The following is a 72,089-nucleotide window of genomic DNA, read 5'->3' as shown; positions in this document are numbered from 1 at the left end:
TCCGGCAAAAACGATTATATATTGCTCTCTGAGTTAAAGCCTGCATAAGACCAGAAATAACAGGTTGTGATATCACCATTGGGTGCGCCAACTGATAAAGCCAGCTCTGCAACAGAATATCTGACACTCACAGACCTGCATTATCTGAAGGATTTGCCTTCTCTTAATGTCATCTCATGTTTACTACATGTATTTCTTTATCCTCAACAACTAAGATAGACATTAAAGAAATTTAAGTATTAAAGTACAGGCACAAAAATGCAGTGCATAAGAATAGAAAATTCTAGATGCAGAACATTTGCTTCTTGTATGGTCATGATAGTAAATCAATATATTTAAGATTATCTGTAGCTTTTTAAAAGGAAATTCTCTCAAAACACTCAATCTAAGTTTGGAAAGATATTGTATACATTAGTCTCTGTTGAAGTCGCCCCTCTGTAACAATGACATCAATCCTTTCAATCTAACAACCTGTCATTTAAGCCCAACCAAAGAATTAAACCGCAGATTATTTTTTTTATTGGTGTTCCCGAATTGCCTAATTCAATACAGCAAGCATATATGAAGCCTTATAATGGTTTCTCTTGGAAAATACATTGACAGCCTATCATTAGTATAGACCATCAATGTTTGATCAGTGATAGCTATACAGTTTAGGAAATAAGTATTTGATCCCTTGCTGATTTTGTAAGTTTGCCCACTGTCAAAGACATGAACAGTCTAGAATTTTTAGGCTAGGTTAATTTTACCAGTGAGAGATAGATTATATTAAAAGAAAAACAGAAAATCACATAGTCACAATTATATATATTTATTTGCATTGTGCACAGAGAAATAAGTATTTGATCCCCTACCAAACATTAAGAGTTCAGCCTCCTCCAGACCAGTTACACGCTCCAAATCAACTTGGTGCCTGCATTAAAGACAGCTGTCTTACATGGTCACCTGTATAAAATACGACTGTCCACAGACTCAATTAATCAGTCTGACTCTAACCTCTACAACATGGGCAAGACCAAAGAGCTTTCTAAGGATGTCAGGGACAAGATCATAGACTTGCACAAGGCTGGAATAGGCTACAAAACCATAAGTAAGACGCTGGGTGAGAAGGAGACAACTGTTGGTGCAATAGTAAGAAAATGGAAGACATACAAAATGACTGTCAATCGACATCGATCTGGGGCTCCATGCAAAATCTCACCTCGTGGGGTATCCTTGATCCTGAGGAAGGTGAGAGCTCACCCGAAAACTACACGGGGGGAACTTGTTAATGATCTCAAGGCAGCTGGGACCACAGTCACCAAGAAAACCATTGTTAACACATTACGCCGTAATGGATTAAAATCCTGCAGTGCCCGGAAGGTCCCCCTGCTCAAGAAGGCACATGTACAGGCCCGTCTGAAGTTTGCAAATGAACATCTGGATGATTCTGAGAGTGATTGGGAGAAGGTGCTGTGGCCAGATGGACTAAAATTGAGCTCTTTGGCATTAACTCAACTCGCCGTGTTTGGAGGAAGAGAAATGCTGCCTATGACCCCAAAGAACACCATCCCCACTGTCAAGCATGAAGGTGGAAACATTATGTTTTGGGGGTGTTTCTCTGCTAAGGGCACAGGACTACTTCACCGCATCAATGGGTGAATGGATGGAGCCATGTACCGTCAAACCCTGAGTGACAACCTCCTTCCCTCCACCAGGACATTAAAAATGGCTCGTGGCTGGGTCTTCTAGCACGACAATGATCCAAAACATACAGCCAAGGCAACAAAGGAGTGGCTCAAAAAGAAGCACATTATGGTCATGGAGTGGCCTAGCCAGTCTCCAGACCTTAATCCCATCGAAAACGTATGGAGGGAGCTGAAGATCCGAGTTGCCAAGCGACAGCCTCGAAATCTTAATGATTTACAGATGATCTGCAAAGAGGAGTGGGCCAAAATTCCATCTAACATGTGTGCAAACCTCATCATCAACTAGAAAAAACGTCTGACTGCTGTGTTTGCCAACAAGGGTTTTGCCACCAAGTATTAAGTCTTGTTTGCCAAAGGGATCAAATACTTATTTCTCTGTGCACAATGCAAATAAATATATATAAATTTAACAATGTGATTTTCAGTTTTTTTTTTAAATATAATCTATCTTTCACTGGTAAAATTAACCTAGCCTAAAAATTCTAGACTGTTCATGTCTTTGACAGTGGGCAAACTTACAAAATCAGCAAGGGATCAAATACTTATTTCCTTCACTGTATGTGCAGCTAGGTCTGAATTGCAATAGCTGGTATAGCCACATATACAGACAAGCCATTGTACCTGGATAAATACAGAAGGGAGCCACAGTGCTATAGAGAGCGTCTAATAGAGAGCGCCATTTAATTCTGATGATCAGTGGGGGTTCAGACCTCCTCTGATCACACATTGATGGCCTATGCAAATGCTAGGCCATCATTCTATGATTCCAGTAATTCCCATTAATCATATCAAATGCCAGGGTTAATCTTTATATAGAGCTTTGACTCAGAGTGCTATTAAATACTATAAAACATATCAAATTACATACCATATAACATTACTACAGTTGTTTCCAGTTTAAATTCACATTTCAAACTGAATTTATTTCTCTCCCTTGCTTTAATTGTGTATGTGCATTTTTTATGTGGCCCTTTCCTTTTCTGTGGCAGTTCTTCCCTCTTGTATGCTATTCTATGGTTAAGGGTACGGACACATGCTGCAAAAAGAATACACAACGTATCCGCCCAGTTAGCCGCAGGAAATTGCGTCCGAAAAGCCAGACTATTTCCTGCAGGAAAAAAAAACGTTTAGACTTGCCTTGGTCGTAGTCATAGCGATGCATCCCTCTGTTCTGAGTGTAGCCCAGCCTCCTGGGATGATGCCGTAGTCCATGTAACCGCTGAAGCCTTTGATTGGATGGAGCAGTCCCATGAGTTGAAATGTCATCCCAGAAGGCCGGTCTGTGCTCAGAAGAGAGGATCACATTGCTAGGACTACAGTCGGGGTAAGTATAAACTTTTTATTAATGTCAAATTTAAAAATTTCCACCACAAAAGTCGCAACAATTGGGAAAACCCGCAACAGAAGAGCAGCGATTTCACAGCATAAATTGACATTAATAGCTTAAAAAACCACACCACAGGTTAAGTTGAGTTTTTTTCGCTGATTTTTTCCTCTGTATGTGGATGAGATTTGTTAAAATCTTATTCCACACTGCTATGAAACCAATTGCGGAAAATCTGCAGTGTTTACGCCTAGTGTGTTCCTACCCTGAAGGGTCACTAAACTTTTAAAGAACTTTTGACATGTCATAGTGACAGGTCAGCAGTTTTGATCGGTAAGGCTCCGAGCACTGAGACCCCCACTGATTGCTAAAACGTAGTGGCAGAAGCGCTCAGGAGAGCACTGTGCTGCTTTGTTTCTGATCAGCTTCCCTCGGAAAGCCGAATGAGTGAGGACCCATAGACTTTCTATTTAGCCCGTACACCGCTCCGAGGAAAAGCCGTTTAGAAATGAAGTGGCCCAGCGCTCATACAAGCACTTCTGCCCAGTAGCGTAGCTAGCGGGGGCAGTGGCCCCGGGTCCACTGAGATGTTGGGGCCCACCGTGACCGCCCCGCCATTACCGCAGCGGCGCAAAGGAAACCAGTCGCAGCCACCCCTTCCTGCACTAATTGTACCTGCATCGATATACGTTCCGTGCCCTTCCATTCAGCGCCTTACAGTGATGCTGATTGGCAGGGCAGAATGACTAGCGCTTCCATTGTTGAAAGGTGCTGATTGGCGGGGTAAGTCATTCTGACCTGCCAATCAGCGCCTTTCAACAACGCTAGCGGCGCGATGACATCATCGCACCGCTTCTGTTGTTGAAAGGCACTCATTGACGTGGCAAGTCATTCTGCCCTGCCAATCAGCACCTTTCAATGACGCCAGCGTCACAATGACGTCATTGAGACGATTGCGTTGTTCAGCCCCAGTAGACCTGCTCAGAAAAGAGCAAGCCTGCATTGACACAGGACAGCGCGGGGACAGGTTCAAGTATGTAAAGTTAGTTTTTTTTTAGTGGCATTATCTATGGGGGGAGCTTTATGTGGGGCACAATCTACAGGGGGTTATTTGTGGAGTACTATCTACAGGGGGTGCTATATGTATGCCACTATCTTCAGGGGGGCTATATGTAGAGTGCTATCTACATGAGGGTTTATATGTAGAGCACTATCTACAGGGGGACTATATCTAGAGCGCTATCTACAGGGGGCTATATGTAGAGCGCTCATTAAAGGGGGCTATATGTAGGGTACTATCTACAGGGGGCATCTATGGGGAGCACTATCTACAGGGGGCTGTATGTAGGGCACATCTACAGGGAGATCTATGGGTGCACTATCTACAGGGAGCACTGTGTGTGTGTGGGACACAGTGTATGGTGCTATTATAACCAGGGACACAGTGTATGGTGCTATTATATTCAGGGCCACTGTGTAAGGTGCTATTATAATCAGGGACACAGTGTATGGTGCTATTATAATTAGAGGTGCAGTGTATTATTTTTAGGGGTGTAGTGTGTGGCATCATGAGAATTTTATCTTTATTTATAGCTGCAGAAATGTTTGAAAAGTAAGAAGCTGACGACCTCTGAGCTGCAAACTGTAGAAATAGGCTGTGGTCGGGAGAAGTTATCATAGAGGTCTGGATGGAGAAGAAAAGAGAAAAAGAGCAACTAGAATCTGAAAAGACGTCACCGGTGAGTCACTTAATATAAATGTTTATTCTGCCTCTAATCAGTGCTGTAGTCACTGTATTTTTTTTTAATCCAGTTTTTTGCATGAAAGTAATGGATACTCTATATACAGTATATATATATATATATATATATATATATATATATATATATACACATTTATATAAAACGTACACATTTTGATGCAAAATATCAGCAAGAAATGTACCGCTAGCGGTAATTGTACATTTCACTATTAAATCCAAAGGTCTGCATGGTCTGTGATGGTTTTACTTTTCTCTACAGACTTAAAAAATTAGGATCTTAAATTTAATTAAAAAGAAGACTAGAAAAGTACACGCTCATTATAAGCAAAATTAGTTACTCAAGAAAATATATTTGGCTGTTAAGAATTAGTTTATCTTTAGACATAATAAATTACGGAGACTTGTATCAGAGGTAGCAATATGTTAACAAGACAGATACAAATATTTAAAGGAGCACTACAGTAATTTCAATACAAAATAAGAATTTAATTGAAAGCCTGACCACTATCCAGAAGGCTAAAATTAAATAAAAAATATATCCTTTCAATGGTTAGACAAATAGATTTTCATTAAAGATGCTAACATTTCCTGAGATGAAGCTTACAACTTAAATTTCCTCTTTAAAGAGAAATAAAGTCTAAATGATCACAGTCACATAATAGATCACAATGAAATCTGAGTACAGTGTCCTTTTTTTACCCATTATTTAGCCATTATTTTAGCCATTATTATTTACCCATATACTTTAGTTCCAGCAGAGATGCTACATAAGTCTCTACAGGCTACGGACTAACATTAATATCCATCTAAGTTTGGACTGGCCCATCAGACTACCAGGGGATTCTTTTTGGGCCCTGGCTCTGATACAATAATATAAGAGTCGAGAAGTAGAGACAACACTAAATAAAAGTATCACTGATTGCATCTAAATTAGACATAACACACCGCCATTGGGTAAGGTGCACAAAGTTTAACCCCTTCGTGCTCAGTGACGTACTATTCCGTCATGCTGACCGCACCGTTCGTGCTCAGTGACGGAATAGTACGTCACGGGGAAAATGCATCGCCCTGTCGTGATGTTCCTGCCTCCTCGATCACCACTATTGGTCAGTCAGTGACTAACTGTCCAATAGCTGTGATCGGTCTCTTCACTTCCTCTCCCTGACTTCACATCCTGCTGCAACCGCCCTGAACGCCTCTGTTGGAGATAGTGAGGTGTTCAGAGCGGTTGTGAGAAGAGAGAGAGAAGAGCAAAGTGCAAAAAAATAAAAAATAAAAAACTTTTGTTTGCTCATTTCTGCTTCCCACCTCCCCCATCCACTACCCACTCCTGTACCCTTCCTCCTTGTGTTCCCCCCACGTTTTTAGTCAGAAATCTCCTATCACTGACCACTTCTTAGTCTTCAGGACCAATTTCTTGGTCCCTGGGGATTATTTTTTTCTTTTTTTTTCTTTATAAAATATATAAAACAAAAAAAATATATAAATTAAAAAATATAAAATAAAATAGTTAGTTAGTTTAGACAATTTAACTGGTTAGTATTAGGATTAGTTAGTGTCAGGGAACTGTCAAAAAGCATAGTTAGGTATAGCGTCAGGGAATTTAGCGTCAGGAATCCGTCACCGTAGTTATATCTAGCGTTAGGGGTCCATCACCATAGTTAGGTTTAGCGTCAGGGAAGCTCGGAATAATCTAGTTAGGTTTAGTGTCAGGCACCCGTCACCGTAGTTAGGTTTAGTGTCAGGGAAGCTCAGAATAATCTAGTTAGGTTTAGTGTCAGGGAGTAGACGCCGTATTTAGATTTAGTCTCAGGGAGGTTCATATAAAATCCAGTTAGGTTTAGTGTTAGGAACCCTCACCCTCGTTAGGTTTAGTCTCAGGGAAGCCGACTCGTTCTATAAAAACACCAATTTTTTTGGGTGGTTTAGGTAGCAGCCTATTGCTCCTAGTTAGGGAAGCAAACAAACATGTCCCAACGGACATTTACATCTGAAGAGGCATATTCATTTCTTGCCACCGATACAGACTCGTTGGATGCTGAGACTGTTTTATTTATCCACCTCCACTGGGGACTTTATTTGAACATGGGGCTTCCGAAAAAGCCGTCCATTAGGACCTACTGGAGCACGGACATCTTATACCTCAACTGTACCATATGGCCATGTCCAGGATGCGTTATGAGGCAATACTTCGCTTCTTACTTTATACTGATAATGAGCAGTGCCCACCCCGAGATTACCCCAGTTTTGACCGTTTATATAAACTGAGACCCCTATTAGACCATTTCAGTGCTCGGTTTGCCCAAGCATACACCCCTGAGAAGTGTATTTCTGTTGATAAGTCCCTGGTACATTTTAAAGGGAGGCTTCAATACCGCCAGTACCTGCCGAGTAAGAGGGCAAGGTATGGCGTGAAGATGTATAAGCTGTGCGAGAGTGCATCAGGGTAAACGTACAAATTTAGGATATATGAAGGGAAGGACACCAGTATTTAGCCCCCAGAATGCCCCCCCTTACTGGGAGTTAATGCAAAAATTGTGTGGTATTTGGTGGACCCACTGCTGGACCAGGGTTACCATCTCTATCTGTATAATTTTTATACCAGCGTCCCACTCTTCAAGTCCCTCGCTTCTAGAAGTACTGCGGCATGCGGCACTGCTAGAAGAAATCTGAGAGGCCTCCCTAAGACTCTGCTTGGGCAAACACTCAGAAAGGGTGAGAGCAGGGCACATTCTAGCAGCAACATATTGTGTGTCAAGTACAAGGACAAGAGAGATATCCTTGTATTGACAGCAATACATGGCCACACCAGTACCCGTGTACCAGTACGAGGTACCTGTACAGAGACCCCTAAACCAGACTTCATCCTGGACTACAAACAACCTAAACAAACCTCACACCAAAGAAATGGCGTATGCTGGGGTCCCTTAATGTAAGTAGACAACCTAAAAGCGAACCAAAAAGGGACATAGCCCTTAAAGAAATAGTATACTAAATAATATACAAAAGTACAAAAAATCTTTATTAAATATACTCAACAATAACATGTAGTAGAATAAAAAAGGGATACATCATACACGGAGATATATACAGCAAGCTCAGATGAAATAGACCATGGACAAAACAGAGTTAACCATCCAAGGATGACCAAACCACGCTCAAGTAGTCCACAGGACAGAAAATATAAATCGTGGGCATAGGGTAATGAAACCCACATACGATATAGTACTGCCTACTAGGTATAGCAATGTACAGGATTAGGCTAAAAAGTCTACTGCTACCTGCAGAATATATAACAATCAGCAAAATAAAGCTGAAGGCGTCCTAAGTAAACATTCAGGCTCAAATTGGCTAGAAAAAGGGGCTAAAAATAACTGGACACAATGGAACAATCATGTAGAAGCTAGAGACCAGCACATACCCTGGGACATGGTGAGGATCCTGGACTACAATAGGTACATCGGAGGGGTGGACTTGTCAGATCAAGTCCTAAAGCCCTATAATGCCTTGCGGAAATCGAGTGTGTGGTATAGGAAACTGTCCGTGCACATCATACAGCTGGCATTGTACAATGCGTACGTGCTATGCCGATGTGCAAGCCAGAGGGAAACTTTCCTGGAATTTCAAGAGGGGGTAATTAAGAACCTAATCTTTAGGGACCAAGAAGAGGGGGCATCCAGTACTTCTGGAAGCGAGGTCACACGCATGGTACCAGGGCAACACTTTCCAGAATATCCCCAAACTGGCAAGAAGGGAAAAAAGTCAAAAGAGGTGCAAAGTCTGCTATAAGAGGTGGATAAGGAAGGACACAATATATCAATGTGACACGTGTTCCGAAAAACCAGGGCTCTGTATGAAAGAGTGTTTTAAAATGTATCATACATCCCTTGAATTTTTAATCTACCCCAGTTTTACTTACCCTGATGCACTCCGCATAGCTTATCCCCCTCATCTTTCCCTTCTGAGCCCTGCCGTGTGCCCAGGAAGCTGTTAACAGCCGCTTGTAGGGTATTCCTGGGAGAACCCACATTACAGTTTATGGGGTGTATGTCTCCGGTGGCACATGCTGGGCACAATATATTGGACACTGAATTGGCATATATGTATAGAAAATTGCAAATCTCACTCTGCACCATCTGCTGCGCATTATCTTTTGCACAATACCTGTGGGGTCAAAATGCTCACTACACCTCTAGATGAATGTCTTAAGTGGTGTCGTTTTGAAAACGGGGTCACTTCTCAGGGGTTTCAACTGTACTGATACCTTAGGGGCTTCTGCATACATGACTTAGCACAAGAAAATCCCCATTAGGCCAAATGGTGGTCCTTTCCCTCTGAGCCCTCCCATGGGCCCAAACGGCAGTCTATCACCACAAATGGGGTATTGCCACACTTAGGACAAATTGGACAACAAAATGGGTTATTTTATTTCTTGTGAAAATTTGACATTTTGAGCCAAAACGACATCACATTGGAAAAAAATTAATTTTTTTTTAATTCACAGTCCAATTTAAATAAATTCTGTGAAAAAACTGTGGGGTCTAAATGATCACAACACCCATAAATGAATTCCTTGAAGGGTGTCGTTTCCAAAATGGGATTAATTCTGGTTGGTTTCCATTGCTTTGATACATCTGGAGCTCTGCAAATGCGAAATGGTACCCAAAAACCAATCCAGCAAAATCTGGACTCCAAAGAACACATAGCGCTCCTTCCCTTCTGAGCCCTCCCATGGGCCCAAACGGCAGTTTATCACCACAAATGGGGTATTGCTGCCGCACTCAGGACAAATTGGGCAACAAAATGGGGTATTTTATACCTTGTGAAAATTTGACATTTTTAACCAAAATTACATCTTATTGGAAAACATTTAATTTTTTTTAATTTCACAGCCCAATTCAAATACGTGCTGGGAAAAAACTGTGGGGTCAAAATGGTAACAACAACCATAAATGAATTCTTTGAGGGGCGTACTTTCCAAACTGCCTGAAGAAGGAGACTGTGTGCTCTGAAAGCTTGCATATAGAACTTTTATGGTTAGCCAATAAAGGTATCATACCTTCTATACTTTTGTCTTTTTTGACACAAAAGTATTTAACATTGTGTATTGTCTCTGGCTAACACGGTACTACACTATTTTTGCCATTTTCTTAAAAATATGAGAAATTGCTGTTTATGTTCTAAGCCTTGTAACGTCCAAGAAAAATAAAATAATGTTCAAATAATTATGCAAATCTAAAGTAGACATATGGGAAATGTTAATTAGTAAATATTTTGTGTGGTATAATCATCTGCCTTACAAGCAGATGCATTTAATTTCAGAAAAATTAAATTTTTTCTACATTTTCTCTAAATTTTGCAATTTTTCACAAATAAACACTGAATATATCAACCAAATTTTACAACTAACATAAAGCCCAATTTGTCATGAGAAAACAATCTAAGAATCGCTTGGATAGGTTTAAGCATTCCAAAGTTATTACCACACAAAGTGAAATATGTCAGATTTCAAAAATGGGCTCTTAGCCTTAAAGCTAAAACAAGGCTGCGTCCTTAAGGGGTTAAGCAATGTTTTGGATGTATAAATAATGATTGCATAAAAATGAATTGAGTGCTATCTCTGCCTCTCGACTACTTCAGGCCCTTCTCAATGAATTAGAATATCATCAAAAAGTTAATTTATTTGATAAATTCAATTAAAAAAGTGAAACTCGTATATTATATACATTCATTACACACAAAGTGATCTACTTCCAGCATGTTTTTCTTTTAATGTTGATGATTATGGCTAACAGTTAATGAAAACCCCAAATATTGTCTCTCAAAAAATTTGAAGATTTCATAAACCCAATTTCAAAAATAATTTTTAAACCCATATGTAGGCCTACTGAAAAGTATTTACAGTATATCCACTCAATACTTGGTCGGGGCTCCTTCTGCATCAATGCGGCATAGCATAGAGGCACTGCTGAGGTGTTATGGAAGTCCTGGTTGCTTTGATAGCGGCCTTCAGCTCGTCTGCATTGTTGGGTCTGATATCTCTCATCTTCTTCTTGACAAGGTTTTGGTCAGGCAATTTTGCTGGCCAATCAAGCACAGTGATCCTGTGGTTATTAAACCAGGTATTGGTACTTTTGGCAGTGTGGGCAGGTGCCAAGCCCTGCTGGAAAATGAAATCAGCATCTCCATAAAGCTTGTCAGCATGAAGAAAGTATAAAGTGGTCTAAAATTTCCTGCTAGATGGCAGCGTTAACGCTGGACTTGATATAACACAGTGGACCAACACCAGCAGATGACATGGCTTCCCAAACCATCACTTACTGTGGAAACATTACCACAAGCAACTTGGATTGAGTGCCTCTCCACTCTTCCTCCAGACTCTGGGACCTTGATTTCCAAATGAAATGCAAATTTTACTTTCATCTGAAAACAGGACTTTGGACCACTGCGCAACAGTCCAGTCCTTTTTCTTCTTAGCCCAGGTAAGACGCTTCTGACATTGTCTCCGGGTCATGGGTGGCTTGACACAAGGAATGCGACAGTTGTAGCCGATGTCCTGGATACGTCTGTTTGTGGTGGCTCTTGAAGCACTCACTCCAGCCGCAGTCCACTCTTTGTGAATCTCCCCCAGATTCTTGAATGACCTTTTCTTGACAATCCATTCAAGGCTGCGGTTATCCCTGTTGCTTGTGCACCTTTTTCTACCACACTTTTTCCTTCCTCTCAACTTTCCATTAATATGCTTGCATACATCACTTTGTGAACAGCCAGCTTCTTTAGCAATGTCCTTTTGTGGCTTACCCTACTTGTAGAGGGTGTCAATGACTGTCTTCTGGACAACTGTCAAGTCAGCAGTCTTCCCCATGATTGTGCAGCCTAGTGAACTAGATTGTTGGATCATTTAAAGGCCTAGGAAACCTTTGAAGGTGTTTTGTGTTGATGAGCTGATTAGAGTGATTAATTTTGGATTTTCAATAACTGTTAGCCATAATCTTCAACATTAAAAGAAAAAAAAAATGCTGGAAATAGATCACTCTGTGTGTAATGTATATATATATATATATATATATATATATATATATATATATATATATAATTATAATATATGAGTTTCACTTTTTGAATTGAATTACTGAAATAAATTAACTTTTTGATGATATTATAATTGATTGAGAAGGACCTGTACTATATCAAGGCTCAAGGTAGAGGGTACCTTTGGGACATGCACCTATAGATCCATAAGAAGTAACGTTGTCCACCTCTGGTGTGTCTGATACAATAATGGGCCCAACGTTCTATCAGACAATACCACCATTTAGAGACATCTTTGGAGACAATCATTGCAACTAGGGTCTATTTCTTAGTGGATATTTAACAATTAACCTATTAGAGCTGTCTATTCTGAATTCATATTAGGAAATACCTAATGCACAGGCAGTAATGCATTGGAATACATAGGTATGTTATATGGCCAAAAGCATGTTGGCTCCTGATTGTCACAGCTATATGAGCTTGCTGGACATGCTATTCCAAAAATGTGGGTTCTCTTTGGTGACTTCAACCACCTCCATTCTGGGAAGGCTTTCCATAGAATTTTGTAGGTGTGTCTGTGGGAATTTATGCCCTTTTAGCCAAAAGAGCATTTGTGAGGTCAGACACTGATGTAGGATGAGGCAGTCTTGGTTCCAATTCATCCCAAAGGTGTATTCCAAGGCAGTATAATTAAAAAATAATAAAATGCTAAAGACTCTTTGTAGGGCAAAAAATACAAAAATAAAATAAATCGGTTACAAAAAAGTACATAAAAACGAGATTAAACACAATTATTTTTTTCATCAAAAAATCAGAAAACACAAAAAATATACTGTTGCAAGAAAAAGTTAGTCAACCCTTTGGAATTACCTGGATTTTTAAACTAAACTAATAACACACAAACAGTTGTACTGCTTATGTCTTGTATGGAGCACATTAAAGGGGTTGTCCGAGATAAATTTTTATTTAAAAGTTAAACACACAATACACACATTAAATATTCCCTAATATACTTACCTGTGCAATCTTGCTTCTGTTCTCCGTTCTGGCAGCTCTTTTCTTCCGATCACCTGTCTTCTGACGTCACGTTTTCTTCCTCCTCCACTGTCGTGTCGTGTCCCGATCACATGGTCTCGCCCCAGCGAGACCTCGGATGGGACACGACACGTCACTGGAGACGTGTCGTTTCTGCGGGTGCCCGCCCAGCCTATGCAGCTTTTTTTCACTGTGAGCGCGCCTATGCGTGTTCACAGTGAAAAAAGTGAAGAGGGACGGCACTTGCGGGAATGTCGGGTCTCCGGCTGTCAGTGACTGCCGGGGACCCGGAGGAGAAGATAGAAGCAGATTTCGCTGCTTCTGTCTTCTCCGATGTCTTTTTACACAGCGTTCAATGAACGCTGTGTATAGGAATAGAGACAGCAGCAGCGGCACTGTCTCTATTCCTCCCGGTGATCATGTGACTGGTCACATGATCACCGGGTACCGTTAGTGGCAGACTGCTGCTGGGTCTAATCAGACCCAGCACAGCCCTATTAGTGACAATCGTCACTATGAGAGGGCTGATTTCCCCTGTAACTGGGGCTGCTGTGCAGCTCCAGTTACAGTGGAAAAGATGGTGTAAAAAAAAAAGAAAAAAAATATATAAAGTTCCCCAAAGGTCTTTTTTGACCTTTGAGGGACAGACAATAATAATAAAAAAATAGTAAAGTACAAAAAAAAATTAAATAATAAATACACATAAAATACCCACCCCAAAAAAATACCGTTCCCCCTGTCAATCATTTTTGTAACGCTAGCGCTGACCCAATTACCCTAATATAGACATGTAATATATAGAAATTTACGGTAGACAATGACGATCACAAATAAAAGGTCTATTTTAGGGTAAAACTATGTTATTACCAAAAAAAATAGCTGAAACGTAAAAAAGCTTATTTTTTTACTATTATTTTCAAACTTTATGAATGAAAATTCCTAAATGGCAAAAAAGGTGTGTATAAAAACGATAAAAAAATAAACCTGCATTGTCTACGGAAAAAACGCCGCAATAATAACGTCGTTAGCGCAACAAATAAAAAAGTTATAGCCATTTAACTAACACGTGCTAAAAATGGCTAAACGGTGCCCCGTCCTGAACTAGATAAGATCTTCTGGGGTCCTGTATCTAAGCCTACATTGTTAGGCTTAGATACAGGGTCTAACAAACAGTGTCACACATGGAGCTTGTATCTAAGCCTAACACAATGTAGGCTTAGATACAGGACCCCAGATGACATTCTTTTTATTCCTGTATAAAGGTATGTTCACACGGCCTATTTACGGACGTAATTCGGGCGTATTAACCCCCGAATTACGTCCGAAATTACGGCTTGAAATCGTTGGCAAACATCTGCCCATTGAAAGCAATGGGCTGATGTTTGTCTGTTCACACGAGGCGTATATTTACGCGTCGCTGTCAAAAGACGGCGCGTAAATAGACGCCCGCGCCAAAGAAGTGTCATGTCACTTCTTCAGACGTAAATGGAGCCGTTTTCCATGGACTACATGGAAAACTAGCTACAGTTACGTCCGTAATGGACGCGGCGTTCAAGCGCCTGCACATGCCGTTACGGCTGAAACGACAGGGCTGTTTTCTCCTGAAAACAGCCCCGTAATTTCGGCCGTTATGGACGCTGCCGTGTGAACATACCCTAAGATTAGTGTTTTGGGGCCCTGTATCTAAGCCTAACATGTGGTATTCTTAGATACATGGCCCATGTGTGACACTGTCTGCTTGGGTAATGTTACTAAGGCTACCTTGTGGTAGGCTTAGATACATGGTCTAACAGTATCACACATGAGCAGTGTATCTAAGCATCCCTCTTTTTTTTTTTTCTTAGTTATTAGGTGTTTTTTACAGGTTGGGTCCTTGGTACTACATCAAGTTCAAGGACTACTTCAATGACACCTTTTTTATTTTTAATAAAATCGTTAACCAGTGTTGTGTGTGTTATTTTATTACAATATTTTTTCTATGTCCTTCTCATTTATTTAAAAATTTATTATTAGTTCATTATTAATGGCCACTGTCTAACCGCGTCCATTAGTAAGGCTTCATGCACACTAGCGTGTGTATTTTCCGCGCGTGAAAAACTTGCGTCAATCCCATCCGTGTGTTTGCGTTAGGGCGGATTAACACGAACGTGCTATACGTCCGTGCAACCCGCGTGGTATTCACGCGGGTCGCACGGACCTATGCAAGTCTATGGGGCAGTGCAGACAGTCCGTGAGTTTTACGCAGCGTGAGTCCGCTGCGTAAACTCGCGACATGTTCTATATTTCTGCGTTTTTCGAGCATCACGCACCCATTGAAGTCAATAGGTGCGTGAAAATCAGGCGCATCCCATGGAAGCACTTCCGTGGGACGAGCGTGATTCGCGCAACAGCAGTAAAATAATGAATGTAAACAGAAAAGCACCACGTGCTACAAACATCCAGAGTGTCATAATGATGGCGGCTGCGCGAAAACCGCAGCCGCGCATCCATATGAACATGACACGGAGCTGTCAAGTGCATTTTGCGCACGCAAAACGCCACCGTATTTGTGTGCGCAAAACGCACACGCTCGTTTAAATCCGCCCTTATGCATCAGTGTGCTTTTCGATTGTCATGTGTTATTCACGCACTCACAAAGCCAGCCCATTTTTACCTTCTTTTTTACAACAAATTGCTGTGTAAATCACGCACCAAACACGTGTGCGGTGCGTGGTTTTCACGCATGCATTGACTTCAATGTGAGTGTAGGTGCATGATAACGCACCAATAGAGGACATGCAGTATGTTTCACGCAGCGGACTCTCGCTGCGTGAAAAGTCACACATGTGTCAACGGCCCCATTGAAATAAATGGGTTGCGTGTGTTGTGCGTTTTTTCAAAGCACAGCACACAGACTTGATTCACGCTAGTGTAAATCACGCATAAGGCCCCATTCACACCACGTCGAAACCACGCACAGCACACGCGACCCATTTTTTTCAATGGGGCCGTTTTCACGCAGCGAGAGTCCGCTGCGTGAAACATACTGCATGTCCTCTATTGGTGTGTTATCATGCACCGACACTCAAGTAGATGCATGCTTGAAAACCATGCACCAAACAAGCGTGTTTGGTGCGTGATTTATGCTGCAATTTGTTGTAACAAGCATTAAAATCGAGCATTAAAACTGCCTTGCGGGAAAAAGAAGCGACATGCTCCATCTTTGGGCGTTTACGCCTCTGACCTCCCATTGACTTCAATGGGAGGCAGAGAAAGCGTATTTCGCGTTGTTTTATGCCTGCGGCGCTCAATTGCCGCGGGCGAAAAACGCCACGGAAAACAACGCAAAAAACGCAGCAAAAAAAGCCACAAACAATGCCGCAAAAAACAGACGCAAAAAAAAAACGCCGAAAAGGCTACGATAAATGCCGCGAAAAACATCACAAATAAAGCCGCGAACAAAGAGGCAAAGAACGCCACGAAAAACGACAGGGAAAACGACACGAAAGACGCAATGAAAAACGCAGAAAAAAACCCGCAAAAAAAGATGCGAAAAACGACGCAAAAAAGGCTACGATAAACGCCACGGAAAAAGCTGCGAAAAACATAGCGGAAAAAGACGCGAGAAACGCCGCAAACAGAGGCAAAGAACGCAGCGAAAATCAACTGGGAAAACGCCACGAAAGACGCAACGAAAAACGCAGCAAAAATAGGCGCAAACAACGACGCAAAAAAAGAAATGATAAACGACGTGAAAAAGGCTACGATAAACGCAATGGAAAACACAGCAAAAAACATCGCAAAAAAAGACGCAAACAAACAAGCAAAAAACGCCAAGATAAACGAAGCGAAAAACGCCCCGAACAAAGCGGCAAACAAATACGCAAACAGCGCACAAAAAACGGGTAAAAACAACGCAAAAATCAACGTGCAGGGAGAGGTAAATCTGCCGCAAACTTCAAGACGGAATTTTGAGGCAGATATTCTTCCTGCAAAAAAACTCTGTGTGAACATGGCCTTAGTGGAGAGAGACATGAGATAGAAGAGGGTGGACGAGGGTTAGGGTGGACGAGGGTTAGGGTGGGCGAGGGTGAGGGTGGACGAGGGTGAGGGGAGACACGAAGAGGTTTATAGACCTGAAAAGAGAAAGAAAACATAAATGTGAAAAACATAATGGGGGGGAGAACATTTGCTCATCATCCTTCAAGAATGTCAGCAAGGAGACAAGTCCAGTGAAGGAGGTCAGCGGGGAGGAGCAGGGACAGCTCACATGAACTCTTGGAAGGTACGTGCACGCTCATTGCAGCCTGCAATGAGCGTGCACGGGAAAAAAGTTTCATAACAAGGAAAGATCAACAAACCAGAGCTGAACTGCATGTAAACAAGCTGTGCTAAATTCAAAGAAGAAATGTGCTAAGTAGAATTTTTTTTAAAAATAATGCTTTATTTAGGTTGTCTGTATAAGGGGTAATGTATGACACAGTTTTTGAAAAAATGTTGGTATCTCGGACAACCCCTTTAAGTAAACATCCACAGTGTAGGGAGAAAAAGTAAGTGAACCTCTGTTTTAATGACTTTTCCAAAACTTTCAGTGATTAGCAAATTGGGGATTCCGCTTTAACAGCAAACGTTGAGGAGGAATTTTGTACCATTTTTCCTGCAAATGAGTTCATCCACATTTCTGGGATGCCTTACATGCACAGCCCTCTTCTGGTCATACCACAGCATCTCGATAAGGATTAGGTCAGGACTCTAACTTAGCAATTTTAAAACATAAATAGTTTTATTTTTCATCTTCCTTCATTGTGTCCTTCCATGGATACCATTCTTGTTCAGTGTTTTTTTTAAATAGTAAACATATGAACAGAGGTTTTTGCTGTAGAGATTTCAGTAGGTATTTTGCTGTCAATATGGAATTGGGTTCTTTCTCAACTCTATGCCCGTTCACACTAACCAACCTTTCTTGAGAAGAACTGATTTGTCAGTAACCAGGCTTTGTGAGCCTTTATTTAATGGGCAAAGCATCTGTGAAATCCACACTTCTTCCAATCTCATCTCCTTGAATAAAACACTTTTTGCCAATTACTGAAAGTTTTGGAAAAGTCATTAAAACAGAGGTTTACTTACTTTTTCTCCCTACACTGTGGATGTTTACTCAATGTGCTCAATAAAAGACATGAACAGTACAACTCTTTGTGTGTTATTAGTTTAGTTACATTGTGATTTGTCTATTATTGTGATTTAGATAACAATTAAACCACTTTTTATTAGTAATCATTACAGAAACCCTGGTTAATTTACAAAGGGTTAATTTACTTTTTTTTGCAAATGTATTCTAGGTATGCTCTCAATCGTTACAACTCAAACAATTCATTTAAAATATAATTGAAAGTGTTTAGAGAACAGTGTAAAAAAAAGGTTAAAATTATTTTTTTTGTTTAAGCTGCTCATTTTTTCTTCGATAAATTAAATATACAAAAAAAACGACAGAAATAAATAAAAAAAAACATTTTAAAACACAAAACACAAGAAATCACACAGCAATGTCACAAAAAAAGAATGTAAAAATGAAAATTAGGTAAAGAAATAAAAATGGAAAAACATGCTGCATCCCGAAGGCCAAAACTTGAGGGTCCTTAGGGGATTAAGCATTTATGAATACAGATGTAGCAGAGCTGAGTCTGTCAATACATCAGAGATAAGTTTTCATCTGACGTACAACTCATGGTGATAACAGAATGTGTTATTTGTGGGGGGTTTTTATAGAAGAAAATCAGCAGCAGTTCTGATGTTTCAAAGGCCTATTGCAATTGTTTGAAAGTTTGGCTTCTCTGTTTACTTTCAAGGGAACCTGCTCTATTTGTTGTTGTTCTTGTCACAAACTTGGAGTAGACCTTCTGTTGTTTTCTGACATGAGAAAAATCTCATAGAAAACATAATAGAGAGATTTTATTCCATTTCCATAGTAACACCCCTCTCCTCTGGTGCCCATAGTGTCTCTCATGCGTCAAACTTGCTAGGTTTCTTGTCACCTGCTTTGGTGCCAGGTCTTGTCAAAGCTTATCATACTGAGAATCCTTTTCATGTGCACCAAAAGGGAAAAGAAAGAACAATCTCACCTGAGATTTCATTCAAATCACTGAAAGTCCTAATTTTTCTCTTTCTATTTTACACACTAGACCAAAATTGATGGCGTTCCCTTTGTACTGTATATATATATACATATATATATATATATATATATATATATATATATATATACATATATGCATACATGTGTGTGCATATGTCTATATACACACTGTATATATATATATATATATATATATATATATATATATATAGCTATATATAGATATCTATAGATATCTATAGATATCTATCTATATATATATATATATATATATATATATATATATATATAGAGAGAGAGAGAGAGAGAGAGAGAGAGAGAGTGAGAGAGATTGTGAGTGAGAGAGAGAGAGAAAAGTATTAAAACACTTTTATGACGTCCCATTCTAAATCCATAGCCATTAATATGGAGTTGGATCTTTCTTCGCAGCTAAAACAGCTTCCACTCTTCTGGGAACACTTTCCAGAAGATTTTAATTTGTGTTTGTGGGCATTTTTGTCCATTTACCCAGAAGACCATTTGTGAGGTTAGACACTCGGACGAAAGGGCCTGGCTCACAATCTCTATACTATTTTATCTCAAAGGTGTTGGATGGGGTTGAGGTCAGGGCTCTATGCTGGACAGTCAAGTTTTTCCACACTAAACTCACCCAACCATGTCTTTATAGACATTGCTTTGTGCACTTGGGAACAGTCATGCTGGAACAGAAAAGGGCTGAGCCCCAAACTGTTCTCACAAAGTTGGGAGCTACAATTGCCAGGAATGAGAAACATATATCGTTATCAGGAAGCCAGAAGATCTGCATTCTGCCTGGGGTTTGCTTGGACTACAGCCAATGGATATTCCCTCTTGGTTACCTATATCTCAACCTAATGATGTTCCTGCTCTACCTGAACCAGACGCCTGGACCACGGTAACGGGATATAGATCTCAGAGTGGAAAAAGAGCCTTCAACAAAAACCGGGATGCCTCACTCTGCAGTTGTCATGTTTGGTGATATCTTTACTGTTCTGAACGATTCTCTTTTTGCTACCTCCTGATATGTTTATCGACATCTCTTATTGTATTCCTACTGACGTTCTTATTCTCTGAATCCTTTAGCATTCCTGCTAAATATTAGATACGATACGTGTCTTATCTGTTTAATTTTTAGGCTTGAACTGGGTTGCCACACTTCTGGTCAACCTCATTTGTCTCTTGGAGACCTCCCTCCTCCATAATTTGAGTAATCCTGTCTTTGTGACTTTTTTTACTCTCCGCCACTACGTACTGCTGCCCCTTTGTGGTGGTGATTGGCTAGTTACAAGATTCATTGTTCGTTTTTACCAAACTTTGTCTCGATGCTCTCCCTGTTATTGCTTACTGGGTTAATAATGGATATGTTGTTTTGCAATAATTTATCTGACAAGTACCATAATGGCTGAACTTAAGATAGTTTCGCACAATGTGCGGGGTCTGCATGTTCCACAGGAGCGTAGTCGAATGCTTAGGATGCTGAAAAAGACTGCGGCAAGTATAGTTCTTCAAGAAACACATTTTAAATGTGACAAAATTCCATCGATCGACACCAGTGAATATTCCTTATATGTCCGCAGCTAGAGCTGTGAGTATTGCCATTAATAAGCACACTCCTTTCAAATTTTTGGTGGAAATGATAGATGTTAACCCCTTCCCGCACCTTGACGTGACTGCACGTCGAGGTGAGCAGTAGGTTCGCACACCTTGACGTGCAGTTACGTCTGTGCTTTGACAGTTAACCTTCGTGCGGCGCTTCACCGCAGCGGCGGTTAACTGTGCAGGGTGTTTGCCCTGCATTCCCCGTTGACGATCAGTGGCCCATCGCAGCAGATTTTGGCAGTTAACCCCTTAATTGCGGTGTTCGATCTTGAACGCCACAATTAAGGTATTTAGCGCCGATCGGCAGCCCCCACGTGAAATCACGGGGCTGGCGATGGTACCCATGGCAACCGGACGCCAGACAATGGCTTCCGGGCTGCCATGTACAGAAGCCTATGAGGACCAGCCGGGGGGTGGTCATCGTAGGATTCCTGTCAGTGTGACTGTTACGTCACAATGACAGTTAGAATACATTACACTACGTAGGTAGTGTAATGTACTCTAGCAGCGATCAAAGCTGCAAGTCTAAGTGTCCCCTAGTGGGACAAGTAAAAAAAGTAAAAAAAAGAATAAAAATGTTTTAAAAAAAGTGTACAAATAAAAGTTATATGTGACATACACAAGAACTGCTTTTTTTCCCTATAATAAGTCTTTTATTAAAGGAAAAAAATGAACACGTAAAAAAAAGCAAAAACGAAAAACAATGTCAGAATCACTATTTTTTGGTCACCACCCCTCCCAAAATATACAATAAAAAGTGATCAAAAAGTCGCATCTATGCCAAAATAGTACCGATACAAACTACAACACCTCCCGCAAAAAACAAGCCCTTACACAGCTCTTTTGACTGAAAAATAAAAAAGTTATGGCTTTTAGAATATGGTGACACAAAAAATAATTTATTATCTAAATAAGTGATTTTATTGCGCAAACGCTGCAAAACATAAAAAAACCTATATACATATGGTATCGCCGTAATCGTACCGACCCGCAGAATAAAATATAATGGTAATTTATAGCCCAGGGTAAACGGCGTAAAAAATAAATAAAAATCATTGTCAGAATTGATGGTTTTTGGTCACCTGGCTTGCCGAAAAATGGACTAAAAAATGATCAACAAAATCGCATGTACCCCAAAATGGTACCAATGAAAATTACAGATTGTCCCGCAACAAATAAGCCCTCACGCAGCTCCGGTGGTGAAAAATTAAAAAAAGTTTCAGCTCCCAGATTATGGCGAGTCAAATGTGCAGCGTTCCAAAAGCGGATAAGATCGGGCACCATTTATAAGTGCGACACTGGCCACATATCTGCGGATTATTATTTATTTACCCCATTATTATACCCTCTTATTATGCCCTGATGTACTCTGCCCAGCCTACATATGCCCCCACATTATAAATTGAAATACCATCAAAACGCCAGAGCTACTACCAAGCAAAATCTGCGCTTCAAAAGCCAAATCTCGCTCCCACCCTTCTGAGCCCTACAACGTGCCCAAACAGCCGTTTACGTCCACCGATATGGCATCGCCATACCCGGGAGAACCCGGTTAATATTTTATGAGGTATTTGTGGCACAAACTGGGCAGAACATGTAGTGCACTAAAATGGCACATCAGTGGCAAATTTTTATTTTCACTCTGCACCATCCGCTGCGCATTAAACCCTTCGCGCACCATGACTTAATAGCATGTCGTGGTGTGGGGGGTGATATATGGAGCGTCTCACGCACTGAGCCCGCGCCATACGCTGCGGTTGTCAGCTATGTATTACAGCTGATACCCGGGACTAACGGACAGAAACAGCGATCGCGCTGTTACAGGAGCATGTAAAAATTACAATATACTGCAATACATTAGTATTGCAGTGTATTCTACCAGTGATCTAACGATTGCTGGTTTAAGTCTCCTAGGGGGACTAATAAAATATGTAAAAACAAAAGTAAATAGTTATTATTAGTGGAAAATATTAAATAAATAAATAAAGTCCAAAAAGAAACCCTTTTCAAATTTTTTTTCTCTAAAGTAATGTAAAAAATAAAAAAATACACAAAATTGGTATCGCTGCATCCGTAGAAGTCCAAGCTATTACAATATACTATTATTGAACTCGTACGGTGAACGCCGCGAAAAATAAAGAATTTTAAACGGTAAAATCAATTTTTTTGTCACCTTGGCTCTATCAAAAAATGTAATAAAAAGTGCTCAAAAAGTTTTATGTACCAAAAAATGGTATAAATAAAAACTACAGCTCGTCCCGCAAAAAATAAGCCCTCACACCACTCTATTGACGGAAAAATAAAAAAGTTGTGGCTCTCGGAAAGCGGGGAGGAAAAACTAAAAAGAAAAAGCAAAACATGGATCAGTTCGGAAAGAGTTAATTAGTTTCTAATGAAAAAACATTTATGACTACATGTGAGGTATAGCCGTACTCGGGAGAAATTGCTTTACAAATGTTGGGCGGCTTTTTCTCCTTTATCCTTTGTGAAATTGAAAAAAATGCAACATTTTAGTAGAAATAATGTTGATATTAATTTTCACGGCCTAATTCTAATTAATTCTGCAAGAGACGTGTGGGGCCTAAATGCTCACTATACCCCTAGATAGATTCCTTAAGTGGTGCAGTTTCCCAAATGGGGTTACTTTTGGGGGCCTTCCACTGTTTCAGTCCCTCGGGGGCTTTGCAAATTCGACATGACACCCAAAAACTATTCCAGCTAAATTTGAGCTCCAAAAGCCAAATAGCGCTCCTTCCCTTCTAAGCCCCGGTGTGGGTCCAAACAGCAGTTTATTACCACGTATGGGGTATTTACGTAATCAGGAGAAATTGTTTTACAAATCTTGGGGTGCTTTTTCTCCTTTATTCCTTGTAAAAATTAAAAATGTCTAAGTTCTTACAGAAAAAAAGTAGATTTTTACTTTTACAATAAATTCAATCCAATAAATTCAGCAAAACAACTGTGGGGTCAAAATGCTATCTTTACCTCTAGAAAAATTCCTTGAGGGGTGTAGTTTCTAAAATGGGGTCACTTTTGGGGGGTTTCCACGGTTTTCATCCCTTCAGTGCATTGCAAACGCGACACGGTACTGAAAACTATTCCAGCAAAATCAGAAATCCAAAATCCAAATGATGCTCATTCTCTTCTGAGGCCTGCTGTGGGTCCAAACAGCAGTTTATTACCACATATGGGGTATTGCTATAATCGGAAGAAATTGCTTTACATATGTTGGGGTGTTTTTCTACTTTTATTCCTTGTAAAAATGTAACATTTCTAATTTTTTTCACAAAAAAAGTAGATTTTCATCTTCACATACTAATTCAAATAAATTTAGCAAAAAAACTGTGGTTTCAAAATGCTAACTATACCCATAGATAAATTCCTTGAGGGGTATAGTTTCCAAAATGGGGTCACATTTTGGGGTTCTTTACTGTTTTGTTACCAGAAGACCTATTCAAACCAGACATGGTGCCTAAAATATATTCTAAAAAAAGGAGGCCCCAAAATCCTCTAGGTGCTCCTTTGCTTCTGAGGCCGGTGTTTCAGTCCATTACCGCACTAGAGCCACATGTGGGATATTTCTAAAAACTGTAGAATCTGGGCAATAAATATTGAGTTGCATTTCTTGGGTAAAACCTTCTGTGGTACAGAAAAAATGTATTACAAAAGAATTTTCAAAAAAAATAAATTAAATTTGTAAATTTCACCTCTACTTTGCTTTAATTCCTGTGAAACGCCTAAAGGGTTAAAACACTTTCTGAATGCTGTTTTGAATACTTTGAGGGGTGCAGTTTTAAAAATGGGGTGATTTATGGGGAATTTCTAATATATAAGGCCCTCAAAGCCACTTCAGAACTGAACTGGTCCCTGAAAAAATAGGCTTTTGAAATTTTCTTGAAAATATGAGAAATTGCTGCTAAGGTTCTAAGCCTTGTAACGTCCTAGAAAAATAAAAGAATGTTAAAAAAACGATGCAAACATAAAGTAGACATATGGGAAATATAAACTAGTAAGTATTTTGTGCAGTATTACTATCTGTCTTACAAGCAAATACATTTAAATTTAGAAAAATGCAAATTTTTGCTAATTTTCTCTAAACCTTGGTGTTTTTTACAAATAAATATTGAATTAATCTACCACATTTTTTCCCTATCATAAAGTATAATATGTCACGAGAAAACAATCTCAGAATCGCTTGGATAGGTAAAAGCTTTCCGGAGTTATTACCACATAAAGTGACACATGTCAGATTTGAAAAATCAGCTTCGTCCAGAAGGCCAAAGCAGGCTCAGTCCTGAAGGGGTTAAAGGCAGATATTTGTTTATTAGAGGGAAAATAGGCAAGGACGTTTATACTATAGCCAATCCCTATGCACCTAATATAACTCAGGCCTCTTGGATCATTCAGACCTTACATTTATTACGTGATTTTGCTGAAGGTGTTTTGGTGGTGGGAGGGGACCTTAACCGCCCTCTAAACCCTGTGTTAGATACGACTGGCTCACAACATGTATCTTTCAGGAGGTTGGCCAAACTTAATAGGTCTTTACACTCTCTACATCTCACAGGCATATGGCGATTGTTCCATCCCACAGACAAAGATTTTACATATTTTTCACTCACACATAATACATACCATCGCATGGACTATATCTTTCTTTCACAGAAACGTACTGCTCAAGTACAATCGGCAGATATTGGTAGGGAATATATTGTTATCTGACCATGCTCCTGTCTCTTTGACTATGAGATTGGTAAATATTCCTAAAGGTGACTGGAGTTGGAAGCTTAATAATACTCTTATCGCAGACACTTCTAATGCACGAGTCATAGAGAGCCATCTGTCTTAATATTTTGCTCATAATGCTACTGAATCCATGCCTAAGCCCATCCTGTGGGAGGTCCATAAATCTGTTATCAGAGGGGAACTCATTTTGTTGGGGTCCTATGTGAAAAGTCAAAGGACAAAGACACTTAATTCCCCTTTTTCTAAAATTTCTATCCGTGAGGGTACACATAAAAAGACACAAGCTCATTCTTCCTTAAAATAATTAACTCATCTCCAGGATAGAGTGAAAGAGACGTTTTGAATGTTCAGTCTGCGAAAAATTCTTCAAATTTAAAAGTTTAAACTATATGCTCACGGAGATAGAGGTAATAAAATTATGTCGGCCTTGATACGCAAGCAACAGGGGCATAGCTAAAGGCTCATGGGCCCGATGCAAAAGTTCTTATTGGGCCCCCCCGCAAACTCCTCATGGCCGACGGCCCGCAGCGTTTAGCTGCATCGCTGGGTCTCCTAAGTAACCCAACAATGCAGCACTAGCAGCCAGGGTCGTCACTAAGGCTGGGTTCACACACCCTATTTACGGACGTAATTCCGGCGTTTTAGCATTGAATTACGTCCGAAAATGCGGCTCAAAAGCGTTGGCAAACATCTGCCCATTCATTTGAATGGGTCTTACGATGTTCTGTGCCAACGGTCATTTTTTTTACGCGCCGCTGTCAAAAGGCGGCGCGTAAAAAAGACGCCCGCGTCAAAGAAGTGCCTGTCACTTCTTCAGACGTACATGGAGCTGTTTTCCATGGACTCCATGGAAAAACAGCTCCAATAACGTCCGTAATGGACGCAGCGAAAGACGCCTGCACATGCCTTTACGGCTGAAATTACGGTGCTGTTCTTGTCCTGTTTCTTCTCCTGAAAACAGCATGGTAATTTCAGCCGTAATGGACGCTGCCGTGTGAACATACCCTCAGGGCTTAAAATGTCAGGGGAAATAGCCCCAATACATATTTGTCCGCCCCAAAAAAAATGTGTGTATAGGAGACAGCATAGCATATCTATAGCACTACGACCCTATAAACTATGGATAGGATTAGATACATTGGCTCAGCAAACAGTATCACACATGATAGGATTAGATACAGTGGCTGAGCAGACAGTATCACACATGATATGATTAGATACAGTAGCTCAGCAGAAAGTATCACACATGATACGATTAGATACAGGGCCCAGCAGACAGTATCACACATGATCGGATTAGATACAGGACTCAGTTCGCTGACATTGTGGCTCCAGCGCTGGACCCAGGAAAGGTAAGAATAATAATTTTGCTTCTTTATGTGTTACTGATTATTTTTGTGTGTTTGTGTTTTTTTACAAGTTCGGTTGCTGGACTTCGGATTCGAGGACTTCAATGACGGCGTTTTTTTTATTCTCAATAAAATGGTTAATGTGGGTTGTGTTTTTTTATTTCAATAAAATATTTTTTCTATGTGTTTGTATCTTTTTAAACATTATTATCACCGCCTTAGTAATGGCCGCTGGCTGATTGACAACCTCCATTACTAAGGCGGGGCTTAATGTCAGAGGCCAACACTAACCCCCATTATTACCCCGGTACCCACCGCCACCAGGGGTGCTGGGAAGAGCTGGGTACGAACCAGTACTCGTCAATCTGCAGTGAAGGGCAGGCACCGGGGTGGCCGCAGGCTGGTAGTATTAGGCTGGGGAAGGCAAAAAACAGTAGCACTTCCCACCCTGGTAATGCTGCCTGCTGCTGCTGTGTTGCATCTGGCTGGTTATGAAAATTGGGGGGGGGACCCCACATCGTTCTTTCCAATTATTATTATTTTTTTTTTAAATGACGTGGGGTCCCCCCCATTTTTCATAACCAGACAGATACAATAAAGCAGCAGCAGCCTAGCATTACCAGGGTGGGAAGGGCCACTGTATCTGGCCTTTCTCCTCCTGATACTACCAGCCTGCGGCCGCCCTAGTGGCCGACCGTCACTACAGATGGTCAGGTAGTGGATCGTACCCGGCTCTTCCCAGCACCCCTAGTGGTGGTGGTGGGTACCGGGCTAATAAAGGGGGTTAGTGTTAGCCTCTGACTCGGCTAACACTAAGCCCCGCCTTAGCAATGGATGCTGTCAATCAGCCGGCGGCCATTGCTAAGGCGGTAGTAATATAGTTAAAAAAAAAAACAAAGAAATAGAAAAAATATTTTATTGAAATAAAAGAAAAACCCACACAACCCTCATTAACCATTTTATTGATAATAAAAAAAAAGCCGTCATCGAAGGAGTCCTGGAATCCGCTGTAGTCCAACGACCGAACCTGTAAGAAAACACACAAAAAAACCGATTAGTAACACATGTGACAGAGCTCATCAGACAGGATCACACATGGGCCATGTATCTAAGCCTACCATGTGATTGGCTTAGATACAGGGCCTAGCAGACAGGATCACGCATGGGCCATGTATCTAAGCCTACCATGTGATTGGCTTAGATACAGGGCCCAGCAGACAAGATCACACAATCTGTGATCCTGTCTCATGGGCCCCCTAAGCCTGCTACATCGTAGGCTTAGGGGTTGTGCAGTCCCTAAACATTGATGGCCTATCCACAGGATAGGCCATCAATAGCTGATGTGTCGGGGTCCGTCTCCCGGACCCGCAATTCAGCTGTTTTGAAGGGGCCGCAGCACTCGTACGACAGCTGCTTCTCCTTCATTTCACTACTCGCTCACACTGTGAATCGCCGACACCGATTCACAGTGTGACCGGAATGAAGGGGAGCAGCTCTTGTACGGGTGCTGTGGCCCCTTCAAAACAGCTGATTGGCGGGTCCCGGGAGTCGGACCCCGCCAGTCAGGGCTAATCTTACTTTCCTCTTCAGCCGCGGCGGTAGTTCTGTCGTCTCGATGCTGTGCGCGGCGCATAGCGCTTGACGTCAGGACTCCACTGCGATCCGGAACCAAGAAGGTAAGTACAGTTTGTTACTATAGTAACAGGGGCCCGCGGCCCGAGTTACTATAGTAACTTTTCATTGATGTGGTGCGGGGGGCTGTGGGCCCCCTGGCTTCGGGGCCCGGTCGCAATTGCGACCGCTGCGACCCCTATAGCTACGCCAGTGGCAAGCAACATGAACGAACCTTTATGTCGGAGATCAAAACGACAAATGATAGCTTAGTTATAGACACCAATTTGATAGCCGAAGCCTTTCAAGCACTCTATCATAACCATTATAATTTAAAGAAGATGCCACATTCTGATAAGAGTGATATTCATGATAGAGATTTGATAACTTCTTTCCTGGATTCCATAGATCTCCCCATATTAGATAATGATGCAGTGGAAACCCTCTTATGTTCTTTCTCGGAATCTGAAATGGATAAAGTATTATCTTATATTCCTTTGGGAAAAAGCCCTAGACCTGATGGTCTCCCCATTGGGTATTATAAGACTTTTAAGTCTATCTTGCTCCCAAAATTTACAACAATGTGTAACTCCCTGCTTTTAAGCCAGTCCCTTGAAGCTCATATTTCTATCTTGCCAATAGATGGAAAGGATCCTGCTTTATGCAGTAGTTACAGGCCGATATCACTCCTCAATGCAGACATAAAGTGGTGGGCCAAGGCTCGTGCTTTAAGACTCAGTCCCTTTTGGCCAGTGTTGATTAAATATGACCAAATAGAATTCATTAAGAAAAGACAGTGGAAAGATAACACGTGTAGAATTATTAGATTAATGGAATTTACCAAATCCCGTAGCATCCCCTTGGTCCTTCTCTGCACAGACGCAAAACAATGAGAGACCTAGGCTGAAATATCAACACCTTATTCAGACAACTCAGTCCGGGGGTATTGGTGTCCCGGATATTTACACGTACTATAAGGCTCATCAATTAAATAGCTGGAAGGACCTTGTTCAAAATTCAAACCATAACCTTTATATTGAATTAGAGAGAGATCTTCTCACATAATCGGATCAATTATTCTTATGGGATCTGAGACCTTTCTCACCACTAATAAATTGCTCAAGTGTTTTATTGAAGGGTATTATACGTGTTTGGCAAGATATTTGTAGAACACTTCCTCTCTTATCTGGAGATTATCCACTACGTTACCCCTGACTCTCTTACCTTTTCTGGTACATCCGAAACGCCCTCCACAATCAAACTTTTGGGATCATATAGGTAATATCACACTCTCTTATTTTTTGGACTCTGAAGAGCAAGTTTCAGCTAATTTACTATTTAGGAAGACGGGTTTTATGCTGAGAGGTAGCGAAGCTTCTTCTTCCTTTAAATTGGAATAGTACTTTCCCTCCTACAATCGAACAGTGGTTGCTCAAAGTGTAAGCAATTTTTAGACTAGAGGAGCTTATCCATTGAGAACGTAGTACCAGGGATAAATGTCTTTGCATATGGTCTCCTTGGCAAGTTTATATTGACAGATCACGTTCTTTTTCCTAACATGGGAAATCTGTCTTGGCCATAATCTGTTTTATGCTTATATCTATTTATGCTCGAACTTCACTTTAAATTTCACTTGTATTGATATATTGCTTGTATCTGTGATGTATCCATTGCAATTCCACATGTTTGGTGGACATGAGACATTAACCTTCCCCTCTCCTACTATTTTTCCCCTTTTCCACTATTTCCCTTTATTCTTTCCCTCCCTCTCATCCTTTTTCCCCCATTTTACCATTACTTTATAATGAGATGCATATGTTGATATGTTTCTTGCCTTAATGTAGGATTATTTTGTAATCTGCTTACAATGTACAGTTGTATGCTTTATTTTTGAGATTTATTACTATGCACATTGTATTCCTCTTATTTCTGTTCTGTTTATTATAACCAATAAAAACAGTTATTATCCAAAATGCCTTAATCTGTTGATGCATTAAGATTTCCCTTCACTGGAAATATGGGTTTAAGTAACCCCTGAAAAACAACCCCATAGCATTATCCCTCCTCCACCAAACCTTACAGCTGGCACAATACAGTCACGCAGGTAAAGTTCTTCTGGAATTTACCAAACCTGGTACCTAGGGGCCTAGACCAACTGCTCCAGGAATTCACCAAACCCAGAATCGTCCATCAAACTGCCAGATAGAGAAGGGTGATTTGTCAGTCCACAGAATATGTTTCACTGCTCCAGAGTCCAGTGGCAGACTCCATCCAAGGATTGGCATTGTGCTTGGTGATGTAAGGCTTACATGCAGCTGCGCGGCCACGGAAACCCATGCCATGAACAGTTTTTCTGCTGATGTTAATGCCAGAGGAGATTTGGAGCTTTGCAGTTATTGAGTTAGCAGAGCATTGGCGACTCCGTTCTCAGCACACAGCAACCCCGTTCTACAACAATCATTGATCCACAATAGAAACAGACTTCAGAACCAATATCTGAGATGTAAGTGGATTACAAATTTAATGATTTTTTAAAGTTAAAAATGCAGGTGGATAAAAGACAGATTCCGGAAAACCCCTTTAATAAAAACTAATGTTGTAAAAAAAAAAAAAATCCTTTAGGAATTCAAATATTATATTAAGTAATTTTTATGTATACATAAGCCCACCTAAGTCTGTAAAGTAAAAGTTTAGCATGATTTATCTATTTTACCTTAGTCCCGTCAGCAGCCCAATGAGGGGAATTCTTTGCCCTGTGGGCTCATAGGACAGATCTCATTTTAATGGTAGAATGTTAAAAAAGGGTTGTATTTTATTAACAGATTGTCTAAAAATAGGGTAGGAGCCTTGTGTTACTGACGGGACTAAGAGAAAACAGATTTTTCAGACAACTCAGTCCGGGGGTATTGGTGTCCCGGATATTTACACGTACTATAAGGCTCATCAATTAAATAGCTGGAAGGACCTTGTTCAAAATTCAAACCATAACCTTTATATTGAATTAGAGAGGGATCTTCTCACATAATCGGATCAATTATTCTTATGGGATCTGAGACCTTTCTCACCACTAATAAATTGCTCAAGTGTTTTATTGAAGGGTATTATACGTGTTTGGCAAGATATTTGTAGAACACTTCCTCTCTTATCTGGAGATTATCCACTACGTTACCCCTGACTCTCTTACCTTTTCTGGTACATCCGAAACGCCCTCCACAATCAAACTTTTGGGATCATATAGGTAATATCACACTCTCTTATTTTTTAGACTCTGAAGAGCAAGTTTCAGCTAATTTACTATTTAGGAAGACGGGTTTTATGCTGAGAGGTAGCGAAGCTTCTTCTTCCTTTAAATTGGAATAGTACTTTCCCTCCTACAATCGAACAGTGGTTGCTCAAAGTGTAAGCAATTTTTAGACTAGAGGAGCTTATCCATTGAGAACGTAGTACCAGGGATAAATGTCTTCGCATATGGTCTCCTTGGCAAGTTTATATTGACAGATCACGTTCTTTTTCCTAACATGGGAAATCTGTCTTGGCCATAATCTGTTTTATGCTTATATCTATTTATGCTCGAACTTCACTTTAAATTTCACTTGTATTGATATATTGCTTGTATCTGTGATGTATCCATTGCAATTCCACATGTTTGGTGGACATGAGACATTAACCTTCCCCTCTCCTACTATTTTTCCCCTTTTCCACTATTTCCCTTTATTCTTTCCCTCCCTCTCATCCTTTTTCCCCCATTTTACCATTACTTTATAATGAGATGCATATGTTGATATGTTTCTTGCCTTAATGTAGGATTATTTTGTAATCTGCTTACAATGTACAGTTGTATGCTTTATTTTTGAGATTTATTACTATGCACATTGTATTCCTCTTATTTCTGTTCTGTTTATTATAACCAATAAAAACAGTTATTATCCAAAATGCCTTAATCTGTTGATGCATTAAGATTTCCCTTCACTGGAAATATGGGTTTAAGTAACCCCTGAAAAACAACCCCATAGCATTATCCCTCCTCCACCAAACCTTACAGCTGGCACAATACAGTCACGCAGGTAAAGTTCTTCTGGAATTTACCAAACCTGGTACCTAGGGGCCTAGACCAACTGCTCCAGGAATTCACCAAACCCAGAATCGTCCATCAAACTGCCAGATAGAGAAGGGTGATTTGTCAGTCCACAGAATATGTTTCACTGCTCCAGAGTCCAGTGGCAGACTCCATCCAAGGATTGGCATTGTGCTTGGTGATGTAAGGCTTACATGCAGCTGCGCGGCCACGGAAACCCATGCCATGAACAGTTTTTCTGCTGATGTTAATGCCAGAGGAGATTTGGAGCTTTGCAGTTATTGAGTTAGCAGAGCATTGGCGACTCCGTTCTCAGCACACAGCAACCCCGTTCTACAACAATCATTGATCCACAATAGAAACAGACTTCAGAACCAATATCTGAGATGTAAGTGGATTACAAATTTAATGATTTTTTAAAGTTAAAAATGCAGGTGGATAAAAGACAGATTCCGGAAAACCCCTTTAATAAAAACTAATGTTGTAAAAAAAAAAAAAATCCTTTAGGAATTCAAATATTATATTAAGTAATTTTTATGTATATATAAGCCCACCTAAGTCTGTAAAGTAAAAGTTTAGCATGATTTATCTATTTTACCTTAGTCCCGTCAGCAGCCCAATGAGGGGAATTCTTTGCCCTGTGGGCTCATAGGACAGATCTCATTTTAATGGTAGAATGTTAAAAAAGGGTTGTATTTTATTAACAGATTGTCTAAAAATAGGGTAGGAGCCTTGTGTTACTGACGGGACTAAGAGAAAACAGATTTACACACTAAACGAAAAGTTCATTACGTCCCTTACAGCAGCACAATAATAGGGATGTAGCAAGTTACATAGTTACATAGTTTGTACGGTTGAAAAAAGACACATGTCCATCAAGTTCAACCAAGGAATGGGAAAGGGGAAGTAAAAAATTTCTACACATAGGAGCTAATATTTTTTGTTCTAGGAAATTATCTAAGCCTTTTTTTAAAGCCATTTACTGTCCCTGCTGTGACCAGCTCCTGCGGTGACTATTCCATAAATTCACCGTTCTCAGAGTAAAGAAGGCTTGTCACCTCCACAGGTTGAACCTTTTTTTCTCCAGACGGAGGGAGTGCCCCCTTCTTTTTTGAGGGGGTTTTACATGGAACAGGATTTCACCATATTTTTTGTATGTGCCATTCATATATTTATATAAGTTAATCATGTCCCCCCTTAGTCGTCTTTTTTCAAGGCTAAATAGGTTTAGTTCTTTTAATCTCTCCTCATAACTTAGATTCTCCATGCCCCTTATTAGCTTTATTGCTCTTCTTTGTATTTTTTTCTAACTCCAGTGCATCCTTTCTATGAATTGGAGCACAGAACTGAACTGCATATTCTAGGTGAGGCCTCACTAATGCTTTGTAAAGTGGTAATATTACATCCCTGTCCCGCGAGTCTATGCCACTTTTAATACACAACAATATTCTGCTGGCCTTTGAAGCAGCTGATTGACACTGCATGCTGTTATTTAGTTTATGATTTACAAGTACACCCAGAGCCTTCTCAACAAGTGAATCCCACAGTGTAGCTCCCCCTAGGACACATGATGCATGCAGGTTGTTGGTACCCAGATGCATAACTTTACATTTATCTACATTAAACTTCATTTGCCAACCGGATGCCCAAACACTCAGTTTGTTTAAATCCGCTTGCAATTCGCGAACATCTTCCATAGTCTGAACTACAGTATATGCGGCATGTGTCCTATATGCTAGTGGCATGTGTGCAGTCTGTGTTCTAAGTGTGATTGATGTGTATGCAGCATGTGTCCTATGTGTGATTGTCCTATGTAGGACAAGGACACATGGCGCATACACACAACTTATACACAGGACACATGGTTCCCATACCACTTATAAAAAGGGCACATGACATAAAAAAACACCTCTCACACGACACGTGCTGCACAAACACCAATTACACATAGGATTCATGACACATACACATCACTCACACATAGGATACATGCTGCACACACCACTTACACATGGGACACATGCCACACACAAACCAATCACACATAGGACACAGGCTGCATACACACCACTAACATAGAAAAAATTACACACATAGGACACATGCCGCACACGCATCAATCACACAGGTTGCACACATACCACTAACATATAGAACATATGCCGCACATAGGTCACTCACATATATGAAACATGCCACACACACGCACACACACACACACACACACACACACACACACACACACACACACACGACACATGAAGCCTACACAAGGCATACACATAGGACACATGCTGCAAACAAACCAATCACACATAGAATACAGGCTACACACATTGCACTAACATATAGGACACATGACACATAAACAAACCTATTACACATAGGACATACAGTGAAGGAAATAAGTATGTGATCCCTTGCTGATTTTGTAAGTTTGCCCACTGTCAAAGTCATGAACAGTCTAGAATTTTTAGGCTAGTTTAATTTTACCAGTGAGAGATAGATTATATATATATAAAAAAAAAAAAGAAAATCACATAGTCAAAATTATATATATTTATTTGCATTGTGCACAGAAAAATAAGTATTTGATCCCCTACCAACCATTAAGAGTTCAGCCTCCTCCAGACCAGTTACACGCTCCAAATCAACTTGGTGCCTGCATTAAAGACAGCTGTCTTAAATGGTCACCTGTATAAAAGACTCCTGTCCACAGACTCAATTAATCAGTCTGACTCTAACCTCTACAACATGGGCAAGACCAAAGAGCTTTCTAAGGATGTCAGGGACAAGATCATAGACCTGCACAAGGCTGGAATGGGCTACAAAACCATAAGTAAGACGCTGGGTGAGAAGGAGACAACTGTTGGTGCAATAGTAAGAAAATGGAAGACATACAAAATGACTGTCAATCGACATCGATCTGGGGCTCCATGCAAAATCTCACCTCGTGGGGTATCCTTGATCCTGAGGAAGGTGAGAGCTCAGCCGAAAACTACACGGGGGGAACTTGTTAATGATCTCAAGGCAGCTGGGACCACAGTCACCAAGAATACCATTGGTAACACATTACGCCGTAATGGATTAAAATCCTGCTGTGCCCGCAAGGTCCCCCTGCTCAAGAAGGCACATGTACAGGCCCGTCTAAAGTTTGCAAATGAACATCTGGATGATTCTGAGAGTGATTGGGAGAAGGTGCTGTGGTCATATGAGACTAAAATTTAGCTCTTTGGCATTAACTCAACTCGCCGTGTTTGGAGGAAGAGAAATGCTGCCTATGACCCAAAGAACATCGTCCCCACTGTCAAGCATGGAGGTGGAAACATTATGTTTTGGGGGTGTTTCTCTGCTAAGGGCACAGGACTACTTCACCACATCAATGGGAGAATGGATGGAGCCATGTACCGTCAAATCCTGAGTGACAACCTCCTTACCTCCACCAGGACATTAAAAATGGCTCGTGGCTGGGTCTTCCAGCACGACAATTACCCGAAACATACAGCCAAGGCAACAAAGGAGTGGCTCAAAAAGAAGCACATTAAGGTCATGGAGTGGCCTAGCCAGTCTCCAGACCTTAATCCCATCGAAAACTTATGGAGGGAGCTTAAGATCCAAGTTGCCAAGCGACAGCCTCGAAATCTTAATGATTTACAGATGATCTGCAAAGAGGAGTGGGCCAAAATTCCATCTAACATGTGTGCAAACCTCATCATCAACTACAAAAAACGTCTGACTGCTGTGCTTGCCAACAAGGGTTTTGCCACCAAGTATTAAGTCTTGTTTGCCAAAGGGATCAAATACTTATTTCTCTGTGCACAATGCAAATAAATATATATAATTTTGACAATGTGATTTTCTTTTTTTTTTAAATATAATCTATCTCTCACTGGTAAAATTAACCTAGCCTAAAAATTCTAGGCTGTTCATGTCTTTGACAGTGGGCAAACTTACAAAATCAGCAAGGGATCAAATACTTATTTCCTTCACTGTATGGCACTTACACACCACTCCCACACAGGACATATCACATGGTGCATACATACAATTAGCACATAGGACAAATGTCACATATACACCACACTCACACATTGGTCACATCAGATGCTGCATACACACCACTAACATATAGAACACATGCCACACATACATCACTTGCACATAAGACTCATGCACAAATACTCTAATACGACATAGGACACATGCTGCACGTAGGCCACTCACACAAAGGACACATGATGTACACACATCAATTACACATAAGATGCATGCCGCACACACACCACTTACACATAGGACACATGTCGTACACCATGTCGTACACACCTCATATATTGGAGACCTACAGAACACTCACCACTCACACATAGAACACATGACGCACACACCACTCACACATAGGATGCATGCCACACACACACAGGACACATGCCATGGACACACTAATCACACAAAGGACGCATGGTGCACTCACAGAAAACACACATGATGTACACACACACACACACCAAATATACAGAGGACACATGCTGAATATACAGCACTCACACATAGGACACATGCCGCACATACACCGCCCACACACACCACTAACATATAAAACACACATTGCACAAATGCCACTCACACATAGAATACATACCAATTACACGTAGGACAAATGCCACATACATACCAATCACACATAGGATACATGCTGCACACCAAACACATATACTACTTATGATGCATGGTGCAAACATACCACTACTACATAGAACACATGCTGCACACACACACATCATTATGACATAGAAAACATGCTGCACATATACCACTTGTACAGAGGACACATGCCGAATACACAGCTCTCAAACAGAAAAATGCACACAAAAAAAAAAAAAACACAAAAAAGTTGGTCAGCACATCCTAACAAAATAAAAATGTGCAGGTGCCCGTATGCTGGGACTGCAAACATATATATATATATATATATATATATATATATATATATATATACACACACACACACACACACACACACACACACACACACACACATCGCAACAGCACTCTGCGAACGCTAAGACTACCAAATGCAATCTAGATCATTGTGCATTACTGCTTTGTTTACATTCAAATGTGAGGTTCTTAGCGCTCATTTTGACTAAATTGTGTGAGCCCACCTGCCACGTCAAGGCGACCTCTTTTAAGTGGGTCCCTAGCCTAAAAAGACACCTCTCTCCTGGGCATATGTCTGTGGAATAAATTCAGGGTAGGTAAGAACCGGTTCCTAACCTAATGTGTTTTTTTTATATGCAGCAGACCCTCTGTATTTATAAGGGCCTCAGATAATCCCTGGGATCTATAAAGGGCCCTGTCAACCTCCATGCTGTTAGCCTCATTCTGCAGAAGTTGTATCTCTTGGTCGTGCCTCAGGGGCAGTAATCAATATTAACTGAATCATGGGCATCATCTGAGAGAGCTAAACTCTATTGGACCAATAAGGGATTACTGCAAAGAGAGATGTCTGATCTTGCTGTGACTTGTACAGCACCCTCTGAACCTTGGTTTTAGCTGGAAGGCATATAGTTACATAGTTACATAGGTTGAAAAAAGACACAGGTCCATAAAGTTCAACCTATATCGATCAATTATACTTCATTCATTGCTAAATTATAACCCTCAATGATATTTGCAATTAAATAAACATTTAACTTATTATTACATGCTAACATAGAATCTGCCATTCTACTCCTTCGGGTAGGAATTTCACAACTTGACTACTGTAAGCGCTTTTCTACACACAACGGAATTGCTGCAGAAAATGTCTGCAGCAATTCCGTTGAAAGTCAAATTCTTTCCGCTGCCTCAAAAACGCACCATTTCCTGCGGATGAGATTGTTAAATCTCATCCACTAAGCTGCTACTGTATTCTGCTGCCTTTTTTCTGGAAAACTCGGCAATTCCGGAGCCTGTGGACGAGCCCTATTTGTAAAGAACCGTTTCATATATTGATGTCTAGAACCTTTCTTCCAGATGTTATTCATGTCCCCTGGTCCTTTGTAAAGTCCTTGGAAAGACTAAATTATGTGCTAGTTCTTTGTATACATATACATGTTAATAAGATCACTTCTAAAGCGTAACAATCCCAATTTATCTAGATTTTTACTGTAGGAAAGACAATCCATCCCATTTAATAGTCTAGTCTTCCATCTTTAAACCCTCTCCAGCTCTCCTATATCCTTTTTACAGTGTGGAGCCATATTTAAGATGTGGCCTTACAAGCGATTTATAGAAGGGTAATATTACAATTTAATTACAAGTTACAAAATCATTTTTGCTTTTGCAGCTTCTGCTTAGCTTATATGTAATCAGAATTCCAGGTCCTTCTCTTATCCCCAGTTCTTCTTTCCATTGCATGTATATGCATGTATATGCATTTATACTATGATTGCGTCCTAGGTGCATTACTTTACATTTATTAACATTAAATTTCATATGCCACGTAATTGTCCATGCTGCCAGCTTATCTAGGTCTTTCTGTAATATTTTACAATCAATCAGAATTTTTGGTATCCTACAAAATTTTGTATCCTCAGCAAAAACTGACACCTTGCTATCAATCCCATCCCCAAGATCATTAATAAAGAGATTAAATCGAATTGGGCCTAATACCGATACTTGTGACCCCACAGCTGACTTTGAGTAAGTACTATTTATAACTACTCTTTTTTTTTCCGTCCCATAACCAATTCTTTACGCACATGCATAATTGTCCCCCAGTCCCTGCCACTTAGCTTCAGTATCAGGCTGTAATGTGGTGCAGTATCAAATGCTTTTGCAAAATCCAAATATATCTCATTAGTCACATGACCAACATCGAGATTTGCATTTACCTTAGAAACTGCGCATGTTGGTTAGGCATGACCTGTTATTCATGAATCCATGCTGGTCATCAGTTATTAGACTATTCTCTGCTATATACATTTGAAGTTCATCTCTTAATATACCCTCAAAAATGTAAAATGCCACAGATGTCAAACTTACTGGACGATAGTTACTCGGTTCCACCTTCTTAAATACTGGTACAACATCAGCCGCCCTCCAAACCTGTGGCACTGATCCTGTTACAAGAGAGTCTAAGAAGATAGGGAAATAATGGTCTGGCTAATACTGAGCTCAATTCCGTTAACACCATGTCTAGGCTGGGGGCTTTAGCAATATTTCATTGCTCAAATGCAGCTGTACTTTCTCCTGTGTTGAGCAGCTAATATGGTGTGGAAAACCTTTATTACCGTCCCCTTGAATAACTGGCACTGGGAGCTCATCAGTGAACACAGAAAGTATGTGTTTAATATTTTAGCCCTCCCTTTGTCCTCTACAATTATATTCCCATGGTCATCTTTTAGAGGGCTAATATTATCACATTTTTTTCTTTCTGGTATTTATATATGTAAAAATGTTGGGGATTTATTTTAGCATAGTCAGCGATTTTTTTTCTGTGGCTAACTTTGCTAACTTGATTTCGTTTTAACAGTGCATTTGGTATTGAGATCTTTGTAAGCCTATAAAGCTTTTTCTGAACCTGCAGCCTACAATGTTTTCAACGTCTTATTATATTCAATACTTCCCTATTTAGCCACATTAGTATCCTTTTATTTCTAGACATTTTGTTACAAGAGAGTATAAACTTATTACATGATTCATTTGATATGTCTTTAAAAATGTCCCCTTTCGCTTCTGTATCCCTATTTAGCAGAATATGATCCCAGTTTACCAGACTAAGCTCTTCCCTTAGTTGATTGACATAATTTTGAGGAAAGTCTCATGGGATTGACATCACATCCACTTTTAGGGAATTGTTTTCCCTGTAAAGAGAAAAAAGGTTGAAAGCTTTGCATTCCTACGAGTTAGCATGAGATCCACTACAGGAACTCCCTACCTCTGCATGAGTGTCTTTGATGCTCAAAGACAATTTGCCTGGAACTGTTAAGCTTCTGCTTAATTTGTCAGCCGACATGTTAAGGTTCCCCAGTATGTGGACTGCAGATAGGTGACTCAGGTGAGGCTCTACCAGACAAATCAGTCTGGCCTCATTGGGGGGGGGAAGATCTTGTACCCCACTGTCTTTTTATATAAAATGCAGCAGAGGTATTATCCATGCAAATCTTTATGGAATTTCCTGTTATTGAAGGGAGAAAAATAAATATCTTTTGGGCCCATGTCGGACATTGTATATACCTGGAAGGGGTTGTTTCCATAAAGACAACCCCTTTTCAAAAGGAAGCTGGCAGATCCAGCTTCTTTGACCCCTGGCAATTAACGGTCATCTCTGGGGAAGCAGCCGCCAGCCATAGATTTCGTCTGCAGAGGCCATTGCAGTGGAAATTTAGTAATATATGCCGGCCATTCAAATTAATTCACCAAACAATCCAACAGATCGCGAGCTGCTCTTACAAACTGTCTGTAACGTCCAATAGAGTTGTGGAACCACTGGGCTACTTTGCCGTAACGGAACAGCTGCTGGCCAGACAGGTGCGATACAGTGACTGGTAAATTGTACCTTGATGGCAGCTGGACACAGTCAGATTGCAGGTAGCGGATACAAACTGGTACTGGATTACTGGTAGCAGGTTGGTGCCAAGCTACTGGAAGCAGGATACAAGACTGGTTACGGACACAGGACTCAGGATACAGTACTGGACATGGACACAAGACTCAGGATACAGGATATGTGTTACGTCCATGGCCGGGGGTCGTCGTTCAGACTCACCCCTTGACGATCCCGGCCATGGACATCTCTCTTCTCGGCGTCCACTCCCTCCTGGGAGACGCCGGCACTCTCTTCCAGGTTATCGCACTGTTTCCCGCAGGGCGCGCGCGCCCGCGCGTGCATGACCTTAAAGGGCCAGTACGCGTCCAGCTGTTTAAAATCAATTATCAGCCCAAATGGCTGCTGGACTATAAAAAGGGGCTCTGCCCACTGGTTCCTTGCCCGAGCGTTGTTGTTATAAGTAAGTTCCTGCTGCCTGTACCCTGTATCCCGTGCTATTGTGTCTACAAGTGAAAGTCAAGTTGTGCCTTCCCACTGCATCCGCGGCGTCACCTGCTGTGAAAGTCAAGTCGTGTCTTCCCGCTGCATCCGCGGTGTCACCTGCTGTGAATGTCAAGTCCTGCTTCCGCCACCGTCTACATTGCCTCAGATACCCGTTCTGAACTATAGACATTGTCGTGACAATATGGAGCCATAGCAGGCTAACACTGGCTTAATAACAACATTGCTCAGGCATTGGGTAAAGGAGCAGGGTCACTTATAAGGGCCAGGGTGTTCAGGGATAGGCTGGGGACATTTTTACTGGCACGTTGTCTCTAAGAACTAGCACAAGCGCACTTGCGCACCCTATGGGCATAGTCCGGAAGAGGAGGCAGAGCGTGCCGATGTCCCTGGGAAGGGGAACAGCGGTGGGGATGCACAATCCTGCAGTTGCGGCTGGTAAGATGGGGATGCCAGTGGTCAGCGGCCGCCGGCATAACAGTACCCCTTCACCTTACACCTCCTCCTGTTAGGAGAAACTTCTTGATGAGAGCTGGGGCATCAATTTTCTCTTCAGGTTACAAAGATCTCTCCTCAGGACCAAAACCCTTCCAATCCACAAGATAGATGGTCTTCCCTCCTACTTTTTTGTAGTCCAGAATCTCCTTGAGCTCGAAGACATCTAAAGAACCGCTGAGAGCAGTTGCAGAGTTAGAGGACTTGTTGTACCGATTGAGAACTACTGGTTTCAGGAGAGACACATAGAATTTTGAGAGTAGGAGACAGACTTAGTTTGTAGGACACAGGATTAATTTGTCGTAAGACTTCAAAGGGACCGAAAAATCTAGGAGGAAATTTGTTGGAAGAAACCTTTTAGTGATTATTCTTAGAGGACAACCAGACTTAGCTCTGGGGGAAAATTAAGGAAGTGGTGTTCTCTTCCTATGAGCGTTTTTCTTCATCTGTGCCACAGCCTGCAAGATTGCAGAATTGGTTTGTTGCCAGATCTGGAGAAAGCTTCCGTAGGAAACATTGGGAAATTTGGAGGTAGCAGGCACAGGGATAGGCAGGTGAGGATGTTAGATGTAAACTATGAAAGACAGAGAAGTAGCAGTGGATTCATTTGTATGATTATTATATGAGAATTCGGCCCACTGAAGGAGATATACCCAGTTGTCATGTTGAGCTGATACGAAATGGCGAAGATAGTTTTCAAGCACTTGATTAATTTGTTCAACTTGGCCATTGGATTGTGGATGGTACGCAGAAGAGAAGTCCATTTTTAAGTACAGAGGTTTACACAGTGCTCTCCAAAATTTAGATGTGAACCGGATCCCATGAACAGAGACAAATGTGGAGAGTCAGTTCGTGCAAACGAAAAAGACATGCTGAATGAAAAGACTAGCCAGGCGGCGAGCTGAGGCAAGACCAGACAGTGGAATGAAATATGCCATCTTGGAAAAACTATCTAAAACGACCCAGACAGTGGTGCAGCCAGAAAAGAGAAGAAGAGCTGTAATAAAATCCATGATGCTGCCAAGGACTATCAGGAACCGGCAAAGTTTGGAGTAGGCCCACAGGCTTGGCATAAGTAATTTTATTTTGGGTTCACTTGGTACAGGAAGAGGCGTAATCCAAGACATCTTTGGATAGCGTGGGCCAGCAATAATAAAGTCCAGAGTTTTACGAATGCCCCAGTGACCTGCCAACTTGGAGTTGTGCCCCCAGACAAGAATTCTTCCTCTATCTGTAGAACGTACAAAAAAATTCCCAGGAGGAATGTCTTTGCTCTGCAGAGGGTTAACTGGAATAATACAGGAGGGATCAATGATATGCTGAGGATCCTCTTCTAGGTCATCTGTTACGAAAGAACGGGATAGTTCTTCAGCTTTAACATTTTTGTCGGCTGGACAAAAAAGAAGTTTGAAATTGAATCTGGCGAAGAAAAGTGACCACCTGATTTGACATGGGTTAAGACATTGTGCCGACTGTAAGTACAGTAGGTGAGGTTCTTGTGATCAGTGTAAATGACTACTGGATGTGCAGAGTCTTCAAACAAATGCCTCCACTCCTCGATGGCCAATTTGATGGCCAAAAGCTTGCGGTCTCCAATAGAGTAGTTCCTTTCTGCTACAGAGATGAGTTTAAAGAAGAAACCACACGGAACCGATTTAAAAAAAAATAAAAATTCTCGACAGAGAAGTGCTCCAGCAACAAATGAAGAGACATAAACCTCTAATGAGGAAACATCTGGATGATGGAGAACAGGGGCAGCAGTGAAGGACTTTTTAAAGGGGTTTTGCACGACTGGACAACTCGTGACCTCAGTATATGATCGGTGGGTGTCCGAAACCCGGACCCCGCACCAATTACCTGCTCCGGCTGCCTCCGGGCACCGTACGTCCATCCCGGAATCAGATGGCTCCAGTCACAGAATAGCGACCAAGCTGCAGTACTGCAACTCTGATCCTATTCAAGTGAATAGGAGCAGAGATGCAGTTCTGCAGAACTGCCACTATGCAGTGGTCTGCTTCCGGCTCCAACTACTGCATACCGTTCAAAGCATCAGACACCCGTAAGCCAGCTGATCAGTGCGGAGTCCAGGAGTAAGACCTGCACTGATCATATACTGATGACCTATCCTGTGGATAGGTCATCAGTTGTCCGGTCGTGGGAAAACCCCTGTAAACTTAATGAATGCCGATTCTGCTTCCGGGGTACAACTTTTTTGCGTTCACCCCCTTTTTGGTGTGGGCAGAGATGGGAGCAGTAAGAGACAATAAATTAGAGATAAATTGACGATAGAAATTTGCAAAACCCAGGAATCTCTGTACAGCACAGAGACCTTGAGGACGTGGCCAATCCAGGACAGACTTTACTTTTTCCAGATCCATCTGAAGTTGATGATCCGAAATGATATACCCCTGGAAGGGCAAGGATTTCTTTTCGAACATGCATTTTTCCAGTTTGGCGTAGAGGTTGTTCCCCCTTAACCGCGACAGGACTTAGCGAACATGCTTCCGGTGTGCTGTCAGATCAGGTGAGTAGATCAAGGTAGCGTCCAGATACACCCCCACAGTGACATACAATAGATCACGGAATATGTTGTTCACAAATTTCTGGAACACATAATCCGAAGGGCATCACAAGATATTTGTAGTGACTGTCTCTGGTATTGAAGGCGGTTTTCCACTCGTCACCTGTACGGATACGAATCAAGTTATAAGCCCCACGTAGATCCAGCTTTGTGAAAATCTTGGCTCAACGGATTCTATCGAAGAGCTCGGAGATCAGCAGTAAGGGGTACTTGTTTTTGACAGTGATCATATTCAGACTACGATATTCTATGGCCAAAGGGACCCATCTTTTTTCTCTACAAGGAAAAATCCGGCTCCGGCTGGAGAAGTTGACTTCCTAATGAACCCCCTCTCAAGGTTTTCCTTGACATATGCTGATGTGGCTTGAGTCTCGGGCAGAGGGAGAGTATATACTTATCCTTGAGGAGGTGAAGTCCATTAAGCAACTGGATTGGACAGTTGTATGGACGATGCGGAGGCAAAGTCTCAGCCTCCTGCTTGCTGAACATGTCTGTATAGCAGGCATATTGTGAAGGTAGACCAGGAAGCAACTGAGATACTGGAGGTTGGGTAGGAGAAACCTCAGACAGGCCCCCATTGAGTAATTTCTCCAGAATTCCAGTCAAGGATGGGAGCATGCTTCCGAAGCCAGGGTAGTCCCGCAGGACTGAGTTGATAACCTCAGGTAGAACATAGAAGACTATTTGTTTAGTGTGTAGCACCCCCCCCCACTTGTAATCTCAATGGTTCAGTGATGGAGAGAATTGGGTCCGGCAACAGATGTTCATTCACCAAAGCCACCGCTAGAGGTTTCTTTAGAAGGGTCGTGGGTAAATAAAGACAGTCTACTAAGGCCTGGTGTATGAAGTCCATGAATCCAGATAGACTGAGACAGAATGTGACGCTTCACCAGTGAGGATAGAAACTCAAGAGTTTAGGAGAAAATTTTACAGAAGGCATTGGTTCACTCAGGGTAGTCTCTCCTATCAACCCTACGTGCTGGAGGTTTCCAGTATCAGAGGACACTGCCTCTAAAAAATGACCCTTTCTTCCACAGTAAATGCATAGGTTAGTGGGACGTCTATGCTGCAGCTCTTGGTCCGATAGTCTAACCCAGTCAACCTGCATTGGTTTTTCCAAGGTAGTAGCGAAAGGAAGTAGCAGGACCATACACTGGTTGAGGAAGCCTCTGCAGATTTTGGGATCACCATCAAAGTGGGGTGGAAGTGGTAACTGAATTCCGTCTCCAGAAGAGGCAGGAGATGTAGCAGGCAGAGAGGTAGATGGAGCAACAGCATGTGGAGCTCCCAGAGTAGGAACAGGAGAAATGTCCATGCAATTGGCTATGGTGTTAGCAGCTTACATTAGCTGATCATGGCAAAGACAGAGGTTTCCCATATCCTCCTGCATGACTTGAATCGCAGTCTTGGCCTTACCAGCAGGGTCCACAGCCTGAGTAAACTGTAAAGTCCAATAGGTTTGTGGAACCACCGGGCTACTCCCCCGTAACTGAGTAGCTGCTGGCCATACAAGTAGGATACAGTCACTGGTAAATGGTACCTTAATGGCAGCTGGACCCAGCCAGATTGCAGGAAGCAGGTACAAGCTGGTTCCGGATTACTGGAATACAGAATACAAGACTGGTCACAGACACAGGACTCAAGTTACAGGATAAAGGACTGGTCACGGACAAAAGAATCAGGATACAGGACTCAGGATACAGGATACGGAACCTTTGCAGACTAACACTGGGTTGGGTTAGTGACAACATTGCTCAGGCACTGGGGAAAGAGGCAAGGTCACTTATAAGGGCCAGGGTGTTCAAGGAAATGCTGGGGACATTTTTAATGGTGCGCGCGCTGGCCCTTTGAGAACTAGCATTAGGGCATAGTCCGGGAGAGGAGGCAGAGCGCACCGGCATCCCTGGGAAGGGGAACGCCAGCAGGGATACATAGTCCTGCGGTCGCGGCTACCGGCAAGAGGGGGGCGACGGCGGTCAGCAGCCGTGGGCATAACAGTGCCTCTCCATTCTGGCACATAGAGGGGGTTACAAGCGATGAATCCCTTTATGTTGTTCATATGCAATAAATAGGACATATGGACAGCAGTTGTTCTAATGGGACAACCCCTTTAAGAAATTTGGCTACATTTTTTTTGAAGATGTATACATTTATAAATTATCAGTCTTGTTTTTTTATTTTTTTATTATAAAAATGAGGAAATATACTTTAAATAATGAGCACCAAACAAGCAAACCATTGCAAGAGATGAAGCGGATAGTAATGGACTCTCTGCTATTTTATGGCATTGTTCAATCAACTAAAAAAATGGCAACTGTGTACAGTAAAACATTTCAGGCGTAAGGTAACACACATTATTAGGAATGTACTGCAGTCAGCATTTGCATTTGCAAAGTTTTGAAGATCATTTTAAAATATTCATGTCTGACATTTATTAGAAAATAAGAACAAAATATATGACAAATTAAGCAGTCGGCTCTTCATCGGTAATTATTATTAGACGACTCGTCTGGAGCAGAATAACTCGAAAATGTGCACATTGCAGAAAAGAAGATTTTTCAGGTCATTACAGACATAATTAACTTTACTTTAAGATTGCAGTGCGAGTCTCAAATTATCACATCAAAAACACTGAAGCTCCACCAATGGAGCCACTGTGAATAGCTGCTTCCTGATATTGTGCTTGCAATAGTTTTTTCATCTTCACTCATCCTTAGTCCTTGATGTGTACTCTTCTATGGAAGTGTCTGCAGTAACATAGTGCAAATTAATAAAGTGTGGCAGGCACCAAGCATGTGTACATTTGTCAGGCCTGTCCCTAACCATACTGGGGGCTATAAGCCTCACCCTTAAATTCAGAACTATTGTTTGGTTTGTGAGGATTGATATCTGGTTGATGCTCCCCATTCTTGTTGGCACAGTCATTTATGTAGGTACAGTTAAACTTTTTTTTTTTGTAGAACTGTGGTAAACTGTAGCATATACAAGTGACCATTTTGTAGCACTGACCCCGTGGGATGTGTACATTTATTACACCATAAAGGGCTTGTCATATGAAGATAACCCCTTTGTAACTGGAAGTCTGTGGGTCTGGCTGCTCTAAACCCTTGCATTAACAGCTGCATATAGACAGAAGTTTCGCCTAAAGCAGATGCTGTAATGCAGGGCTACACAACCTGTGGGGCCACATGCAGCCCTCAATGCCGTGCTATTTGCAGCCCAGCCACCTCTGGTACTCCCATATTTGGGGACTCCTCTCTGTCTGGCACTCCAGAGAGGAAGAGAAGAGGTGGAGAGGTGGCTGCACATGAATGTGGCTCTTTCCTTTGTTTTTTTGGTAATAACACCCATAAACTACAGTGGAGGGAACTGTGTTTAGGCGTGGCCAACTTGACTTCTCCTCACTGAACTGCCAAACGAAAAGGCAAGGGATTCTCCCAATAAGTGGAACCCCCACCTATCAGACATTTATGGCATATGATGTCAATATGCCCTACATGGACAAAAGTATTAGGAAATCTACACATTACACCTACAGAAGCTTTTCTGATATTCCATTCTAATTTTATAGGCATTAATATGGAGTTGGTTCCCCTTTACAGCTAGAACAGCTTCCACTCTTCTGGGAAGGCTATCTACAAGGTTTTGGAGTGTGGCTGTAGGAATTGTTGCCCATGCATCCAGAAGAGCATTTGTGAGCAATATATGTTCTAGTACCTCTCAAAGGTGTTGGATGGGGTTGAGTTTAGGGCTCTGTGCGGGCCAGTCAAGCTCTTTCACACCAAACTCTCACAACCATCCATGGTCCAGTAGCGGTGTTCTTTGCATCCCTCCTTCCGACACTTGGCATTGTGCTTGGTGATGTAAGACTTGCATGCAGTTTTTGCACCATGGAAATCCATGCCATGAAGCTCCAGGTGCACAGTTTTTGGGCAGATGTTAATGCCAGAGAAGGTTTGGAATTCTGAAATTGTTAAGTCAGCAGAGCGTTGGTGCTTTTTATGCACCATGAGCCTCAGCACTCGACGACCCCGATCTATAACTTTACGTTGTTTCCACTTGTTCAGAGGTGTATAGTATAACAGGGCAGATTAGCACATCATTTTGGTCTGACCGCAGATACCAGTGCCATGCTGTTAGAGGAAAGTTCTAGCAGACACAGGGCAGCTTGAAAATTGTGCACGAAAAATGATGTGCCCTTGGACCAGAAAAAAAATTGTACTCCCCTGCTGTCATGCATGCAAGGGGCCGGGTCCACCAAAGTGAGAGCTGCTCCTACAGAGGAGCTTACCATTTTGGCTCACAGAGGGGGGTCACAATCGAAAGACCTTTCCCTATATGTTGTCTATATGTCCAAAAAAAACAATATTGGAATAGGTCGTCTTTATGAGACAACCTCTTCAAACAATGAGTCCTAGGGATGAAAAAAACGTATTCACTTATACACAAATTGAAACAACTTTCCAGTATACTTTGTGTTTCTATTCCCCACGGTTTCAAGATCTCTCTTCGCTTTCAGTAAATGGAAACATTAGTTTATCAGTGTAGAAAATAATCTTTATGCCAAACATAGAAGAAATACAGGACAGCATACTGGTAGCTCTTACTTACACCAATACAATGTAACAAACACTCATTTGTATGAACAAAACCAGAGCAGGCTTTGAGTCTCTGATGGTAAACAATTTTTTTTCAATTCACTGATGACAACCAGAAATTTGAAAATAGCAATTAAATCCCGAAGTATATTCGGTAATGTTCACAGGTTTAGCATTCTTTCCGGATTTAGGCGCAGATTCAATGCCTTAAAGGGGTTTGCCCATCAGGGACATTTATGGCATATCCACAGGATATGCCATAAATGTCAGATAGATGCAGGCCTCACCTCCAGGGGCGGATTGGGAACTTGAAGTGGCCCTGGAAAAAAAAGTGGCCTTGATATTGTAGGTAGGTCAAAATTGTCAGCAGACGGGGCCAACACAAGTAGGCAAGCAAAAAAATCATTAGCCGTAGTCACATCGATGGTAGGTTGAGCCAATGCAAAAATACAAAGTCGAAGCATAAACAGTATGGGGGGGCTAACGCACAATTAAGCGAGGCATTGCACTGGTAGACAGGGCGAAGTATTCAAACAGCCAAATCCCTGACCTGAGCAGTCCCGTGCCGTACATACTGCCATCAACGCTGAGGCCAGTGACTGTCTGGAGTGGTCATGTGCCGGTACAGCACGTCATCGGTCCTGGCAAGTAAACTGAAAACAAATATTACCCCAAATTGTGACTGAATAATACTACTGTAACTGACTAAAAAAATTCTATAAAATATCAATATTAAAACTAGATATTAGCAAATTTCACAAAACTCCTTTTGGGCCATCAGATTTGATCAGAATAAATTCATTGCTAATTGAGTATTAGCAGGCATCGGTACGCTATCAGCACCAGGATTTAAATTTGAATTAAAATCTATTTATTTGAAAAAAATTGAGCAATTCGTGTGGGCCGAATCCCAAAATTTTTGGATTCACTAAACTCGTAACAGATTTGTGTAGAATTGATTCACTAATCTCTAATTACCACCAAATTGAGACTAAATAATACCACCATGCAGTAGGGTATGCAGTCTGCAGAGTATTATCACACTGCAGACTATACGGCTGGGTTCACACGACCTATTTTCAGACGTAAACGAGGCGTATTATGCCTCGTTTTATGTCTGAAAATAGGGCTACAATACGTCGGCAAACATCTGCCCATTCATTTGAATGGGTTTGCCGACGTACTGTGCAGACGACCTGTAATTTACGCGTCGTCGTTTGACAGCTGTCAAACGACGACGCTTATATTGACTGCCTCGGCAAAGAAGTGCAGGGCACTTCTTTGCCACGTAATTTGAGCTGTTCTTCATTGAACTCAATGAAGCACAGCTCAAGATTTACGAGCGTCTCAGAGCGTCTCAGACGCCTCGTAAATTACGAGGAGGAGCATTTACGTGTGAAACGAGGCAGCTGTTAACAGTCTGTCTTTTCACACGTAACTGCCTCTCATCGTGTGAACATACCCTACAAGTGAATACAGGGCTGATCCAACACAGTCTGCATCAGAGTAGATTACAATAAGGCTCAGTTCACACTGAGGATTTTTACGCTGATTTTGACATGGAAACCGCCTCCCATTTCTTTCAATGGGAGACTGAGGCATTTTTTTTCCACTGCGGCTTTTAGCCGCTCATGTTAAAATAAGCACCATGCACTTTCTTGTTGTGGTTACACCTCTGACCTCCCATTGAAATCAATGGGAAGCAGAGAAAGTGTTTTTCGCTGTGCTTTTTGCCCGCGGCGCTCAATGGCCACAGGCGAAGAACAGCAATAAATTGCAGGCACGTCAAAATCAGATTTTTCTACCTGCAAAAAAACTCTGTGAACAGGGCCTTACATTCAGCAAAAACAGGACCAAAACTGCTGCTTCAAAACCCAGCCTGATGCTGGGTTTTCCTGGTACAGTCAAGACACATTTTGACCGCGACGTGTGAACCCAGAGTTATACAACAGGGTGCAGGAGTGGCGCATATTCAGAAGGCTGGATTCACATGCCGCGGTCAAAATGTGTTTTTTACCATACCATTTTGACATGATTTTCAGAAAATCTAATCAAAATGGCGCAGTTTTGCTGTGATTTTTGGAAAAATCACTAGAAAACGCCACAGTTTTGCCGCGCTTTTTGAAAAATCCCTCCAAAATTGAGTGCTTTTGCCATGATTTTCAGTAAAATCGCAGCAAAATGGTGCGGTAATAAAAGCATTTTGTCCGTGGCATGTGAAACCAGCCTTATGAATGCAGTAAATATTTTAACTTTTCTTCTCACCTCACCAGCACATTAAATATAATCAGACATTGCCCCCAACATTACTTTTACTTTTAGTAGTACGTTGCAGATTAGGCTCCTTCACTATCTCCTATAGTTTTCCTGCATTAACGTGCAGAACCACCCTCTCGTCATGGCTGTCACTCCATTGGTTCTCCCATTGCTGCAAGAGGAACTTCTGATTGGTTAAATTACTGTCAGCTAGGGAGATTGACAGGCTCTCATCCAAATCAGCAATTCCAAGTGGCAGGGGAGGGGAGCTGGCAGCTGGCGTCATGGGGGCGGCCCACTGACTGACCGGCCCACTGGGAATCTTCCTGGTATGTTACAATGTCAACTTGCACTACCCACCTCTGGAACCCGCACCTATCTCTAGAACCTAAACCCTGTTCTAATTTTCTCGTTTCCCACTGCCTCCCAGGCCACTTCCGGATTACATGGTTGGAAACTACAAAAAGCCGTCAGCTTTTTCAAGGGGATGTATAATATGATACATTTGTTGCTCCTAGATACCACTACCACATTATTTATTATGTGTTGTTTTTTATTGTATGTGATGGTCTATGTATGTTTTAAAATATTTTCCAAATAAAGATATTTTTTTAATATTGGTTAGTGCTTTACTTGTGCTATGGTTATTTACACTTCTAGTATTGTTGTCTATATATGTCTTCATAGGTATTCTATATCCAGTATTGACGTATATGGATGTTATTGCTGAAACAGGTTTTCTGTCTAGCCTGGATTTTATAGGTATTGATATCTATAAAATCATATTGGCATCAAAGAGGGGGGTACCCCACTTGTCACCCCCTGTGAAGAGTCACTCAGTATGAGTGGCTTCTGCTCTGGTGGGCCTGACTAGTCCATGTCTTACATAGATTAATTTGAATAGCCACTATTGTAAAAACACTTGTCTGTCAGCAACTTCTCCTGGCAAGAAGAATCAATAGCCAGGGGTTTTAGAAGCCGGACCTGTAGCTATCAGCTGATTAATGGGCCGGCTTAATTTTTCAGAAGGAGTGTTTATGTTAAGACAACCCCTTTAAATTATACAATTCTGCAGCCGCCACTAGGGGGATTTAGGAACTTTGTTAATGATGGATTGATTGCTTCAATTGGAACTAATCTGTCTATGGTACGCTCCTCCTGCAGGTAGCTAGAATTTCAATTTAACACTGGAGATCTTTTTTCAGAAAGTCTTAGCTTTAACTCCTATAAAGAAATATTATAATAACTTAATTTAGCCCTAAAGACAAGTTGATATGTCACCAGAATTTCACCTGTTAAACCAGCAATGCCTGGTGGTAGTGGGTGAAAAATCATTTCTATATAACTATAATTGTCTTCTTGTCGGCTCTGTAGATTTAGTATTCAGTTTTTTAGTGTTCCCACACCGTATGCTAATGAGCATAAAAGAGTCATATCTTCATTTGAAAAGAGTCAAATCTTCATTCCTCAAGTCTTTCCGAGTTGACCCCGCCTCCTTACTTTTGATTGACAGCTCCTCGCCTTCTCCCAGCACACAAAATCCTGCGCTTGTACATTGATGTCCTCTTCTGGTGTGTGCGCACAAAGGGACACCGGATTATTACGATAAAAGGCGCAAAATGTTTGCAGACCGTTATTTACAGTCGGAGGAGTTGAGGAGAGGGGATAACGGCAATGAACTTTTGATAGCAGTGGCCAGTGAGGGATAAGTAAAGTTCAATAGGTGAAATGCTGGTGACAGGTTCCCTTTAAGGGTATGTTCACACGACCTATTTTCGGCCGTTTTTTGGGCTATAAACGCCCGAAAAATGGCCGAAAATTCGGAAGCAGAATGCCTCCAAACATCTGCCCATTGATTTCAATGGGAAAACGGCGTTCTGTTCCGATGGAGCGTTTTTCGAGAAGTTTTTTTACACGTTAAAAAAACGGCCACGAAAAAGAAGTGCAGGTCACTTCTTGGGACGTTTTTGGAGGTGTTTTTCATTGACTCTATCAAAAAGAGCTCCAAAAACGGCCATAAAAAACGCAGCGAAAAACGCAGTGAAAATCGCGAATGGCTTAAAAAACGGCTGAAAATCAGGAGCTGTTTTCCTTGAAAACAGCTCCGTATTTTGGGACGTTTTTGAGTTTGCGTGTGAACATACCCTAATGTTGAAATGTGCTGTAAGAAGGTTGGAAAATTCACATCTTGTAGCATTGTGCATGATATATTCTATCCGATAAGACAGGGGTCAACAACCTTCGGCATGCCAGCTGTTGTAAAACTCCCAGCATGCCCTGAGAGCCAAAAGTTTTATTATTCCAGCCAGAGGCTGTCAGGGCATGCTTGAAATTGTAGTTCCGCAACAGCTGGAGTGCCGAAGGTTGTTAACCCCTGCTCTAGGACACATCACAATCTCAAAAAGTATTTTTTCCTAACAAGTGTGGGACTAATGGTTCAAGCATGGACTTGTTTCACCAATGTTAACATCTTAGTATCCATATTGTCTGGTTACTTTTATGGTAACATCCTAATTTTTCTCAAAAACTTACACACAGTGCTAGGAAACTTTGCTTTTTCTGTATTTCTGGTTGAAAAAAAATAATTAATAATTCTCATGAATATCAATGACTCGGTAGAATTGTACTCATAATCTCTGGAATTGATGCCCACCTGCTTAGAATTAATTGTCAAATTCTGTTTTAATTACATTCTTTTAAATTAGAGGGGAAAAAAAATAATGCATTAGTAAGTAAGTACTCCAGCGGGTCTACTGGGTACAGGAGAGCTTCATGAAATCCTATGCTTAATGATTAATAACCAACAAATATATGTGATCCAAAGTATTTAATCCCTGACTCAACCATTACAGATGTGAATACACCTGCTTAATTAACTTTCCAACTTAATAATTTAAAATCTGTGTGTGCTTATTGTGGAAGAATAATTTTCCTCAGTCATGTTCAAGAATTCTAAGCGTGTAGTTATGAGGGGGCAGAGAAATCAGAATAAGCAGCAGGCATTTACTGTACTGAAGTGGAAATATTGTAACAAATCCTCTATTTCATTAGACTAGATGAATTATGTGTTGTTTTATTTAAGATGATCTGATGTGGATTAAAGCCTTCCCGCATAATCACGGACCTGTAAATAGCAGAATGGATCTTCTTCCCATATGCCGAATTACATGTACGTGATGGTGATCACAGGGCACTGAAGCTCGGCACCGATCGGGGCAGTAATTGACAGCCACCATCCAGCACTGACAGCCGGTATTGAAGAAAGTCTAATCCCAGCCATTTAACCCTTTGGGTATGTGCACACGAGGGCATTACGTCCGTAATTGACGGACGTATTTCGGCCGCAAGTCCCGGACCGAACTCAGTGCAGGGAGCCGGGCTCCTAGCATCATACTTATGTACGACGCTAGGAGTCCCTGCCTCGCTGCAGGACAACTGTCCCGAACTGTAATCATGTTTTCAGTACGGGACAGTAGTTCCACGGAGAGGCAGGGACTCCTAGCGTCGTACATAACTATGATGCTAGGAGCCCGGCTCCCTGCACTGTGTTCGGTCCGGTACTTGCGGCCAAAATACGTCCGTTAATTACGGACGTAATGCCCTCGTGTGCACATACCCTTTCTGTACTGCTATGTTGATCGCAGCGCTGACTAAGCAAGGGGCCTCCCTTTTCTTATTTCCCCATCAGCCATAGCATTGTGATTGCCAGAGATGATGGATTTACACTGGCAGCCTGGACCATAAAAAGACCCCCAAATCTATCCAGTATAAGTGTATATTTAATTAGGGTTCTGGTGTATGTATTTAGGGGGTTTAGGTGAACTGGTCTGGGGTCTGCTGTGTTTTTGTGTGTTTTTTGTGGCATTTTTAATGGTGATTCTGCAGTGTTTTATTTATAAGTTTTTTTAGTGTGGCCAGATGTAACATTAAAATCTATAGTAAAATATAAAATGCTCTACATACAACTGCGTTTTGGTTGGTGGCATTTTGTGACACAATATTGTGGTCAGTGGCATTGTATTCCAAACGCAGCATGCAGCATGCAATGGGTATGGCGTTTTTTTTTTCAGGAGTTTTACCCATAGGCTTCCCTATAGGACTTAAAAAACGCCAGAAAAAAAAGCATGAAAAAATAACACTAAATTAAAAACGCCACACAAAATGGCACTAAAAACACCATAAGACACTAATGTAACATTTTTATATTTGGTGACTTTTTTTATGTGGTGCCATTTTGTACATGCTTTTTTGTGGCACTTTTGATGGCCTGCAGAGAAGCCTATTGGAAAAACACGTGAAAAAAACGCCATATCCAGAGCATGCGGCTTTTAGAACAAAAAAACGCTACTGACCACAAATTTGCCTCAAAAACGCCACAAACCAACCAAAACACAGTTGCCGTGTAGTGCAATTGATATTTTACTAAAGACTTTAATGTAGCATCTGGCAGCAGTAAAACAAAGCACCACAAAACGCTCACAAGGCGCCATTAAATACGCAATCACAAACGCAACAAAACGCAGCAAACCGATGTGTGTGAAAACAGCCTTAGGCTGGGTTCTCACAGTGGAGATTTGTTGCAGATTTTGCATGCTTTTTTTGCCAAAACCAGGAACGGAACCTAAAAGTTATAAGTGATATAAACAAGAACTGCTTTTTTTCCCATAATAAGCCTATTATAGGAAAAAAAATGAACACGTAAAAAAAAAGTACACATATTTGGTATCACCGCGTTCATAACGACCCAATCTATAAAGCTATAATATTATTTTTCCTGCACGGTGAACACTGCAAATAGCATAAACGAAAAACAATGCCAGAATCACTATTTTTTGGTCACCACCCCTCCCAAAATATACAATAAAAACTGATCAAAAAGTCGCATGTATGCCAAAATAGTACCAATTAAAACTACAACCCGTCCCGCAAAAAACAAGCCCTTACATAGCTTTTTTGAGTGAAAAATAAAAAAGTTATGGCTCTCAGAATATGGTGACACAAAAAATTATTTGAATAAAAGTGATTTTATTGCGCAAACGCTGCAAAATGTAAAAGAAAAACTATATACATATGGTTGTTAGTTACAAGGTTCAGATAGCACTAGGTAATGGTGTGGGTGCATGAGTAGGGGCCCAACCCGATCCAGTAGAGAAACAAAGTACTATGCACACCAATATGGAATTATTTATCCAAGTAAATAATTTATTTATTTGTAGCCAGTGACAGTGCGTGCGACGTTTCGGTCAAAACCTTGACCTTCCTCAGGCACTTTAGTCAATGCTGGTCCTGCGTGTCTGGTGCTGTAAGATTGGCGGGTAACCGCTGTGTGAGGTATGGTATCACCGTAATCATACCGACCCGCAGAATAAAGTAAAATGTTCACTTATAGCCCAGGGTGAACACCGTAAAAAAAACAACAAAAAAAACATTGTCAGAATTGATGTTTTTTGGGTCACCTTGCTTTCTGAAAAACTGAATAAAAAGTGATAAAAAAAATAAATAAATCACATGTACCCCAAAATGGTACGAATGAAAACTACAGATTATTCCGCAACACATAAGCCCTCACACAACTCCGGTGGTGAACAAATAAAAAAAAACTTTGGCGAAAATATGGTGGTTTTTTTATGCATTTCGCCATTTTATATATATATATATATATATATATATATATATATATATATATATATATATATAGAGAAAAATATAGAGCACAGTAACGGCACCAGGACTTCAAGGTAGATGAAAGCAAAAGTGGATTTATTTCACCTCAACACAGCAACGTTTCGGTTCAACAGGAACCTTTCTCAAGCCAAGAGAAAGGTTCCTGTTGAACCGAAACGTTGCTGTGTTGAGGTGAAATAAATCCACTTTTGCTTTCATCTACCTTGAAGTCCTGGTGCCGTTACTGTGCTCTATATTTTTCTCTATTGGATTTTGGGGAATTGATTCACCCCCAGGTAACGAGCACATGGCCTGATTTGTTATAGCATTGGAGTGCTGTGTTCATCTACTCTGGACTGTATATATATATATATATTTTTTTTTTTTTTTTTTTTATAAACTTGTATTAACCCCTTCCCGACATCCGCCGTACATAATTGTAATGTCATTCCTTGCCATGAAAATTACCATAATCACAAAAAAAAGCATTTCCACTAGATTTCAGCTCTGCCACAAAGTGATCTGCTATCATCGTTTCAATGATCTTCTCGTTCGCTTAGGGGAAAGGGTTAACGAGGACAAGGCGGCTGATATCACTCTGACATACTGATTGAATTATAAGAGCAGACTGGTTGCTTTAAAAGGGAGATGGTGCTTGAAATCATTGTCTTCTTCTGTTAACTATGGTTATCTCCAAGGAAACATGTGCAGTCATCACTGCTTTGTATCAAAAGGGCTTTACAGGCAAGGACATTGCTACTTGTAAGATTGCCCCTAAATCAACCATTTATCGTATCATCAAGACCTTCAATGAGAGGTTCAATTGCTGTGAAGAAGGCTTCAGTTCTCCCAAGACAGTCCAGCAAGTGCCAGTACCGCCTCCTCAGGAATGGCAGCAAGCAGGTGTCAGTGCATCTGCACGCACAGTGAGGCGAAGGCTTTTGGAGTCTGGCCTGGTGTCAATGGCAGTAAAGAAGCCACTTCTCTCCAAGAAAAACATCAAGGACAGACTGACATTCTGCAAGAAGCACAGGGATTGGACTGCAGAAGACAGGGGTAAAGTTATTTTCTCTGATGAAGCCCCCTTCTGACTGATTGGGACATCTGGAAGAATGATTGTCTCTAGAAGAAAGGGTGAGCGCTACCATGAGTCCTGTGTCATTCCAACAGTAAAGCATCTAGTAGGCCCTCAGACGTATTGCCGCTGGGCCTTGGACAGTTGCTGAAGGGGTTAATTTTTGTCCTCGTACCCTAGGGGTGTACTTTTCTTAGTACTGTACAATCAGCTTATCTATCCCAGCTCTATATCTCATTGGCTGAAGGAGCATTTTATGCTAATTTGAGAGTACATATAAGAAGAGGCTTCTTTTGGCCGTATTTTCTTAACATAATGGTCCAGCAAGAGCTTATTGAGGTGATCAGGCTGCGCATACAAGATGAAGGGAGTTGCCTGGTCACAGTTTCTATTACTCACTCCTGCACCAGGTCCCTCCGCTTCCTCTGGTGTGCCTGCACAACACTCCTCTCTTCAATCTCAGCCGCTGCCTACCCACCTTTCTCCCTCTGCCGCAGTGAGCACGCGATCCTGGGCCTCAGGGCCTAGGACCGCTGCAAATGTAATACTCCCCTCTCCCCTTCTGCTTAGCTCAAGGACTCCGGCGTCTGCTGTGGTGCCGGAGGCCGTTTCCTTCCACATTGTGCCTTCCCATGGCCGGCCTTAGCTACGTGCGACAGGACGCAAGACATGGAGGAGACTATCTTCCCATGTATTCCTCATCTGGTATGAACCACTTTTTCCCCAGGGCTCAGCTCCAGCAGCATCAGTGTACTGTAAGAAGCCCAGCAGGTCAGTCAGACTGTGGGCTTTGGTTGTATGGGGGCACTGATGGGGGTCTAAAAATGACAAATGGGCAGAGGATTCAGTTCCACCTTGGTGCCCATTTGCCACTTATTGCCCCTTTAGTGTCCTGTTCAGTGCCCCTTTGTTGCCCATTTGCCATTTATTGCCTATTTATTGTTCTTCTGTGACAAAGGGTGCTAAAGCGGCAGTAAATAGCAAATATGCATCAAGGTGGCACTGAACATAAGGACACTAAAGGGGAAATAAGTGGAAAATGGGCACCAAGGTGGCACTGAACAAGACTGTTAATAAATGGCAGATAGGCACATTGTTCAGTTACTCCATAGTGCACATTTACCATTTGTTGCCTGTTCAGACCCTGTACACATTACGTTAAAGGGGTTAAAAAGAAATTCTGTTGAAGCAGTAGAGGAGAAGTTAAAATAAAAAAGAACGTATACTTACCTCTCTCTTCCCAGACGTTCCTGCACTGGGGGCTACTGTTACCTCTGTTCACTGTTTGTATACTTGGGCAGCTGCAGAGGTGACATCGGCTGCAGCCTATTTTTTGGCCTCAGCGGTGTTCACCTGAGACCAGTAATAGGCTGCAGCGGTGATCTACTGTCGACTTGATGTCACCACTGCAGCCGCTCTGTATACAAACGGAGAACAGAAGTGACTGGAGCCCCCAACTCAGGAACGCCTGGGAAGAGAGAGGTAAGTATGGGCTGCTTTCTTATTTTAACCCTTTCAGGACTGAGACATTTTTTGCTTTTTCATTTATGTTTTTCACTACCCGCCTTCCTAAGCCCGCTCCATAGAACAAATGCGTTGGCTGTATGTTACAGCCGTATCTTCAGGGTAACGAGCGAGATTCCACTTGAGCGTGATCCTGCTAGTTTAATCTGTTAAATGCCGTGGTCGAATTTTAATGACTATAAACAGGGGATGGCCCTCTGTGATGTTGCAAAGCCGCCCCTCGACGTGATCGCAGGGTGCCATTGGTTGGCATGGCAGCCTGGTGGCCTGATGAAGGCCCCTAATATCTGCCATCTTTGTACTCCTATGAAGGCTTCATAGGAGAGTGTTAGTATCACGATAAACTGCAATACATTAGTATTACAGTATATCATGCAAGCGAACCAACGATCACTGGTTCAAGTCCCAAAGGTAGGCAAGTAAAAAACAGTATAATAAATAAATGTAATAATAATAAAAAAACTTTAAAAGTTAAAAAAAAACACCTTTTCCCATTTCTCCTCAAGCACGATGTAGAAAAAAAAAATTAACATAACTGGTATTGACGCATCTGTTAAAGTCTGAACTATTACAATATACGTATTATTATTTAGTCCGCACGGAGAACAAAGTAAAAAATAAAACAATAAAAACTGCCAGAACCCGGCAACATAACTGGTATTGACGCGTCTGTTAAAGTCTGAACTATTACAATATCCATATCATTATTTAGTCCGAACGAAGTAAAAAATAAAAAAAATTAAAACGCCTGAATCGCAGTTTTTTGGTCACTTCATCTCCCACAAAAAATTGAATAAAAATTGATAAAAAAAAGTCTCATGTACCCCACAAAACATAAGCTCTCGTATCGCTCAATCAACGTAAAATTATAATAGTTATGGCTCTCAGAATATGGCAACAAAACTAAAATGTTATTTTTAACAATCAGTTGTAAAAGTAGTAAAACATAAAGAAAACGATATAAATGTGATATCACCATGATCGTATTGACCCACAGAATAAAGATAACATGCTGTTTTTACCACAGAGTGAATGCCATAAAGACAAAACCCCCCAAAAGATTGAGGAATCACGTTTTTTTTCCTATTCCACCCCACAAATAATTTATTTCCATTCTCCCACTAATAATATTGTACAATAATATTGTACAATAAATTGTGTCATAAAAATCTAAAATTTGTCCGGCATAAAACAAGCATACTAAGTAATGGTTTTTTGGAAGGAGGGGAGGAAAAAATGAAAGTGAAAATCCGAAAAATGTCTTGATGGTTAAATACACCATTTGTAGAAACTGTATTGTTAGCAAGTAAGGGGGTAGTGGAATTGGCCTAAGGACCATGGAAAGGACATGGAGGTGGAAAAAAAAATACATTAGTTCCTTCTGCCTGGGTGGCAAAACCCGACCTGACAATATACGATAGACCCCATTTGCTTTGACCTGCCACGTAAGTCACTGAGAACAACTTAAAATGTTGCCCAAGTAAATATAACACCATTTTGCCCTTAAATCTGGAGGCAGTAAGAAGCACCCGTGGGTAGTCGGACACTGTATCATACTTTCTTACTCCAGATCTGCTCCAAAAACAGTGCAAATTGTTATAAATATGGTCCTATGTGATACTCCAGAAGATGTGTCAAATAACGAACTCATCTCTACCACATCCCTCTGCCAGGTCATATGTTAAATGGTTAATGTACTCCTTCTCTGCCCAGACTTTTCCCTTGCTATAATACCATGTGCTCACACAGTAATAAGCAATCTCTGAGTATCCCTAGTGAAAACTAATAAGCTCAAGGTTTTCAGCAGCAAACTGTTTCCAATGCAGGAAGAAGCAGGTGGATATCAGGGAAATTTATTAGCCGATCAGCATGTCCCAGAAAGTCGATGAGCAGAACCCTTGGGTGGCTCAGCATAACAGATATGTAATGTTATCTGTACAAGGCCGACTGTGGAGAGGCACAAAAGATACAACATGCCAGTTAGCAATGAAAAAAATATATATCAGACCACGTTACGTTAACCCTAAGGCCATGTTATCAGAGAGTTTTTTGCAGGTGGAAACATCTGCCTCAAAATTTCTTTAGGCAGCAATTTTGAGGCAGATTTTGACCTGGCGGCAGAACACTTCCCGCGTTCTTTGTGACGTTGTTCGGCCGTGGCCTTTGACTGGCAAAGACACTGCGAAAACCGCTTTCTCTGCCTCCCATTGATGTCAATGGGAGGTCAGAGACGAAAACACCTGAAGAAAGGGCATGACGCTTCTTTTTCCCGTAATCGTTTCTTTCTGCTCGCGGGGGAAATAAAGCCTCCTCTTCCCATTGAAATCAATGGGAAGTGTTTTCAACCGTTTTTTTGCCGCGAATTCCGACGCGGTTTATGCATCAAAAACAGCGCCAAAAAACTCTGTGTAAACATACCTTAAGACTGGATTCACACACAGTGTTTTGCTGCGTTTTTGTGAGATTTTTAATAAGGGTTTCTGTAGCTTTTTTTTAGTGTGGCCAGATGTTACATTAAAGTCTATATTGAAATATAAAAGGAACTACACACAATTGCGTTTTGTTTTTTCAAGTTTTTGAGGCAATTTTGTGGTCAGTGTTGTTTTTTTCCAAATACAGCATGCTCTGTGTATGGCATTTTTTTCAGGCGTTAATCCTACAGGCTTCTTTATAGGCCCCCAGTTTATACCCCCATAAATTTAGTGCCCTCCCAGGTAGTACCACCCAGCCCCCTCCTCCCAGGTAGTGCCACACAGCTCCTGACGTCACTGTCTATATATGGACAGTGTTGTCAGGGGCAACCCCAAATCCATAGTCCCAGGCAGAGCACTACTAGCACTCTGCCTGGGAGTGGCATAGCTAAAGGCTTATGGGCCCTTGTGCAAGAATTCAGCTTACGCTCCCCAACACCACCAGACCCCTGCGCATGCCTATGCCCAGCTGTCTTGCCCGACAGACCCCATGAAAGCCCCCACAGTATAATGCCCCCATAGCTGCCCCCACAGTATAGTGACCCCCATAGCTGCCCCCACACAGTATAATGCCCCCACACAGTGTAATGCCCCCCATAGCTGACTACCACAGTATAATGCTCCCCATAGCTGCCCCCCACACAGTGTAATGCTCCCCATAGCTGCCCCCCACACAGTATAATGCCCCCATAGCTGCCTCCCACACAGTATAATGCCCCCCATAGCTGCTCCCACAGTATAAATCCACCACAGTATCCACCCCCCATAGCTGCCCCATACCGTATAATGCACCCCATAGCTGCCCCATACCGTATAATGCCCCCCATAGCTGCACCATACAGTATAATGTCCCCATAGCTGCACCATACAAAATAATGCCCCCATAGTTGCACCATACAGTATAATGCCCCCTATAGCTGCACCATACAGTATAATGTCCCCATAGCTGCCGCATACATTATAATGCCCCCATAGCTGCCCCCCACACAGTATAATGTCCCCCATAGCTGCACCATACAGTATAATGCCCCCCATAGCTGCCCCATACCGTTTAATGCCCCCCATAGCTGCACCATACAGTATAATGTGCCATAGCTGTCCCAAACAGTATAATGCCCCCTTAGCTACACCATACCGTATAATGCCCCCCCATAGTTGCACCATACAGTATAATGCCACCATAGCTGCCCCATACAGTATAATGCGCCCCATAGCTGCACCATACAGTTTAATGCCCCCATATCTGCACCATACAGTATAATGCCCCCCATAGCTGCACCATACAGTATAATGCCCCCATACAGAATAATGGCCTCCATAGCTGCCACCTACAGTATAATACACCCTACAGCTGTCCCATACAGTATAATTCCCCCTCAGCAGCTACAATAGGACCCCCCTCCCATATCTAGTATAATGCCCCCATATGTATGTACCTAATAGAAAAATAATGCACTGTGCTGTGAGTGGCTCATCGCAGACAGGCGCAATGTAGTGACGCTGCTCACGGCACAGTGAATGCTGGAGCGAGGCTCCAGCAGTCAACCCATCTGAATCTGCATCCTATGGACGCAGGCTCGGTTGGAGGTGGGACCAGTGCGGTCAGGCTGGGACACTGCTCTGGTCCTGGCATCGCTGTCCATATTCACTGTCCAAATATGGACAGCGATGTCAAGGGCTTTCCCAGAGACTGAGTCCCGGAGCAGAGCCACTAGCGTTCTGCCTGGGACTCCTCTCCTTCTTACATCACTGTCCATATATGATGCCTTAACGACGGCAGTTTTAGCAGCCGGCGGCCGAGTGGGCCCCCCCAAGTGGAATGGGCACCGGCACTTGCTTGGGTTTGCCAGGTGCTGACGCCGGCCCTGGGCATACACATCTGTACTAAAATTTTGCTCATTTTTCCACACATTCTAGATGCACGCACAGTAAGGGTATGTTCACACGGCTTATTTTTGGCCATTTTACGGCCCGTAAATGGACAAAAAGCAGCCAAAAAATCGGAAGCAGAACGCCTCCAAACATCTCCCCATTGATTTCAATGGGAAAAACGGCGGTCTGTTCCGACTGGGCGATTTCTTTACGCAGTAGTTTTTAAAAAAAAAAAAGCGTAAAAAAACGCCCTCGAAAAATACGTGAATGTCACTTCTTGAGCCGTTTTTGGAGCCGTTTTTCATTGACTCTATAGAAAAACCGCCATAAAAAAACTCAGCGAAAAACGTGAGTTTGAATAAAAAAACGTCTGAAAATCAGGAGCTGCTTCCCCTTGAAAACAGCTCCATATTTCCAGAAGTTTTTTGCTAAGCCTGTGAACATACTCTAAAGACTACGTAGAATGTTTACCACAGTCCTATGTAGCATCAGAAATAGCACACTGTGATAGCTTTCTTATTACGGAGTATGCAACAGGAGTATGCAACATATCCCCCTCAAGTCCTATACAGCATCACAGATAACACACGATGATAACGTTCTGAGAACAGACCTTGTGTAATGGATTTACCTGCAGTCCCATGTAACAACACAGATTGTGCATGGTGACATCTCTCGGAGCACAAATAATGTAGTAGTTGTTACCTGCAGTCCTATGTCACATCACAGATAACACACAGTAATAACTTGGAGTACAGATAATGTAGTCATTTTACCTTCAGATCTATGTTAAACCATAGATGGCAACTTACGGGGTTATGACAATTTGCTATTTTACAAACACTCAGTTCTGCTGCATTGGAAACTGAGCTTTGCTGCACGAGTAGTCTTCTACAGTATACCACTAGTCTTAACACTAATAGGACCCTAAGCTGTCTATAATAATACAGTATGAAAAGACAGTCAACATAATGAAAAATAAATGGATGATGCTCATGTAGAATATGTCAGAAATCCCTGAGTGTATGGGGTTAAATCTTCAGATCTCAAGTGAGGCGGTTGTATTCATGAAGGATATAGAGGCTTCCATGAATTGCTTTACACAGCCTTAGGGCTTGAACAGCAGCCTTCGCTTTCAATCAATGTCGAGGCCCTCAAGTGACATTCATTCAGGAAACGGTTGGAGGTCCTCGGCTTTTCGAACTGCAGCCAAGCACACACTCCCGATCACAAACTGGTGGCACCACAGTGGGGAACTTGACATTTTGCCGAACTGACATTTGTTTGGGAACTAATAATTAAACATCATTTAAAAGTTATGGCCATGACTGAGCCTTCCCTCCGTAACCTTGCCAGGTTCAGCGTAGGAAGATTTCCTTGTCTCTGAAGATAATGCCTTATTCTGTATCTGCTCTGGAAGCACATTGTTAAAATCAAAGAAAATCGAAACAAAAAAATAATGAAAAAATAAATTAATAAATGTCTGCAGAAATGATATCCTTGAGTTACCATCTTCTACCCTGTCATTAAAAATTATATTTCTTACTTAAAGGAGTTCCCCAAGCTTATAAAAGAAAATACAGAATGTACCCATATGTGTCTGAATGCTCACCAGGTGATGCCACCACAGCTCAGAAGAAGTTATTTTTCATTTTCATTAACTGCCCGTTTCTATACAGCATCTCTGTTTTGATGCTGCCATGGCATTCTGTGGGGCTACCATGTAAAGGACTATAGTTCCCCCACATTATTTATCCCCCATAAATAGACAGATTTGCTGTTCAGATATCTGGGTAAGATAGATGATAACCCCCGTGACAGCTATGTTTTCTTTCATATATATTCTCACTTATCTTTCCTAGATATTAATGCAGACCTTCATTAGAAAATAAAAAACCCACAGTGCTCATAGATCCTCACGTAAAGTACCATTGAGAAGCCTTCCCCTTCAAAACCCAGTTTGGGCTGCAGACCTCTCTTTCCTCCTGATTCACGAAGGCACTGTTTACACTGTGATGTATATGCAGCATGTACAGCAGGAGAGCTCCCGGTATACACTCTAAACATGTCCATAGGGCTCCATTAATCACCTAAATCCCGTAAAACAAACCGTACACTGCGCAGCATACATTTTTTCAACATGGCAGCCTATGGGTGATGATGCGACAGGCATTCATTTAACGTATGCGTCATGAGCTTTTTATGAGCTTTTCATTAAATATACGTTAAATAGATGACATAATTGCCTCTGGGTGACAGATGCCTGTGACGGGTGGCCTTCTCCCATTGGCTATTATGGTATCCATTTAACGTATTTATCAGAAAAGCTTATGACATTTATGTTAAATAGATTTCTGTGCTGGATGCCATAATAGCCTAACAAGTGCTACTGTTAGGCATAAGTCACAGACTCCATATAACCTATACAGCGGGAGATTTTCCCGGTTTATACGCTAAATGTATGGCAAAAAAAGTAATGTGAATGGGACCCAGAGCCATGTTTGGAGTTGGTGCTGCCCTAGGCACTTTTAGTGCTGACGCCCCCGATAACGCAGCTTTTCTGCTGCAAAAATCACAACATGTGCTAATTGTTGCAGGTTTTACCTCCCCAATGAATTCAATGGGAAAAACCTGCAACAGAAAACCAGCGATTCTACATTGTAAATTACATACTTGCAGATGAAAAAAACGCACCGCAAGTCAATTTATGAAAGTTTTTTCAGTGTTTTATTCTCATCCACTCTGCTGCTACTGTGCTATGCTGTAGATTTTTTTAGACCCTAAATAAAATGCTCTGTGCTACCCTAACATTCCCATCCCTGCCCCCACACATGAATACTGGGGCCCATTTCCCCTATTATTCATTCGGTCACAGTTTATTATTATTATTAAAAAAAAAAAAGAAGAAGAATACTTCCTTCCCGACTGGAGCAAATTACACCCCGCCGGTAACATCAGTACATTATCCTACTGGCGTAACCTTGGATCATGTGATGTAAACAAACCAATGGACAGCTTAGAGCTGTCACTGATTTGTTTATGGTCACAGACCCAGGAAGGTAAGTGTCGCAGAGCGGGTTAGTGGACCCACTAGGCCGTACTGCCGCAGCGGGGAGGCAGCTGGCCAAACAACAGGACACCCCAGAAATACAATGTCCCACACAAGGGTACCTGAATAGTCCAGATGGTGGCCGCAGCTCTGGCACAGATGAGATGGGTGCAGCAGATGGCGCCAAACGTGGCGAATGACACCGGAGCCGCAAGTTCCGCCAGACATGGCGGATTCCTCCGAACGTGGCAGATAACACAGGACGTGGCGGATTCCTCCGTACGTGGCAGATGACACAGGACGTGGCGGATTCCTCCAGACGTGGCAGATGACACAGGACGTGGCAGATTCCTCTGGATGTGGCAGATGACACAGGACGTGGCAGATGACACAGGACGTGGCACGACTTGATACTAGAGCAAAACACTGGAAACAGGAACGGGGAACAAGGTACAGGTAACAACAGGAACGGGAAACACTAAGGGACCATTTGCAAGACAGACTGGGAAAACTAACAACGCTCAGGCAGCGAACTAGGGGGCTGGACCCCTCTTATAGCCCAGGGTACTCACGGGTTAAAGGTCATTCAAGATGTCCGGTGCGCGCGCTGCCCCTTTAAGAGCGGGGATGAGCGTGCGCGCGCACCCTGCGGGCTCCGGCGGAGGTGAGTGGATGCAAGCGTTGGCGTCTCCTGAGGAGGAGGCTGGGGCCAGTGCTTGCCGACTCATGGCTGTGGCTGTCAGCGGGAGGCTGTAGCTGACAGCCCGCAGCCACGGACATTACAGTATCCCCCCTCTTACGCCCCCTCTTCTTGGGACCGGAGCGAGAGAGAAACTTCTTTAGAAGAGTAGGGGCATTGAGGTTCTCCTCTGGCTCCCAGCACCTCTCTTCGGGACCAAACCCCCCTCCAATCCACCAAATAAAAGGTCTTTCCTCTCACTTTCTTGGTGTCCAAGATCTCCTTGACCTCAAAGATGTCCGTGGAGCCGCTGGGAGCAACCGCAGGGCTGGGAGTCTTGGAATAGCGGTTTAGGATCACAGGCTTCAGGAGGGAGACGTGGAAGGAGTTGGGAATCCTGAGGGTAGGAGGCAGCCGAAGCTTGTAGGCGACAGGGTTGATCTGCTGCAGGACCTCGAATGGTCCAAAGAACCTGGGAGCGAACTTGTATGAGGGCACCTTCAAGCGAATGTTCCGAGAGGACAGTCAGACTTTAGTCCCCAGAAGATACTGAGGCGGCTCTCTTCTCTTAGTATCTGCCTTTTGCTTCATGCGATCTACTGCCAGCAAAATAGAGGACCGGGTCTGTTGCCAGATTTTCAGGAAGTCCCCATATGCAGAGTCAGCAGTGGGAACCTGAGATGAAGTCGACACAGGAAGAGGGACTCTGGGATGTTGACCGTACACGATGTGAAACGGAGTGGAAGTGGTGGACTCACTTGTGTGGTTGTTGTAAGAAAATTCGGCCCATGGTAGAAGCTGTACCCAGTTATCGTGCTGTGAAGAGATGAAGTGGCGGAGATAATTCTCCATGATCTGGTTGATCCTCTCAACTTGCCCATTGGACTGGGGGTGATAGGCAGAGGAAAAGTCCAATCTCACATCCAGGAGTTTACAGAGGGCCCTCCAGAACCTTGAGGTAAACTGAACCCCCCCCCGGTCGGACACAATGTGAAGAGGCAAGCCATGCAAGCGGAAGATGTGCTGAATGAAGAGACTTGCCAGACGAGGAGCAGAAGGTAGGCCGGTCAGCGGGATAAAATGAGCCATCTTAGAGAACCGATCCACCACCACCCAGACAGTGTTACATCCTGCTGAGGGGGGGAGGTCTGTGACGAAGTCCATCGCAATGTGCTGCCAGGGGGCATTGGGTACAGGCAGAGGTTGAAGCAGACCGGCAGGCTTGGAGTGAGTCACTTTGTTAGAGGCACACACCGTGGAAGAAGAGACAAAGTCCAGAACATCCTTAGGTAGCGTGGACCACCAAAAGTGACGAGCAATCAGGTCTCGGGTTTTACGGACACCGGCGTGCCCAGCAAGTTTAGAACTATGTCCCCAGCGGAGAATTCTTCTCCTGTCTGCCAACCGAACAAAAGTCCTCCCAGGAGGGATGTCTCTAACCTGCAGAGGATTAGCAGTGACAATGCAGGACGGGTCTATGATGGTCTGAAGGGACTCCACCGTGTCTTCCGTCTCAAACTATCTGGACAGGGCATCGGCCCTCACATTCTTGTTCGCGGGATGGTAGTGGAGCACAAACAGAAAACGGGTGAAGAACAGCGACCACCTGGCTTGACGAGGATTAAGTCTTTGAGCAGACTGAAGGTAAGTGAGGTTCTTGTGGTTAGTGAAGATCAGGATGGGGTGAGCAGCGCCCTACAGAAGATGTCTCCACTCCTCCAGAGCCAATTTGATGGCCAGCAGCTCCCGATCTCCAATTGGGTAATTGCGCTCAGCAGAAGAAAACAGTCTAGAGTAGTAGCCACATACTACTGCCTTTCCTTTGGAGCTCCTCTGGAACAGAAGTGCACCTGCACCGACAGAGGAAGTGTCCACTTCCAGTGAGAACTGCCGAGATACGTCAGGATTGAGGCTGAAGTGAAGGCACTCTTCAGGCTATTAAATGCAGACTCTGCTTCTGGAGTCCACACTTTGGCGTTCACACCCTTCTTGGTAAGGGTCGAGATGGGAGACGTCAAAAAAGAGAAGTTAGGAATAAACTGCCGGTAGAAATTGGCGAATCCCAGGAACCGCTGTATGGCCCTTAAGCCTTGGGGACGTGGCCACTCCAGGACAGCCTTCACTTTCTCAGGATCCATCTTAAGGCCTTTATCCGAGATGATGTAACCCAGGAAGGGCAGAGAACTCTTCTCAAAGACGCACTTCTCCAGCTTGGCGTATAAATGATTCTCCCTCAATCGTAGTAGAACCTGACGGACATGCCTCCGATGAGTCGTCTGATCTGGGGAGAAAATCAAAATATGATCGAGATAAACAACAACACAGACATAGAGTAGATCTCGGAAGATGTCGTTAACGAATTCCTGAAACACTGCGGGAGCGTTACACAGTCCGAAGGGCATCACCAGGTATTCGTCCCATCCCGGGTGTTAACTGCCGTCTTCCATTCATCACCCCGGCGAATCCGGACTAGATTGTAAGCCCCACGCAGGTCTAGCTTAGAAAAAATTTTGGCCCCTCGTATGCGATCAAATAGCTCAGAGATGAGTGGCAACGGGTATTTGTTCTTGACTGTGATCAGGTTGAGGCCCCTGTAGTCAATGCAGGGACGAAGGGATCCATCCTTCTTTTTAACGAAGAAGAATCCAGCCCCGGCCGGGGAGGAAGATTCTCGTATAAAACCCCTCTCCAGATTCTCCTTGATATAGGCCGACATTGATAGAGACTCAGGCAAGGAGAGAGGATATACCCGTCCACGGGGAAGAGAGGCATTAGGAACCAGTTCAATGGGGCAGTCATAGGTGCGATGTGGAGGCAGCGTCTCAGCCTCCTTTTTGATGAAAACATCTGCATACTGAGCAAAATGGGGAGGCAGTCCCGACAGCGACTGAGGCAGAGAAGGCTTGACAGGATGGATCTGCAACAGACAATGACCATGGCACTTGGAGCCCCATTGGAGAACCACTCCAGAATTCCAGTCCAGGACTGGGGCATGTAGTCGAAGCCAAGGCAGGCCCAGCAGAACAGGATTGATGGCCTTGGGCAAAACAAGGAACGAAATAAATTCAGAATGAAGTACTCCAAACTGGAGCTTCAACGGCTTGGTTTTAGAGATAATGGGATCAGGCAGAGGCAGTCCATTAACTGAGGCAACAGCCAAATATGTCTCCAGGGGAACTGTGGGCAGCTGAAGATGATCCACAAGCTCTTTCTGGATGAAATTTGCAGCACAGCCAGAGTCAAGATAGGCAGAGACTTGATGCGTCCTGTCGCCGGATACCAGGGTCACAGGAATAGTCAATTTGGAAGCGAATCCTCTGTTAGATTCCGTTCCACCTAGGGTTGTCTCTCCAACCAATCCTAGGCAATGGGGTCTCTCCGGCCTCTGGGGGCACAGACGCACAATATGGCCTCCATGGCCGCAATACAAACAATGTCCAGAAGTGCGTCTGCGTTGTTTCTCCTGGGTAGACAATTTAACATAATTACTCTGCATCGGGTTCTCTGGTGGGACGACTGAGGAGGATTGCGGGACAGCAGAATCCAGCCTGGGAAGTTCTCTCCCCCGGAGAACCTCTTGGGAACGTTCCCGGATCCTCATGTCGACACGGGAGGCGAGTAGGATAAGATCGTCCAGGGTAGATGGCAGATCGCAAGCAGCCAGCTCCTCCTTGATCCCTGAAGACAGTCCCTGCCAGAATGTAGCCACCAAAGCCTCATTGTTCCAGGTCAATTCAGCAGCCAGGATACGGAACTGAATGGCATACTCGCCCACGGAGAGGTCTCCCTGGTCTAGGGTCAGCAAGGATGCAGCAGCTGAAGAAACTCTCCCAGGTTCCTCAAAGATCGAGCGGAAGGTCTGTAAGAAGCACTGCAAGTCCCGGGTCTCTGGTCCCTGATGTTCCCACAGAGGATTGGCCCATGCCAGGGCTTTGCCGGTAAGGAAAGAGATGATGAAGGCGATCATCCGAACAGAAGGACCTGGCATGTAGTCTGAAATGGATCAGGCACTGATTCAAAAATCCCCTGCAGGACCTCGGCAAAGCACTGGAAATAGGAACGGGGAACAAGGTACGGGTAACAACAGGAACGGGAAACACTATGGGACCATTTGCAAGACAGACTGGGAAAACTAACAATGCTCAGGCATCGAACTAGGGGGCTGGACCCCTCTTATAGCCCAGGGTACTCACGGGTCAAAGGTCGTTCAAGATGTCCGGCGCGCACGCTCGTCCCCGCTCTTAAAGGGGCAGCGCGTGCACCGGACATCTTTGCGGGCTCCGGCGGAGGTGAGTAGATGCAAGTGCTGGCATCTCCTGAGGAGGAGGCTGGGGCCAGCGCTTGCCGACTCGTGGCTGTGGCTGTCAGCGGGAGGCTGGAGCTGACAGTCCGCAGCCACGGACATTACAGTAAGTATGATAATGGTTTTGCTTTTTT

This window comes from Rhinoderma darwinii, chromosome 1 (genome assembly GCF_050947455.1).
Source record: "Rhinoderma darwinii isolate aRhiDar2 chromosome 1, aRhiDar2.hap1, whole genome shotgun sequence".
Taxonomy (NCBI): Eukaryota; Metazoa; Chordata; class Amphibia; order Anura; family Rhinodermatidae; genus Rhinoderma; species Rhinoderma darwinii.
The sequence above is the reverse complement of the archived record's forward strand: the minus strand, read 5'-3'. Positions refer to the sequence as shown.